At 49.8% G+C, this 71,977-nt stretch overlaps 1 protein-coding gene across 1 annotated transcript; it reads right to left on the reverse strand.

Moving 5' to 3' along the window:
* Positions 1-8,304: 8,304 nt before the first annotated feature.
* TENT4A (terminal nucleotidyltransferase 4A) lies at positions 8,305-39,896 on the reverse strand (the record flags this gene model as incomplete). The annotated part of the gene is made up of 13 exons (XM_080933880.1): positions 8,305-10,385; positions 10,635-10,799; positions 12,186-12,344; positions 12,941-13,113; positions 13,654-13,754; positions 14,557-14,683; positions 16,086-16,299; positions 18,218-18,346; positions 19,042-19,149; positions 20,921-21,041; positions 22,074-22,120; positions 23,004-23,127; positions 39,199-39,896. The coding sequence occupies 13 exons, from the start codon at positions 39,894-39,896 to the stop codon at positions 10,191-10,193; spliced, it is 2,361 nt and encodes a 786-aa protein (XP_080790006.1). The 3' UTR covers positions 8,305-10,190.
* Positions 39,897-71,977: the final 32,081 nt, after the last annotated feature.

Raw genomic sequence — 71,977 nt, forward strand, 5'->3', positions numbered from 1 at the left:
ATTGCGGAAAATTTGGTGACACTGAGCTAAGGATCTCTCTAAAGAGCTCTGGCAGCAACAGGAAATTTCGGGCTCCACATGCTTAGACTGCTACCCGAGTAGTTCCTCCTCTGGATACCCACTCATTATAACCGTAGCAATTTCCTGTTCTCACATCTAAATGCTCGGCAAGAGGATTAGCACAGACAGAACTAACTGCTCACCAGCCCCTCTGAACTCTGCCACACAACGAGGCCTCAATGGCAGGGAGTTGGTTGTGGACAGGGCTGAACAGAGAAGCCAGAAAACCCAAGGAGCTTGGTTGGGCTCCTTTTCCCAGAAGGAAGGGAAGCAACTGCCTTTGATGGGGATAAATCCTTCACAGTTCCTAGTGAAAGGTTTCCTCAGCGGCATTTCCCCAGTGGCCATGGACAGAGAGGTTGGAAATCAAACTTAAGTCTTCTGAATGGAGCAGCCATTAAAGAGACGGCATACTCCCCAGCAACTGCAAACCCCTTGGAAACTGAGTCTCTTGGTGAGCCTGTGTGCACCACCCAGCAGTGTGAGCGCTGAGGAACACCTCTGGGTGTGGGAGCCGGACTGGGTCGGCTCTGGTGAGACAGCAATGTGTCTCATACCGGCTGCTCTTTTAAAGACCCGTTGGTTAAGAGCGCTTGATGCTTCCAGAGGACCCAAGTTCGGTTCCAACATCCACGTCAGGTGCCTCACAACCACTTAAAACTCAAGTTACAAGGGATCCCGTACTCACTACTGTCTTCTGAGGGCACCTGTAAGCACCGGATACGTGCATGCACGCACAGACACACACGCAATGCAGGCACGCATATGAATACACATAAAATAAAGTTAGATCTCTAAAACGTTTATTCTGACACGAGGCTAAATTGCTGATTTTAATTCAGGTAGAAGTGTGACCAACGGAAGCAACTATACACGGGCACCTGCAGATCCCTTCCCTCAGCACGCTTAGCTCCCTCATGAGGGAAGGGCCAGAACCACTGTGGGCTGACAGAGCTGGCACAGGCTAGAGACACACAGGGTTCCTTCTGTACCACAAAGGTGGGCAGTGACTTCTGAACGATTCTCCCCCAACTCCGTCCCCAACCCCCCCACAAAGGCGGGCAGTGACTTCTGAACGATTCTCCCCCAACTCCGTCCCCAACCCCCCAAGTCGACTAGACAGGAGTCCAAGTCACACCTCAGAAAAGTCATTTCAGCCGAATCCCCGGAAGCGAGCAGCACGGATTTTTTTCGGCTAACTTAAAAAGCACCGGAGGAAAAGGGTTGGATGCTGCGTCTCGGGTAAAACTCCAGCAGGCTGTGGAGCAATTCTCTTACTGAACTGTCTTCCTTCGCCGAGGACGCTTCATCTTCCCTGTCTCCTGGGGAGGATCCGAATTGTTTAATCCAAAGCAGCAGAGAGTTCCCTGCCCGGTGGCCTTGAGGAGTCCTAACAGGTAAAGTGCTGCGGTGTGGAGAATGAGAAGCATCTGAACCTTTGATCCACGTGGTTGCTGGGGGACCGAGTCGCACAGAAAGATAGTGTGAGACAGAAGCAGTTCTTTCTGAAAGAGATCAGAGGAGGGGAAGATACGCTCCGACATGCTCTTCCATTCTTTTACTCTTCAAAAAGGATGTGTCCTCCACACCCTCACCCCTCTTCCAGTGACTTCATCCAAAAGGCTTCTGGAAACTCAGTATAGTTTCCCGGCTCCCCGCCATATACCTGGGTGTCCTTCCATTGGGACAAACAGGACTGCACTCAACACATCACGTACTGAGCCCTCTGAGGAAATCGCTGAAAATCGGGGTAATCTTTGGAGTCCTAACACAGTCACAAAGCCAGTGATCTTTAACACATCTAAAGAAATATCAGGCATGCAAGAGCCCAGCCAGCTGAGGATCCAGCGTTCACCTTCCTACCATGGGGGGCTCTGTCCGAACCCTTGGTGGGCGGTGAAAAGCCTGGCTTCCCCTCCCCGATCTTTCCATGCCCAGTGCTGAGCCCCTGCAGGTGGAAGCATAGCCCCGCCCTCTAGTTAGAAGCTGCCCCACTGCCCTGCTGGAGTCTCCAGGAAAGGGAGAGCAACAGAGAAAATCTGCCTGTTGCTGTGTTGGGAAGCCCAGCTGCTGCCAGCTAAGCCCACAGCCACACAACTGCCATGCTTAGGAAAACATTCCAAAGACTAAGGGGCACGGGTTCCCTGTGTCTGTCAGGACTCCACAGGAATGCATAACATGGCCTCTTCCCCAATGACGCCTCTGCCTGTTCAAGAGCTAAAAGCCCCCGCCACCCACAGGCAATACCAACCATCCAGACTGAGGGGTAGGAGCAGGTAAAGAAATATGGTGGGGGGGACTGAGCACATGGCTCCGCGGTGCATGTACCACTGGTTGTTCTTCCATGGGATTTGATTCCAGCACCCACGAGGCATCTCAGCACCATCTGTAACTCCACTGCCAAGGGATCCAAAGCCCTCACCTGGCTTGTGTAGGCACTGTGTGCCCATGGTGCACAGGCATACTCTGCCTCTGCTGTCCTCCTTTGGACACACCTGACTCCAAGGGTCTGTCTCATGTGGACGCTAGGGTCCCTTGAGGTTACTGTCCTGGGAGACTTTGGGGCACTTGGCAAAGCTCCATCCTGTTACAGAAGCAGCCAGTGAGCTGAATGACCAAGTTCCTGAGAGACCCCAAGCCAAGGGAGCAGAATGGTCTAGCACACCCACCCAACAAAGGTGCATGAATGCCACGGGAATCAGGACACACATACTTCTCCACATGGTCGTGGGGGCTGAGGACTTAGGCATGTGCATCTTCTATCAAAGTCTCACATCAGGTCCCACTCCCTAAAAAGGCAAAGCCCATTCCTGTCTAAACAGCCTTCTCCTGCCTGTCTGTCTGTGCTTGCAGGACAAACCTCAAGCAAAATGACAATGGGAGACGTTTCACTCTATTTCCAGTTTCTACCTGGTCTTAGGGGCACTATCAAGTCACAAGTCCCATGTGTCCCAGTTATCCATGCCCTGCCCACCTTTCTTTCCTCTCGTTCAGTATGGGGAGTCTCAGGTCAGGGAGTCAACTAGGAAGGGTGGACCCAGGAGGGGAACACTGCAGGGCTGGAGGTGGGGACGGGACAAAACATTTTATGGTCCAGCCTTCTGAGATGACATGACGTCATCTAAAAGGTTCACAGTTAAGAACCATGCAATCAAGTTACCAAAAAATAATTACAGTAGAGCATTAGAGTGTTTTAAGTTATAGGTTTGAGTTGGGCAACACTCAGAGATACCGTGGGGCCAACGGAGAGGAGGGACAGCTGCTACACATGTGAAAGCACAGACCTGACTGTGACCCCTGCATCACCCTGTGATGGTGTCTGCCACACTGGTGAGGAACAGATGTAGCCTGTTCAAACCTTCAGGTACCTCCAGGATGGGGCATGATGGGCAGAAAGGAGGCAGATACTGCGGGAAAGCACATGTGGAATTCATTTACTGATGAAATATGGAATATCTAATCACCCCCTGCTTAGGTTGTGTAGGCTTACACGCCATTTGCCAAGCTACTATTCTTTTCATGTGGTCATAAGCCTATTTGTTCAAACAGCTAAAGTCCAGAATTCCTTCCTGGACCAGGTTTGGTGGAGAGCAGAGTCCTCCCTCGTCCCATTTATACTGGTCACACACCACAGTGCTTCTGTGGCTGGAAAAAGGTGTGTCTCCTTCAAGAGGGCTTTGGCTCTGTGGTGTTTGTAACTTCGGGCACATAAGTTGTCCCAAATAATGACTTTGGGACTTCTTATATACAAATAAGCACTTGGGCCAATAGCTTTGATGCATTTCTACTAGTTTATACCTCAGTTTAAAGTCCAAGTCATGCAACATGGCTGGTTACCTGGTCCTCAGTATTTAAAGATTTATTTATTTACTATATATAAGTACACAGTAGCTGTCCTCAGACACACCAGAAGAGGGCATCCGATCCCATTACAGATGGTTGTGAGCCACCATATGCTTGCTGGGAATTGAACTCAGGACCTCTGGAAGAGCAGCCAGTGCTCTTAACTACTGAGCCATCTCTCCAGCCCGTGGTCCTCAGTCTTCCTCTGTGTACAGGTCCATCTCCCATACCAGACACTTTCCCGGAATCCTCTCTCTCTCCCCCACCCCTTTCTTCCTCTTCTCCCCTCCACTGGAATCCCCCCTCCTATTTCTTGCCTCAGTTCATTGGCCATAGGTTTTGTTTTGTTTTTGTTTGTTTGTTTTTTACTGACAGGTGAATGCTTTCATAATGCACAAGAGAGTCTCTCTATGGGCACTCCATGTGCTGTTCACCCCGAAGTCCCACATAGGACAGATACCTCCAGCTACACCACATTGGAGCCTCCTCAGACACCCTCCTCCACCTCATGTGAGAACTGAAGGGTGCTCCTCTAACCCAGGAGACCTTCCAGAAAGCCTGTAATGAAGGCAACCAGCCGAAGAGTACCAGAGAGGAGAAAAGGAAGGGAGTCAAGGAGCCATACCTGGAGGCCATGTACATGTCTGGAGAGAAGGGTGTATGTCGTCCTGACTGCAGGGTTCTTTGTGGACACACACACTTCTCAACACACCCATTGAAATCCAGTTAAAAGGGTAGAGCATCCTCTGCCGTCGATTACAGACTGAGCACAGACAGGATTCCTGGATACTGCCCTCAACCCCCTGTAGCCCTGCTTCTCAACACAGTCCTCAGGGTCCCTGAGTGTAAGGAAAGGCCCTGCAGCATGGCGTGGGGACTAGTGAGGAAGATGATGGCTAGCAATCAATCTCCTGGCTACCCCAGAACTCAGAATAAGAACTCTACAACTGGTTCTAGGATGGGGATACATCTGATGAGCAACTTAGAAGTACTCCTCCAAGGGGTCCTCAGGCAGCCCTAGGTCAGCATCAAAGACCCCATGGCTCCCAAGAGGCAGCAGTCCCAGACCCCCCCTTGCCGTCACTGTTAGAATGTCACGGACCTCTCTGTTCTACAACAGAGAAAAGAAACAAAGCCCCATCCCCCAAGGACTTGGAAATCCTGAGTACCTTGCCTGGTTTCTTATTAAAGGTTAACTCAGCCTACCGTAGAGAACACTTCCTGGAGGTGAAAGGTCAGATAGCCAGCAACCTGGCAAGAGGGGTGCTCCTGCGTTCTGACAGTGGAACAAGGCTGCCCTCTCTCTTCTCTTGGGGACACTGTTTCCATAGGGGAGGGGAGGTAAAGGCTGTGAATGCCATCCCAGGGAGAACTTCCACCTGTGAGAGGAGCCATCGAACCTTACCAGCACAGCGTCCCCGAGCTACCTGTGACGCTGTCCACGTGCAACCACGGCTGTCTGTGTGGTTGCTGGCTCCATGCTCGGGCTGAGCTGGAATGTGGAGGTTTACAGAGGACAAAGTGGAGAAATCTGCTCTGAGACCATCACATTTCCAACCTTCCACTAGTTAGGAGGCAGACATAAAACCAGAATAAACAGGGCTTTGTCCCTCTGTGGACACTCCGGGTGTGTGAGTTGCCCCTTCCCGGACAAAGGGTCCAATTCCAGGCCATGATGCAGAGTACATGCCTTCGTTGGCCCAAATCAAGTAGTTCAGTATAAAATAGAAGTTAAAATGAAAGACAACTGGTTGAATGTTTGGTCTGCTAGCTTAAAACTGTGTGTGCTTCGTGGGCTGCTAGGAGCTTCATTCATGGGGTATTAACCCCCCACCCCCCACAAATCCAGAAGGAAGGTCAGGCAGGACTTTGAGTAAATGAAATTGTTCCCCCAACCTAGAGCGCCTCCTACAGCACCCATGAGCTTCATTCAGGTGCTTGTTATAAAACTCCGTTAAGACTGTGTTCAGCCTTCAGCTGAGAGCCCAGAGGGCCAGGAATAGGTTCCTTCTGCATGTAAATGTCCCATGTGTGCCAATGAGAGGGACTCCAGAGCCTCCCTGCCCTCCTCCTCCACCGAGTCACCCATGCAGCTACAGATTCAAGGCAGCCACACCTCCCAGCATCACATTCAAATCCTGCTGAGAATCAGTGTAGAAAACCGAGGTGTTGCCTCCTAAAACACTCCAGAAGGTGGAAATGAGAGCTTAGTGACCGTATCCTCAGCATTAGATCGGTCGTAGAAGCCACATACAGGAATAGCAACATGTGGAGGGAAAAGAAAAGTGCTCAGACCTTTCTTGGGTCCTGGGAATTATCAATAGGATTCCCATGGGGAGCTACAACTGGTGGGTTACTAGCAAGCAGGTATGAGTTCCGTGGCTCGCACACTTGAGAAAGGGCCTTGGTGGCATACACAATGTTCATGTCAGGGTGGGTTCAATATGGCTAGCCAAGAAGTGGGTGCCAGGAGGTAGCAGCATGAGGCAGAAGTCTGGATGACATACCTCGAAGGTCCACCTTCTAGCTAGAATGGACTCAGAAGCAACATGAAGATTGCATTCCTTTGGGTAGAAGCATTTACTGTGCATTTCCACAAGCTAAATGGAACTCAACACAGTACTAGGCCAGGCTGGCCAGTCGGTGAGTCCCGGGGACGCTGCTGCCTTCAAAGTCCCCAGCGTTTTTGCATGATGCTAGACATCGGCTCAGGTCCCCTATAGGATTGTTATGCACTTTATGACCTGCACCATCTCCCCAGCTCCCAGGCTCCTTCTCCAAGAGGCTCTCAACACAGTGTGCCTGAGCACGGGTGGGTGAAGAGCAAGTAGGTATCCATGGCGACCCTGAATATTACAGGGGAAGCCAGCACCCAGGTCTGCAATGCTGCTCTGAGGATCCCAGGCAGTGAGGGAGCTACCTGCGACTTTCAAAGATGGCGCTCAGTGACGAATACGGGAGAAAGCTAGAGGAACGCAGCCTGGCAAGGATGCATCGGAAACCCAAAGGGACAGCGGGAACACACAGGAACAGAAACTTCTATGTGGTGAAGAATGCAGTCAGGAGGCAACCAGTGGAGGCTGACAAAGGGGGATGCTAAAGGCCACCCCGCAAGAGGAAGTGGCTGCAAGGCTGACAGAGCAAGAGTGTGCTTGAAGACCCATTGAGTTGGCAGCCTGGGGAACATCTGTGCAGAAACTGTCCGTATGCTCAGAAGACAGGCCCAAGCCAGGAGTGCTCACAGAATCTGACCTGTGCTGGGAAGTCTGCGGAGAAAGCCCATAAAAGTGCTGCAAGGGTGGAGTCGGGCTGAGCAGAAGCACTGCACCGAGCTGCAGGGCCAGCTGGAGGCAGCGGAGAAGGGACGAGGACACCCAGCAAATGGTGGAGAGGAAGGCAGCCTCAAGAGGCAAGTGCTCCTTCGGGATATCAGGGCTAGGAGGCAAGCCTCACCAAATGGCGTACCCAAGCTGCTGCGGGAAGGGGAAGACCTGCCTGAAGAACAGAGGCCCAGAGCTGAAGGGCTCCCTCAGACTTACGGAGAGGACTGTCTGTCTGTCTGCATCTCAAGTAACTACAGCACAACTTCCCAAGTGATCAGCTGAGTGAGACTGGACCTGTGTCCCCAAAGCTGGGCAGGCAGGACGGCATCGGCCATGGGATGTCAGCCACAGCACCACAGAAGAGCAAGCTGACCGGCCCAAGGTAGAAATCAGAGCCCATGTTTAACGGGGTCAAAGCAAACTTTGCTGCAGATGTCTCCAGAGGGCAGCATCTGTCACTCTTTCAGCTTCAACCCAAACTGTCATCTGGTGACCGCACAACCAAGTATAGGCACAAGTAGCTTGAAGGGGCTCCATCTTAAAGCAATTGCTACCACCCGAAAAAGGGCTGTGTGCACGGTCAGGCCTCAGGAGATGATTCTTCACCAAGAAGAGACCCAGCAATGGAGCAAAGACTACTGTGTTGGAGTGGGTGAGTGTTTTGTTCCCAGGACGTGTGTATCCCACCGAACACACTCAATGGGCTAAGCCACAGTGTCCCGTCCCTTGGAGGCATGCTTACCAAACTCCCTAGACCATAAACAGAATAAGTCTGATAGTCACACAGCAGAGCAGGGTGTGCAACCCTCCACAAGTCTTCAGAGCACACGCATGCGGGGATGAGCCTCCTGCTGCAGACACAGTGGCACAGCCCCATGTTGTGGCAAAATGACCCATCACCGCCCTGGCCAGAGGGGTGACCTTAGGATCAGATATAACCCCAGCAAGCAGCTAATGCAGAAAACACACCATCCTTCAGAGGAAAGCAGCTACTCAACACAAAGCTGGTTTCTAAAGTTTATTAAAAATCAAAGAATAGAAAAACTTTACATAAAAATATGTCAATTTTAGTGTCCACATGGTTGTCCACACAGAAAATTGCAACATGATATCTTTTTGTCAAACTGTAGCATATGGCCACAGTGGCAGCCAGGCCAATTCATCTGGTCACCATTCCGGGGATGGACACACACCTGTGCCTGTGATGATACAACTTTAAAACGCACATCTGCGGGTCACTTGAATGGCCCCACGGTGGCCTTAATGCAGATACAGTCAATATTGCTAATGTGTAATTAGTACAGGCTATGGACCAGTGTTCATAAATATTCTTTAGCAACAGGCTTCACAATTTAAATAATTAAATATTCTGGATGATTCCAATCCTCATGAGCTGCAGACCCCATGTGCTACTCTGCTCTGGAATGTCTCCCAGAGTCAACAACCCCACACAGCAGCAGGAGGCAGACCCAGACAAACAGCTTGTCAACGGCGAGGTGTCCGTCACATTCAGACATCCATCCAGAATTCCCGCTGCTGCGTGTCCGTCAGATGCCACAGCACTCGGCTTCTTGTCTTGACATTCTGTATTAGTGCACTTAAGACCAACCTACCTGTAGTGTTTAGCAGGGCCAGAACCCCATTTCAGAAATGGAAGTCAGAGGGCCTATCAGTGCAAGCACTTCAGGACAACTGTGGTACTCCAGAGACTCAGGGTCAGGCGATGGATATATTCTTGTTCAAAAAAAGTAACAAAGACAGTGGTGGTTGTGGCAGAATACACTTGCATAGTACACCTGTATGCTTCTGACGCAGGCACCAGCCGCTCCTGGGCCCACACTGGGCTGTGCTCTCCTGTGATACATTAAAATACTCGCATGTGCCCTGAACAGCGGAGGTCCTTTTCAGACATTTGCTCTTAACAGAACGAGTGCATACCTATGCAGATTCCTCAACGGAATCAACGAAATTCCTTTCTCCACATTCCTAAATCTGGGTGCCATCGTCTGTAAAGATACTCACCAGGCTCATGACTAGACCACGTCACATGACGGCCCGAAGCACGCCCACAGTCAACGCTTTACCATTTATACGACGTGACAACCTCCTCTCCCCTTCCAGGTTTTTACTTCTGGCACTTCAAATGCTGGATTTGCTGTCTAGTTTTTAAAAACCCAAACCAAAATGTCAGAACTCGTGGTCAGAGCAGGACAACAGCCCAAGGCCTACAGTGAGGTTGCCAGGTGTGCACTGGCCTCACAGAACCGTCAGGATGACTTGGTTCCTTCACTGCATCTGACCAAAAGAAAAGACGTAAAAATAAAGCCCAAAGGCCCCTCCTCACGGTGTTCATGTCATGATGCTATCAGATAACCAGCCAATACGAGGAACCCAACTTAGAAAATGCAAATTGGGAAAGGATCTAAGCGTGTTTTAAAAAAAATTCCCTCCTCCCTTAAATATAACTTATGTGAAAATATGAAATTAAATAAAAAATATCTGAGTTATTGCACAAATCATAAGTTTTCAATATTTACATAGAAAAACAGTCCCAAATTTTCAAACAAGACATGAGGGCAGTAAAACAGCAGCCTGCCTGCTCCACCAAAAAGACATGGAGCAAGGCTTGGCATCTCTGCCTGTGACAGACACAATGAGAACCCAAATCGCCACCTAGCAGACGGGCTGCACAGCCGCACATCCAGTCCCTGACACCCCAGGCCTGCCCCGCTGGGCGGATGAAGACTTGTGGGCAGGCAGACGCACATCCACATGTAGTAAGGCTTCACAGATGAGCACAAGGAGCTGTTCTGTAAGAGGGATGCGGCCACCACACAAACATGCAGAGTGACCAGAGCTGGGCGGCACTCGGCAGCCCGTGGTGGAGGTGTTGGATGCTGGTCTCGGTTCCCCTGTGGTGCCCGAGGCCTGTGGGCAGTCTGGGGGAGGGAGCAGTCAGGGTCATTATCTGCTGAGACTCACAGGCAGGCTGTCCCTTGTGTGTGCGTGCTTTTTCCTCCTCCAGCCAGTGCGGTTGTACTGATGATGTCCTCGGTTGCCAACAGGAGGCCTCACAGCTCCATTGCCCACAGAACTGTAGCCACCACCCTGAGTGTGGTTGTGGGAACCTTTCATGGACAGTTTCATGCCATTGTGCTGCTGGAGAGAGAGAAAAAAAACAGGACTGGAGCACAGACCATGAGGTGAAAAGACACACACTGTCCCTTCACTTGGCTTCTAATCTGTTCTTCTTCATGAGAAGATCCCTGCAGGGTCAAGGACACCACAGGAAGACCTGCAGAGTCAACTATCCCGGGCCCATGGGGGCTCCCAGAGCCTGAGCACACGGGGAAGCTCTCTCTGGACTTCTCTAGCGAGCGGGGCCGCAGCACAGTAGCCAGCACTCACCTTGTGATAGAGATGAGGGCTAGACAGCGGGTTGGGGGATGCCGACGGAATGGCTGGGGAAGTTACGTTGTGAACGGCCTTCAAAGATGTGGTTCCATCGACACCAGCCGGTCTGCAAGGTACAGGGGCAACTCCGAGGGTCGGTGGAGGGATAGTAACCCTGGTCTAGAAGGAAGAGAGAAACATGAGCTTCCCACAGATGAAAAGCTTCACTGGCTGTGGGAAGGCCACTCTGAGTCTCTGCTCTGACCTAAGGACTACAAACACCTCATCTTCTCAAACAGCAACTGCATTACCAACTGATGCCAGTTCTCCAGACATCAAACCAAATTAAAAACAATTAGAGCCATTAAAAGAGCAACTGCCATTTTAGTCCCTAGAATGAGCCCCAAAGTGAACACCCCTCAAACCCTAGATGAACAGGAACACGTGGAAGGGTCAAAGGGGGCAGCTCTTTCTGGCCACCTCTTAGCTTCTGCACTATCTGTCCCAACCAAAGCAAAAGAAAGCTGTAAGAGCCATTCTCAGCCCGACAATGTCCATGCAGGCATCACGGTCTTCCCAACACTTGCAGCGCGTGTGCAGGAGGAGCTGACCCCTCACGGGAAAGCGCCACTGGGAGACCAGGGCTGCTGGAGAGGTAACCCTGGCTACCTTTGTTGAAAGCGCATGGTGGGGAGTCGGTACCAGCAATCTGCTCCAGGATATCCGCTCAAACCTCGGTGTCCAGACTCTCAGCCTGACTCACTCACACAGGGGATCCACACCCACACTTTCCTTGACACCACAGGTCCAAATCATCTCCGACAGGAAACTGAAGCCAGCCCTGCATCGGGCTCTGCAGACACTATCCTGAAGAGCGACACGGAGGCTCCAGAGTGGGAGGTGAGCCAGTGTCCTCTCCAGAAGGCAGTCGGGTTGAACTGGGGCAGAATTTAGCTTCAACAGATGCCTTGGGAAGTCCCACGTGTGCACTCCCTGAAGGTCTGTGGCCTGTGCCACACTGCTTGAGTGAATGGTGTCCTACGCTCACCGGCTTTAGTCATGTGCTTTAGCAGCTGTGTGGGAACGGATTGCAGCAGGGCCAAGAACCCAGGAAAGACATCCGCATGCTTCTGTCTGCTTTACACTCAACTCTCACCTCAAACGCGGCTGTCCTTTCAAGAGAGTAATGTACTGGTGTGTACAAACCCAAGTGATAAATAATCTGGGTGCATGCGCAACGTAAACTTTTATAAGACTGTTTTCTTTTGATTCATTGTAAAGAATATTTTAAAAGAGAACTGACTGACTAGCAGAGAGTCTAAGTCCACGCTGACACGCCAATCTGCACACCGAGGTTCTGGGAGACAGAAACCAAGTGTCTACATAGCCAGCACTGACTGCCCTGGACACTGCTGCATGCGGAGCACAGAGCTCCAGTCAGAGGCATGTGGTGTTGAAGAGCCACATCACAGTCAAGCCAAGTGTTCTACAGGAGACAAGCACCGGACCCTGCCGTCCTCAGGGAGCCCTGATCTAGAGGACGCTGGCCTGGGGAGAAGCCTGTACCTGATTGTTTGTTGTCATGATCAACGTTCTGGAAGCAGCAGGCTGGGGTTTACTGCTGGGCATTGGCAAGGCTGTGGGCAGGCTGGCCATCAGGGTGGTGGGTGCTTGCAGGCTGAACTGATAAACACTGGGTGTGGTGCAGGGCGGTGTGTCTGAGTCCTAGAACGCAGCACAGAAGCAAGGAGAGCTGTAAGCACAGGGCTTCTGAGGCCTGAGACGGACACCTTCAGAAAGGAAGCTAGGAAAGGTCACTAAAGCAAACCTCCCCCCTTCCTCAGTCACTTCAGAACAGAGAAAGATTAAGCTACAGGAAATACAGATGAGACTTGGGGACTTAACTTGTAAATCTCTAAACCAATTTAAAAAAAAAAAAAAAAAACACTCAAAAAAGTCCACAGTTTGGCTGAGTGCTATTACTACCTTGGCCAATGGGTCATATGAGCAACACAGCCTAGGGCTCTTAAAGCCTGTGCCAAAGAACATGGAACAGAAAACCCCACACCCACACTCACTGCCCCCATCCCCCCCACAGACACACACACAGACACACACACACACACACACACACAGACACACACACACACACACAGACACACACACACAGACACACACACAGACACACACACACACACACACACACACACACACCAGCAGGGACTGAGGTGGAGGAGTAGGTCTTGAACCCCCATTATTGACAACAAGGACAGTGACCACCCCATGAGGAAGACGACAGTCAAGAGCAAAAGCCCACTTACGATGTCACTGCCAGAAAGCGAGGACACAGAAGAAGCAGAGGAGCCTGAAGACAGCAGCTGGGGACTGGACAGGGACAGAGTGAGGCGCTGGCTGTAAGGGGAGCTGGGCTCCCGGCTCTGCATCTGCTCCCCGTTGCACGTGGTGATCCGCTCCTTTATCTTAATCCTGTTGTCTGGGGGCAGGAGAACAAAGTCCCGGTTAGTGATTAGTGCAATGTGCCTGATGCACAAGGTTGCTGAGCTCTGAACAAACCTCACATCTGAATTAATCTTCCTTTAAATGTGTATCAAACTAGTTGTCAGAAAACACTGAAATTTGTCCAATGCTGTGAAAGTCTTAATCTGCAGCTGTGATAAACTATAAACATAAAGCAAGTATTTCCAATATCAATGTAGAATGTAGAATTCTGAAACACACACACTGGATTTCTAAGACCTGGAACAAAACTATAGGCACCTCAGTGATTTCTTACCATGTGTGTTGGACTGTGCCGTAGTTTAATCAAATGCAACATTAGCAATACTTCCATCTGCTCCTCCCCCTCCTTTACCTCAGCTACAACTTTCTATAGAGTCCAGAGCTTACAGAATAGACGGCCTATAGAAACAGTAGAAAAGGAGCTACTTCCACAGCTTGAACACCCTACAAGAGGGTAAGAGGTGCTTCTGTGCTCTGGCACAGAGGGCCAAGCCTCACACTGTCAGTCTCTCACCTAGGTCTGGGGACGGGAGGATTCTGCTACCCCACTTTTCTTTGATCCACCTCCGGTAGTCGATCACTTCCTGGGTGACTTTGATGATTCTTCCTAAAGTACTGGAGAGAACAAGGTTGGACATAAACAAGGTGTCGGATGTGAGGCTTGTTAAGGAGAAGAGAAAGCACACATTCTGACATGTTTACATTCATGTGTACCATGAGATCATGGTACAGACAAAAGTAGGTTCACTGTGTAGAAGGCATTAACCAAGATCTTTACAAATTATGATGGTTCAATCCAGTTCAGGAGAGCCCAGACTCCCAGGCACAAGGGCCATGACGTCCCGACGTCTTGCTTCCCACTGCAGAGGGGAGGAGTTACCCAAGAACCCATCACAGGGTAGGGGCTGCCCTACAGCCCGCCCCCAACAGACATCCACACACTGCTGATAGCTGTGTGTTCAGCCCGTTTCTCCCCTTCTGTTGTCTCCTCTTGCTCCCCATGCCCACACACTACAGCAGCTAGGCTGGAGGTGGAGATCAATACGTCTGACTACCAATGAAGTAGATACTGCAGACTATCCTCAAGTGTAAACTAAAGACAGCCAAACAGTGCAGAGGGCAGAGCAGGGCGTTCAGATCTGAGCCCACTCCCAACCTCAGCATGCACGCCTGAGCAAGGCTTTCAAAGTCAGTCTGCCCTCATACAGAACTCCCCAAGTAAATACCACTCCATTAGGAAATGCTTGGCCCTCAGCCTTGGGCTACCCAAGAGCCATCCTGATTCCCCGAGAAGCTTTCCTTACCATCAAGGTCCACTCAGGTATGACAGTGTACCCATCCATGTCACAGGGACACATGATGAGAAAAAGTGCACAGGAAAGGAGCCCAGAGCCCAGGCACAAGAGCCATCCATTACCTTTCAGAATCCCTGTTGGGGTAAGACCTGGCGAGCGGTGACACGGCGTGGCTGAGTACAATGTACGCATAGTCAAACACCTGCTTCACCTGCATGGCCCCATAGGAGCTCCGCCCAACATCGTTCCCTGCAACACAAAGTACTGTGAATAGAGGCTCACCACTAAATGCCTCCCAACCACAGCAGCTCAAGCAACAGCCATGTAAACACAGCACGGAGCTGCCGCCGACTGCAGTGTACAGCTGCTGGTGTGTAAGTGCATACAGGCTCAGTGTGCTTCAGACTGTACAGCGCTCTTCTGTGACCCGTCCACTCCTAACCAGGCAAAGATGGAAATGGCCCAGTCGCAGCTGCCTTACAGCTCATGGAGTCTGCTAAGTCCCCAGCTAGCAGAAAAGAAAGGGGAAAAATAAAAAGGAAGCCCACAGGAAATCCAGAATACCCGACACATCAACCAGCAGTGTGGACTTGGCATGATCAATACCATGCTAAGCCCTGCCCGTGGCTCACAGTGTGAGGGGGCCGTTCAACCTGAACACAGCATCAGAACAGGAAGAAAGCCCTTTAAAGGAAGAATGCTATAGATACAAACTCGGAGCAAAGCAAATGAAGCTAGCACTAGCATCAAGAGGAACTTTAGTACTCAGTCACACCAGGTATACTATCTTCCTAGGCACAGTTGCAGTCCAGGAGTAATGCAGGCACACTGAAATAGAACCTGAAGACATGGGGCACTCGAGTGGGTGACACACTGTTAGGATGTCCCCAGGAAAACCCCAGCTCCCCATCTGTGGGACCTGTCAGGCCACTTACAGACTAAACTGCGCACATTTTCCTTCAATGGATTTTTAAAAAAATCAGTCTCACCCTGAACAGTTTAAAATGACGATGACTTTGAGGGTAGTAGATAACAACGACAGGAGCAGAATAATAAAGGAGCAACTACAAACGCAAGCACAAACTACGACCTGTGAGCAGTGTGGCCAGCTCAGGAGACCTCGGCTGCACCGCACAGGTCCACGAGAGAAGAGCAAAGCAGAGGGCGTCTGTGGCCACTGCCCACCCTGAGCCTATCACCCAAGACAGGCTCAAGAGGCACGTGCGGAGCTGAAGAGCAAGCACCAGGGGATTGTGACTACACACCAATGTGCAGCAGTTATCAGGGACTTAAAGACCAACTGTTGCCACAGTGAGACAAGTACCTTTACGTGTGCTAACGGAGTGGGGCTGGAGTCCTAGCTCAGCCCCTACATAACGCAAGAGCAACGGTCACTATGACACAGGAAAGCCGTGGGGAAACACCTGCAGGAGACCCTGTACTTTACTCACTGGCCCGTGCTTCTTTCCAGAACTGATTGTCTTCTGTGAGGATCCCCCAATTAGCGTTTCCTAGTTCCGATATTTACGGAATGTAAACATTTTAAAATGCAGTAAACTAGTCAGAATCAGGACTCCTGAAAGTGTCTCCAGTAAGGTCTGCGGGTACAGAAAAGCCAGCACTGTGCTCCCAGCCAGAGGGACAAGCTCACCAGGCAGCAGGGGGTCCTCAATGCACAGCATCGACGGCCGGTACCCACTGGTCATGGCTTTCATAATCTCTTCTTTGGCGATATAGGCACCTCCTTCTTTTATTCTAATACCAGTTTTCAAGTAATTAAAATTCCTTCCATAAAGTTCAAAAAATTCTACAAGCAGCATTCCCAGGTTTTCATCAGCTCTCCGGGCATCGATTCTTGGATGTAACTGTAAAGGCAAGAGAGCCACAGGTCTATGAATTCACGCTACACTCCAAAGACACTCGCCCAGCAGCCTCTGCAGGGGCCCACTGAGAGGCCCCACTCCATATCACCTGAGAAAACACAGACATAGACGGCCTGTCGGTGGGAGTTTGAAAGAAGACATCTTGGCATCCATTCAGACCATGACAGCCTAGTCACCTTCATGCTGCCAGGGCAAGCTCTCCACACTGTACCACTGGAGTTCACATTACTGTCAGCCAGTAGGTGGCAGGATGAGACAGCAGTTCACACATCATGTGGACCAGGATATGAGTGCTGAGCTAACTCACCGGAACTCACTTCCTGCTTTCACACACCGCTGTCTCAGGGCTGCACTACAGAAGGAGCCTGAGCGCGCCTCTTACCTAAGCGCCCAAGAGTAGCATGTGGCTCATCACTTCCGTGGTCCCACAGAGGACTCTGTCCTTTGCACAACTCTATATGGTGATGGTCAAGCCTCCCCAGTATCCAAGTCCTGGTAGCCCAGGGCTGAAGCATGAACATGGCCCCCAGGAACGATCTGCTCTCTTCCAAAGAACAGGGCGGTCCTTTTGCCAAGCCTTTATGTCCTTGCTTTTGAGCCAAATCAAATACTCAGGACAGCCCAGAACAGGGCCTGGCCTTCTTCCCTCAGGCAGCTGTGAGATAAGCAGGATGCTGCAGCAGGTCCAGCCTGAGGCGGTGGTCTCCAGCACAGACATGGACGGAAAAAGGCTGTCCTATCTATGTAGCCATGTGAGGACCCCGGTAACTGCACACCAGGAAGCCTTGGAAAACCCACTCAAGATAGAACACAGTACCTCAAGTCAGGGGTACTCAAGATATAAAAAGAGGGTCCTTTAGCTAACAGTAATGTCACCCACTGTGGTGTGCTGTGAGGTGGCACTGGGGGTAGGCTGCATGAAGCTCACTGCTCAGCACTGTAAGCCTCTCCACTGTCACACCTACGGATCAATGCTTCAGGGCCAACAAGTCTGCGTCAAAGCTCTGACACACACGGTCCCAGCTGTAGTCTGACTGCAGGCTAGCAGTGCCACTGAATAACAAACCCTCAGCAAGCACACACAAAGGAGAACCAGTGGCGCTCATGGGAATACACACACACTTTCAGTGATGACATGAGGACATACACTGGGTGACTCAAACACACAGGCAAACGTTTTCTCCAGCACATATAATGCAATAAAACCTATGATGACGTAGGAACTACTGTGTCCATGAGTCAGCAGGTGTAAGAGCTCACATCTCTAATCTCAGCACTGAAGCCTCAGACAGAATAACTGCTACTAGTTCAAGGCCAGCCTGGGCTACAAAGTGACTTCCAGGTCAGTATGACTTATAAGTGAGAGATTCTGGCTCAAAACCACGAACCAACCACCTAACCAGCAAGGACAGGAGTCACTCACAAAAACAGAGACGCCGCCGAATGTAAGACCATCAGTCATAGACGGCGTGCCAGGCAGAGCGGCTCACATCTCAACACCAGGGAACTGAGTCAAGAGGACGGCCACAGGTCCAAGGCTGGCCTGGACTACACAGTCCGTTCCAGGCCATAAACTAGAGCGACTATCTCAAAAACGGGAAAAAAAATGAAAACTTTCCATCTCATCCCCATGTTTGCCCGTCATTCTCAGATTATGTGGAATAAATCACAGACAAGCACTAGTGGAAAAGACTCTTTATAATCTATATGGGGATAAGCCAATGCCTGCTCTCCTGCTCCAAACAACCCACACGCCTCAACATAGTAAGTCTGAGCTTCCTGAAGCAGACAGGCATCACCTAACATCTGAAAACTGCACCGAGAGAACCCAAGAGAGTGCTGTGACAAGAAGCAGGAAAGGGAGCCCCCTCAGCTCTTCTGCCAAGAGCACAGTACTTACCTGCAGAAAGCTGATGGCCATCAAGATGAGGCTGTAGGAGCTGATCCCGCCGGTGAAGACTTCATTCAGGTCCCTCTGCAGAAGGAACTGTTTCAACACTAAAATCAAGTATGGCAGTAGCGAGTACTTCTGTAAACCCAAGAAGAAACATACAGGTCAGCTGATACACTTCTTTTATTTTGTTTTAATTATGTCTGCATGGATACCTACAGGCCAGAAGAGGGCACCAGATGGCACTATAGATTGTTATAAGCCACCATTTGCTTGCTGGGAATTGAACTGAGAAGACCACTCCCTCAGTGCTCTTAACCTGAGATCTCTCCAGCCCCCAGAGTTGATTGCTTTCAAAGGGACTCTAGACAAGCCTCCTGTGAGTGCTCCAACATAAGCAGTCAGTCACTCAGAGTCAATCAGAAAACAACCACGCACTTCTCGGTGCTACCAACAGAACCTGGAAATGCACCGTCTGTACTGCTACCAATGAGCCATTCTTTTTTTTTTTTTTTTTTTCACCATGAGTGGCAATTTAATATAAGAAGAAGTTGAGTATTTGTAGACTCAGAAAATAACAACTGCATTCACTTCTTCAAAGTTATTTGTTGGGTAATTTCTCTTGGACTTGGTAATTTTCTGACTATAAGTTAGTACTGTTCTTTCTTATATATGGTCTGATAATTCAGACACACTGTTATTATTAGACATCTGGAATTATATACAGCGTTAAATAATTTCAAAGTAGTTATTTTGCCAATGAGCCATTCTTGAGAAAATGAGTAACAAGGTCTCACACCCCTGTCCTTCCTGGGGACCTGCAACAACAGTACCTTCATGTAATTCTTGATGAACTCTGCCGCCCGAACACCAGTCTCCATGTTAAAGCTGATGTCGACTTTAACTTCAGTCTCCTGATCTGTGAGCTTTATGATGGGCACCTGTGAGGACGGAGTTGAAAGACTGCTGTGACATCACTGTCACTTCACAGAAGGGAACTGGCGGTCATGAATGTCAGTTCTAAAGAGAAGGGCTCTGTCAGTTCATCTCAGAGGTCACTAGAGGCCACACCATGTCCATGACCTGTCCTCTACTAGCAGGGTCCCACTCTAATCTCCTGAGGGCTAACAAGTGGGACAGCAAGAGGGAACTTGGAGCCTGAGGAAGAGACTCGAGTCGGAGGCGTGACCTGCATATGCACCCTACAAAGCCTCACCACACGTGCCCGAAGGTGAGCCCCACTTCTGCTCTGTAAACCAGAGGGAAGGGTTTCACACACTGAGAAACACACAGCAGCACTGCCATCCTCTGGAGCAGCTGGTGCAAAGACAGGCTTTACCACACACAAACGCCTTGCACTTCAAGATGCAGATCCATGGATATCATCAGAAGATGCTCGACAGAGAGCACACACCCCCAGCAGCTGGGATGGGACATCTTCAAGTGACTGAGGACAAGGTACACAGTTCTCAACATGCTGGAGCAGGAAGACCAGGAGGACTAAGCGGTTACACCCAACATTCCTCAACTGCTGTCTACATCTTGAAAAGTTCAAGAACTCAGGAACCTCAGGCCTCCCATAAGTTCGCCTACATCTAAATGCCAATACCAACAGCAAGTTCCGACCTGCCTTCCTCCCTGTCAAAGGGCCTCATTTCACTAACTGCATGCACAAGCCTGCATGCTCAGAGTGGCTAAGACAGCTGCACTTCTCCCTGGAGGAGAAATTAAACACAAAAATAATAAACACGGCAGAGATGGACCACAGCAGGACCCCGGACCGTCACAGCAAGATGTCACCTCTGCCCAGGTATTTAGTGGAGCTCAATACCTTTCCCTTGCTACTTACTACTCATGGTGGGTGTTTCCTCCTGTGCCTGCCAGTCAGTTGGAGGACCGAGTGCAACATGACCTTCTGCATCTTACCCAAGGCTCATGTCTAAGCAGAGTTCAGGGGGATAAAAGGCAGATGGGAGCCAGGCCTAGAGGGCCTGCTGGGAAGGGACAGGACCATACAGATACTTTGTGAAGATCCACAGTGGGCATGCTTACATCTAAACACTCACCCACCCTGGGCAAAAGTACCAACAGAACTTGTAGCCACTGGATTGAAACTCACACATTCCTCAAAAAACCCTACAGATGAGGTAACATACCAATTCAAAACTGAAACATCAGCCTGAGGTAGCAGAGCTGGTAACCGGCACACACCAGGACCATGGGCTGAGATCATAAGCCGTCTAACCTGAACCACTGTGACGAACCCTCCCAGGAACTTCTCAGAAGCAATCTCATCTTCCAGCTTCCCAAGACAGCACCTTCCCTATGTAGACACAGGTCTGGGCAACAATGGGAACTCTAGGTTTTCCTCCGTCGGTGTAGGTTAGCATTCTGTCTTTCACACACAAACCAACAACAACACAGCCACATGGACCCCTAAGCTGCACAAAAGGCAGCACTTAGTGACCCTCATCCTGTCATACTCCATGGACATACGGACACAAGTCTGTCTTTTAGGGCCAAGAGTAAAGATCTCACAATGAAAACAAGTCCACTTTTCACCAAACAGGTTCTCATCTGGTGAACCATGAAGATGGCAGCTGGTATGGTTATACCACAAGAGGGCAATCTTCAAATACACCCAGTAACCACAGTGAGGAAAACCAGAGGGGCCTCGCATTCAGGTGAAGGTGTCAGGCCCCCAGTACTCACTGTAGCTTTGTCAAGAACTTTGATGGAGCATGGCTCAGCCACGTTGTGCTTCCGAAGGGCTTGTTCCAACAACTGTAATGGAGGACGTTCCCATTTTCCAAAGACAACCAGGTCTATGTCACTGGACAGAAGAGAGGTGAGGTGTGGATCAGTCATAACACACCTCACCAGGAGGTGGCCGCCATTGGAGGCAAGCACCAGGGCATGTTGGCCCACGTGCTCTATATCCACAAGGTCCCATTAAGCACCTAAACCCTGGGCACTAAATGCAGCTCTGGAGTCATGGAAGTAGGCAAAGCCAGAGTGAAAAGGTGCTCAGAGTCCTAGGAGCCAGCAGGTGAAATGCATAAACCATTTTCCCTGCTCTCTATACCATCGTCACGGGCTCTTGCTTCATGCCTGGAGATCCCTGAAGACTTTTAATCTACTTGGCTTCTAGAGCCCTTGCCCACGCCAGCCCGAGTCCCGACTTCATAGCCAAATGCTATGCTAGCAAGCTAGCTCCTAATGCTAGCCAGGAGATAAAACAAAAACACATACATATGACGCACATGAAAATATGAACCCAGGAGATAATTTTACTATGTAAACCTGACACTTCTACAGAAAGATCTTCACGAAATACTGTTCTAGCAGAACTGTTCTTGAATATTTATTAACACTTTCTATTCACTACCACAACCCCAAAGACTCCCACTGAAATGTGGCCTCCAACCAATAGCACAAGCCTTTCTACTGCCTGAGGTGAGTAAGCTCTGGGACAATGTCTTCATAAATGGATCAAGACCACTGCTACAGGGGTGGGTTTGTTATAAAAAGGAAAGTTTGACCCAGTTATAGCCTCTGAATCTCAGACTTTTCAGTCCCCAGAACTGAGAGCCAAACAAGCTCCTACAGTTTACAGTCCAGCCCGTGGCCCTGTCTCATAGTAAGTAAGCAGTCCCCATTCACTTTCTGTCTCTAATGCCCAACATTTCTGTAAGAAATTAAATGCAAGAAGAATGCCAAGCGAACAATCTGCTGCCTTAATACTACACTAATAAATTTTACTTTCTGCTTATTTCCCCTGTGCTCAGAAGCCTCAGAAGCACAAAGATGCTGCCACTCCATAAACTCAACACCCGAGTGCACCGTCCTCAGCATTGACACTCACCTTGTTGGAAGATAGAGGCCTGTACTGAAGCTGCCAAATATCTGCACCTGAAAGAGGAATCCACAGGTCAAGTCAACACGTTCCCATCCAGCCTTGGAAACAGGAGGACAAACAAAACCACTTGGACATGAGGGGAAGGAGCAGGAGATGCTGCAACTAACCAGAAAATTCTTTGTACAGTTCCATAAGAATCCAGGCAGGTGATTGGCTACCTGGTCAGCTGACAGCGCCTGCACCAAGGACTACAAAGAAGCTAGCACCTGGTCTCCACAGATCCGCACTCACGTGAGCGTGCCGTTCCGGAAACACTTGTGTTCCTTATGTTTTGAGACAGTCTCTCTAGGTAGCCCACTCCAATCTCAAACTCGCACCTTCGGGTGCCAAAGGCATGTGCCGCCATTTCTAATGAGTAAACATGTTCCATGCTGGGAGCTGCAGTGACTGCAAGTGTGGGTGGAGCAGGAGGGAGATTTCTAACCTCCATGTGATTTTAAAACAAGAAGGAAAGAGGAGGGGAGCAGAAAGAATGGTGACAAGAACATAAACGTTCTTATTTATGGGTCTCACAGGCTGACCAAAGGCTGGACTGTGCCAGGGCACAGAGATGCAGCCGTACAGGGCACAGAGAGAGATGCAGAGATGCAGCCGTACAGGGCACAGAGATGCAGCCGTACAGGGCACAGAGAGAGATGCAGAGATGCAGCCGTACAGGGCACAGAGAGAGATGCAGAGATGCAGAAGTACAGGGCACAGAGATGCAGAGATGCAGAAGTACAGGGCACAGAGCCTGTCTCCGCAGTTCCCTGGTCATGTGCCCAGGCTGTGCTTGGGGAGCCACATGGTGCTTCCCACGCTTCCTACTGTGGACAGAGCTGACACAACCACAGGGCGTTCACACTGATGGGTGTGCAAGATGAACAAGATACGCACGTCAGCTGTGGGCCAGAGGTCTTTGACCACGGTTTCAATCCGTTTCACCACCTCCCTTCTCATGGCTGCTTCCTCAGGACAAGGGGACATGAAGTTGTAAAAGTCAATTATCTCCTCATGGAGCCTGGAGGATAAAAGAGAAAAGGTGAGTTACAATTAAGCAGAATTCCACCGGTTCCTGCAGATCAAAACACACATGGAGCCACTCAGAACCCAGCTTCTACGACTGGAGTGATGTCTCCATTGTTAAGAGCACTTGCTACTCTTCTAGAGGACCCAAGTTCAATTACCAGCAGCCACAGGGTGGCTCACAAGCCTTTGTAAGGCTACTTCTAAAGGACCTGATGCCCTCTTCTGAAGAGACACAGTACACGTTATACGTATATGTACTAAACATTCATACATATAAAATGTCCAGCTTATTTTCAGTGTCTGTGTGACGGGAGTTCTGCCTGCACATGTCTATGCAGCATTTATACACAGGGTGCCCTCAGAGGCCATAAGCAGCATCAGATCCCGCGGAGTTGGTTATACACAGCAGTGAGCTGCCATGTGGGTGCTGGGAACCAAGCCCAAGTCCTCTGAAAGAACATCCAGTGCTCTTAACTGCTACGGGATCTTTCTAGCCCGCAGCTTTTCTATGAACATATATAATGAAAAAAAAAAAATCTCACAGTATGGTGTAGCTGCACTGATGAATTCTTGTCAATTCCAAACATTAATGTATTTATGACTAACCTTTAAAGATGCATTCAAAACAATGTCAGTATAAAAGCTATACTCATGACAGACATTTTTCAATGAAATGCAGTGCAGTAGCCAGCCAAAGGTTCAAGCCCTAGCCAAGGCATCCTGAGTCACACAGGCACCTCATGGTAACTAACAACCACCTGAGACAGGAAAGACACACAGATCCAAGGCCATCCTGCTGGCCGCCCACTATGTCCAGAGTGAAGGAGCTCAGGATAAGAAGGGAGGTCAAAGCCTGACAGCAGGCTTCAAAGACAGAAAAAATAAACAACTGGCCCAGTCACAACGGAACACTGAGGCTAGCTCACGAAAATCTCATGCCTAGCGCAGACTGGCCACACTCAAACATCCTGTCGACAGAGAGGTCCAAGGAAACATGACTCAAGGTCTTCGCCTGCAAAAGAGCACCCTCAGCCCCAGGAGCGAGACACAGTCACTTCCCTTCCTCGGTCTCGCGCTGGGCCTCCTCACTCAGGTGTGCCTTTGCCTTCCCTGACACTCCAGAGGCCTCTGATGCGCATCAGAAACCCTGCCAGTAGTAAAACACACAGTGTGCAATCATACGTCTGATCACTCACTTGGGGCCAAGAAGGAAGTCGCTGGCATTCCTCCAGGGATAAGCAAGACCCAGAGCAAGAAGTGGTGCCTTGTAAAACTGTCCTGACTCCGGGGCTGTGGCCCTAAGAGTGAGGCAGGTATCTTTCTGAAGCCATGATAAATGGGATATAAATATTACAAGCTGCTCTGGGGGGAGAAACCAGTCAAGAATGTGTTTTGTGTTCTCAGTACTGGGCACTGCCGCTGGACTGCCTTTAAGCCTCTGAGACGAGGGGGTTAGACAAAAAGCCAAGCCTCCTGTTGGCCTTTCCCGAAAGCAAGCAGGGTCACTAAGACACCGCCAAACTGTAGTCATGGAGAAGACGTCTGATGATCGACAACAGCTGTCAGCACACACAGGAAGAGGAAGCAGAGCGGCACTTCATGTCTGGGCACACCTCAAGAGCCCATGGCTGCCTCCTCTTCCAGCTGTCCACCGGGCCTGCTGTCAGCACAAAAAGCCATACCTGTGCAGGTAAGGCACCTGCCAGCTAAGGGACAATGCTGAGAAACCTCTTGGCTTCAGGTAGCCCAGGAGCCTGGGGGGAAGCTCTATTCTTATTCTTTCCTAGATCCTGGAGCCTCCACCAGGGGCACATGAAGGAAGTAGGCAAAGTGTGCTAGAGGCCTGTGCACTCACTGTCCCAGACCTTCACATTCCTGCCCTGGGGCCTGCCAGTCTCTAACTGCACAAGGAGTGGGGCAGCCATGTCTCTGCTCCAGTACTTGGGAGATGGAGCCAGCCTGGACCACATGAGACCCTTCAGAACACCAGAGTTTGTGAGAGATTTCCTCATGTCTTCTGTATAATCCATCAGTTTCTGTCTTTAATGCCCAAGTCAGGGACATGGAGCTTGGATCTCTGGGCTATATTCTTAAGAAGAAAGAATCCCAGCTATAGAGCCAAATCAAATCTCTCCATACCAAATCCAGCCACTAAGGAAAGTGGTGGCCATCTTGAGAGGAAGTGCTGTCCCAGATAATCCAAGCTGGCTGTCACAGCTCCTACCTTAGGTTCCTGGGTTCCTAGCTGGGCAAAGCTGGCTGCTTCTCGACTGTCAGGATCCCAGACCTACAGGCGTGGGCTCCCCACTGGAAACAAGCACAGCCTGTAAGCTGTTTGAAGGTGCTGCCTTTGCTCTCGGCTTCAGCCCAGCAGCTGCACTGCAGCAGTGGCGAGACAAGGAGACGGAGCAGAAGCAGAGCCACAGTCTGCAGCAGGCATGGTTGAGACACAGGAACACAGGACAGGCAGAGAAACACCCAGATTCCACAGCAGGCTTCACTGAGCGCCTTCATCGTAAGAAAAGGAGGGTTGGTGCTGGAGATATGGCTCAGGGGTTAAGAGGACCCAGGTTTTGTTCCAAGCACCAAAATGGAGGCTCCTAACTATTTGTACTCCAATTCCAGGAGATAAAACGTATTCTTTAACCCCCCACCTTGCACCTGGACCTCAGATGGCGCAGACACCCATGCAGGCAAAACCCTCATATACATAAAGTAAAAAGGAGAGAGAGACAGAAAGACAGATAGCACGTGGCTTCTCTGCTGCCTACAGCCATGGCTCTACACCTGTTATGCTCACCCCTGTGACCCAGAGGTGCCCATTCATCACTTCAGTTCCCAGTTCTTCTGGAAAGTGATGCCAGGACCTGCACTGACTTCAAGCACTGATCTCCCTTTCCAGCCTCTGCTAATCAACCCTGAACCCCTCAATTCCTCAACTGTCAATCATTTTCTCCCCTCTTCCCACTTCTTCAGTGTTTACTGTTGCTGGTATCAGAAATGATCTTACTCCATAGCTGTGGCTGACCAGGCTGGCCTTGAACTCACACAGATCCACCTGCCTTTGCCTCCCTAGTGCTGGCATTAAATTTGTGGCCCACAACATCCAGCCTCAAAAAACTTTTAAATCGGTAGTTTCTGAGACCAAAACCCTTCACGTTAGGAATCATTTTTGCCAGAAAATAGTCCCTTGGTAAAATATTTGGAATTAAACAATTCCCCCCCCCCCAACACACCCTGTCACGCTAACAGTTAAAGCTAACCGCAGCAGGTTAGTAGCAAGTGGTATACACAGAGCAGCCAGGGCAGGAGGGTCTTGCAGCTTTCTTTGCTTAAAGCACAACTGACCCACTGCCCCGAGCTATAGAAGGAACGGCTGCTAGCAAGGCACATCCAAGTACCCACAGAAGACCGAGCAAGCTGCTCCACAACTCTGAGGGCGGGTAGTCGTCTTTAAAGCATCATTAACTGACGTGGTTAATGAACTAATTATAAATCACTTTTATCTAATTATGTCACAAGGCAACTAGTATCGGAACAAATTAGAAAACCTTGTCTCAGACTATCAAATGCTTTTTTCTTTTTTTAATGTAGGCTCAAAGTAAGTGGAAGGCTGTAGCTGGAACTGAGCCCATGACTGTTCTGAGTAGCTACAGGGATCTGACACCTACCTTCTACACAGGGCTGGAAGTGGTATAGAGCACAGCTCTGAAGAAGCAAGCGGTGGGTTGGATATGACAGCTATACTGCACAGGACAGGGCTTGGCCTGAGAAAGCCAGAGAAAGAAAAGGAAGGTCTCTGCGCAGCAGCTACTTCTTGGGGCAGCCAAGGGAGAGCAGGGATAAAATAGTGTTGCTGTGATAAAATACTCTGATCAAAGCAAAGTGGAGAGGCAACGGTTCATGTGGCTGTACTTGCAGGTTGCAGTCTATCATTGAGGGACATCCAACAGCAAGAACTCAGCGGGCCTGAAGCAAATGCAGGGAATGCTGCTTGCTGGCCCACTCAGGCTCGTGCTTAGCTAGACTTCCATACAGCCCAGGACCACCAGTCCAGGTGACACGGTTTGTCTTCTACACGGTGGGTCCTTCCCACATAATTAACAGGAAGTCAGTCCTCCACAGACAAGCCCAAAGGCCAGTCTGGTCAAGTTTACAGTTAGAGCTAATTACAACAGGTTAACATAAGATGGAGAGGGAGGGCTCTGCAGCTTTCTGATTAACATTTCCAATCTGGACCCTGAACAGACAGATGTCCAAGAGCCTTCCAGAGCCTAACGAGGGAGGGATTATGAGGCACCATGTGCATGCTCCGTGACTCAAGACTATGCCCCAGGCAGGGCAAGCCCAAGGCACCAAGAAAGCCCCAGAGCCACTCAGCAGGCAAAGCAAGAGCACCACTTCTCAACGACAGGTGGTACATCATGAACAAAGTTTTAACTAGACTGTACCACCCGCTGCTGTGCTGGCAATGTCTTTGACATAGCTACAGCCCGTCGGTCTCTACAGAGTTAGTCTGGTAAGCCCTGGACCAGATGAAGCCAGTGCCAGTACTTGGGCACTGATATGCAGCAGTGAGACAGTCAGCCAGCAGGACTGGGCCACTTTGCACTGGATCTAAGGGACACATCTCAGATCCACTCCATGCCATGGGCTACTGCAGCAAACTCATACACAGACACCCACCTTACACAGAAATAACACCTCAGGGCAACCCTTCCACACAGAAGACGTGTGATTCCCAATGACTTAGCCCCTGAGCAGACAGCCACTCGGACTCCTTAGAAGCACAAGCCCAGGGACTCTGCAGAGAGTGCCGCTGCTGCATTCGCAAAGCAGCAGCACAGCTGCATGTGACAGCTGCGTGGGCCTCTCCTATGTGGCACTGGCTACTGAGTACAGTGGTGGCACCACTGTCAGCCACTCGACAACAGCCGCAGATGGAAATTGGGACCAGGGCGGTGCTATCTGTCCTCTGGCCTTCTACCACCAGAGACTCAAGATGAGAAGAAGGACCTTATGAGAAAAGGGGGGACCCTAATGCAAATTTACCAAAAATATAGAAAGGGCAGGAATTAAGACAGATCCAAAGGTTCCTGCCAGCGCTCTAGTACGGAGGCAGAGGTGAGTGCTCACTGCAGTTATTTACCGGGGTCCTCCTGTGTGGCTCCTACTGCAGACCAGTGAGCGCCCAGGACAGAGTGAGGCCCTTGCTGTCACTCTCCTCTACTAGAAGGGTCTTCCCTGGGGAGAGGGGACATGAATAAACAGGAGTGAAGAAATTCAAACTGGTTCCCCGTGGTGCAGGAAAAGTTGTCAGGGACTACCTTCCAAAGGAGCTGGTGCTGAGGCTGAGACAGGAAGGAGAAGCAGCAGCTAAGTGAGAGTAGCAGGCCCCCAGACAGGAAACCCTGGAGAGAAGGCAGCATCCCTACACTGCAGTAGACTGAGTGCTGGAGCCCAGGAGGTCACTCCTGTCCCCAGGGACTGACTGTAAACAAGAGGCCACCAGGCCTTCTAGGAAGTCCAGGGGTTAGCCAAGAGCACTGACCCTGGAAAGCCGAACAATTCAAAGCAGAGTCTAGGTCCCAACAAGGCAGTGCCCCAGCTCAGCCTAAATCTCAGCTGCCCACAATCTGGTTCCAGCAGGGCACAGAATGGTTATCCCATGGGACAGGCAGACTCTCAGAGCTGCAGATGGATTGGGGTAAGGGGCTACTTCCACAGGAAAATATCCACAGCAAGACAGTGTTAAGACTTATTAAGGAGTAAGATGAGCAGAGGGAATACACTGTGACAGGTGGGGTAAGAGGGTGTCATAAGGAGCTCAGTGAACCCAGATGAGAAAGCCACTCACTGCTAGCTCCACAGGGAAAAAAAATCAGAGGACATGTCCCTAATGTAGAGAAAAGTCAGGAGTCAGGAGAAAGCTGCTGGTGTCCGTGACAGAAGTAAGGCAAGCAGCATCCAAGGATAGACAGACATTCAGACACTTGTCACCCCAGGAAAGCAGAGCCAGCAACACAGGAGCAAGGACATGACAGAGCCTCCCCCTACATTGCAGACCAACTTCAGCCTACAGTGCACAAGCATCTGAGGTCCAGAAAAGTCTGCCTCACAAAGAGGCCTGCTTGGACAGACGTCTAGACAGGTCAGCACTTAGTATCAATCTTCAGACCTGAGGAGACAAGGTCCTGCCTCAGAGGACAGAAGAAAGCCAAGCTACAGGGCCACAAGAGGCTTCAGGGAGTACAGCCCTATCCACTGTACAGAAATGAATGTCCAGCCCTTCATGAAAAGGTACCAGCAGCAGCTATGCAGTATGAACCACCAAACCACATCTCAGGAAAAAACTACAGACACAGGGTCAGAGCAGGGCAACCCAGGACCCAGCCAGAAGACACAGACGCAGTGGAATCTAGGGATGCAGGGCTGGCCCTGCAGAGTTAACAAGAGCACAAGACCGCACGGAGGAGCAGCATGGCCCTCGGGGAACATCCAGCAACGTGGCCCGAAATCTACACAGGTAGTCCTGAGACAAGGCCGGGAACACACTCAGTATGGGCTCAACGAATGCTAGTGAACCGAACTGCACAACAAAACAGCAAACTCACAGCAGCGCCCTATGTTCAGTCAGGAGGAAAGATGCAGAAGGGCGGACTTTCAGCCCGTGAACTGAGAGTGAGACCTTCCACACTCAGGGCCTCCTCAGTTTACATTCCCAGCCACAGTGGTCACTCTCAGACTATGTTTCTATTTGAGTCTGCACATGTCTTACTAAAGCAAAGTAAACCATGTACTAAAGTTTACATGATGATGATTCCAGTGAGATTTTCTGTTGCAGACTCCTATACCATCGACAACTGTGGTCATCCAATCATCCTGGCGGTTTCTGGGTGAAGGGACTGAGTCACTTTAAAGCTTCCACTTTTAAGAAAATGAACCAGTTTTACCAATACATCATTATTTTAAAATGGTGTCAGAAATGATGGCTCATGTTTGTAATCCCAGCAGCTGAGAGGATAAGGCAGGACAACTGCCCCAAGTTTACGTGAATTACAATGAATAAATGAACAGGCACCACTGCTCTGAAAAGTCATTTATAAACTGTCTTATAGAAAGGTGAAGAACCCTCTCTAGTAGGTCAGAGCTCCCTGTCCTGCTGCTGCTGATTAGTGAAGTGTCCCTCGTGTTCCTTGGGGATATTCAACGTTCTGTCCTCAGAAGCCAGGCAGAGTCCTGGCAGCATCTGGTCTCTCTCCAGAGGAGCCAGAGCCTGGAATTCACAGGCACTGCTCCTAACAACCTCACCTCTTTGTTCCTAGTCAATGAGTGAGCCAGGGAATCCGGGCCTGGGCTACACTGACAGTCCTGTGCTGTGCTACAGAGGTGGACTGTTTCTCTCAGTGGCGTACCTCCCGGGGCATCCTGGAGGGCAGCAGGAAATACTCAAAGGGATAACAGAGAGACCTGGCCCAGATTGGCTCTAACTGGCTAATAGAGCAGGCCACAGCCAGGTGGGAAGGAAGGGAGAGAGGCAGAGCCCACCTGCTCAGGAAAGCCTCACGCACCGGTGTACTTTCTTATAGCCACAAGCCTCAAGCTGTGCAGCAGCCCACCCGGCACTTCAGAGTGCCAGGTCAACCGGTGACCTTTCTCCCAGCCATCCTGGTTCTATGCACACACTGACTCTGGTGACTAATTCACAAGCTAACTGGTAGCTAGATTCCCAATTCCTTTGTGTTTCCCAGATCATGCCAAGTGCTCTCTTTACTCTGGAATACCCTATCATGGCTGTTTTCACTTTCTAAAATGTTGCTTGAATTTAGAGATGCCTGAGACCAAAATACACTTCGTCATGCTTGCCCCTCGTCTCTGCCATTTCACCAAATCATGCTTCTGACTCTCAGCTCATGATCCCTCTCACTCCCAGAAAGAAGCCTGCATCTGAGCCCAGTTTCAGCACTTCCTAGGTGACCCTTGGACAAGATCTGAGCATCTCCTGAAAATTACTCTCATCTTGTTCAAATGAGCTCTTGTTGGGATTGCAGAGGTGTCTGGCTCTTCCAGATGTCAGGTAAGAGTCCACAAGGCATAATCTTACAGCTCCTCCGCCTCTCCAAGAATTCAACCTTTAGACAACCCAGGAAGCAAGATCCAGTCCCAAAGGGCTTCCTGTGCCCCCTGCAGACAAGAAGCTGCAGAGGAATTACAGGCAGGCTCTGAATCTGCCCGTTCTCATTAGGAAAGGCGATCCTTGGCACAGGAAAGGCCCTGCATGAATTTACCTTTGGCTTTGCCTAGTGCCTTGCTAAATCCTTAGTCTGAGGTTAGTTATCTCCCTCAGCAACAGCAATAGCACAAGTGCACACCTCTTTGCCAGACCATTTTAACTAATCCAGACCAAGTTAGTGTCAGTGAAACACAAGAAATACTGCTTGAGTGGCTATGGACCAGGAAGTCAACGGGGCAAGTGAAGCAGGGAGATGGCGGCAGGGAAGCTATGAAAACTACCATCTTCTGCGCGCTCACCAGAACCGCTCCAGTCCTCAGAGCGGCTCGGCTCAGGGCTGCACTCTCCCTACTCCATGCTGCTTCACTCATGAAGATGTCAGCCTTTCAAAACCGATTTGCACTGGAAACTCAGAAACATGAACTCTAGTGCTTTCTCCATAGCAACTTGCGATTTTTACTGCTGTGGAGTTTCAATTTACTTCAGCAACTCACCGAGTTAAACTGTTTCAAATAAAACATAAGGTTGCACAAAGTCAGCACTGTCCAAACACAGGGCCATTTAAATTTTAACTAAAATTAAATAAGGGCTCCGGAGGGTGCTCACTGGATAAGTCTGCCTAGCCATGCTCAGGATGTTTAGCTTGATTCCCAATGCCACAAAACAAGTCAATAAATTAAAGTTCATTTGGTTTTTCACCTGCACGGCCACCCTCTAAGCACTGGCTGGTACACTCGAAGAGTGGCCCGCACCCAGGCACTGCACGTCCTCCTCTGCACAGGCCCGCACCGCCCAGCACTGTGTGGCTTCCTGGCACACTATCTTCCTTCCAAACCCAGTAACTGTGTAGGAAGTGGCAAAGAACTCAGAGTAAGGGTCATCACAGCCACCCGGTCCTCCACTTGGAGCAGTGACTAAGAACTGAAACCAACCTAACTCCAGTTACAGCACACACACACACACACACACACACACACACACACACACCACGAACACATGAAAACAGTGACGATGGATTCACTAAAAGGCTGTCTGCGTTTAAAATACAAGGATGGGGGGTCACAGAACTCTCTAGTGTCAACACTGGTCTCAGCTGAGTTCTCTAAGGCATGGAACTTTTTGGTCTGCGGTTTATTTAAGAAAAGAAAGAAGAGGAAAGTTTTCCTTTTGGCAATAAGAAGCCCATTTTTGGTTTCAATTTCCTGAGGGAGGAAAGGGGAAGGAGCCGCCTTTCTCACATGATGACCAGCTCACAAACTGATTCTGAGTTATGTCACAGGCCCTACTTCCCAGGTGGGGAAACTGAGTCAGAGCCCAGGTAAAGCCAGCCAGAACCAGACCTGTGAGTATGTGACTAAACTAATAAAATATGTTCTCAAAAACAAGTGTATGTTGCCCAATACAAGAAACAAACTGAGGTAAAAATGGGAATAATCAACTCTGTGCCCCAATCATTCCATTCCCAGGACTAGAACTTGGGTTACACCCACTGCTGTCTCTCAGAAAACAAACACCGGGAAAAGCCACATAGTTGAAAAGCAGCAACTCTATATAGGAAATACAACAGTCCCAACTAACCTGGACCCCCTAGAGCTCCAGAGACCAAGCCACCAACTAAAGAGCATACGTGGGCTGGTCCAGGGCCCCCAGCACATGATGCAGCAGAGGACTGCCTTGACCCGCCTCAGTGGAAGAGGACGCGCCATATCCTGTAGAGACTTGATGCCCCAGGGAAGGAGGATGGTGGAGGGGATAGAGGTGAAGTTTCAGTGGACATGTGAGTGGGTGGGGGAGCACCCTCTCAAACATAAAGGGGAATGGAGGTGGGGTGAAGAACTCTGGGAGGGGGTACTGGGAAGGGTGTAACATTTGGAATGTAAAATTTAATTAAAAAAAATTTTTAATGCAAATGAGTATCACAAGCCACTGACTCAAGAATGCCCCTTTCATAGGGACATGCCATCTAGGAGGCCTGTCAATTGGGGAAAGATAAGCCTGTGCAGAACCCACATGTCCAAGCCCAGCCCACACAGGACGACCAGTGACACTCAGCAGGTGGTCTAATTAGTCTCCAAATTTACCAGGTTTCTAACTTCCCTGTCGTCTAGTTTTAAAAAAGAGAGATGATGTAAGCGAATGGGAATGCCTTCCTGCGTGGCGTGAGTCTTTTCTACTTCTTTCCAACTGTGAGCTGGTCACTGTTTTCACCCTGCACTGTGGGTCTCAGAGAAACTAACATGCTGTTCTGCATTTTAAAATCACTGCAAAACTCAGTCTATGTTTAAAATGCCTAAAACAACTAAGTTTTCTTTGCCTTTGCACAGAATCTACCTGTCTTTGCTTCTTTCTGAGTATGCATGTCTTTGGTGCTGGGTGTAAGCAGGCAAGGAACAGTAGAGCTATCTCCACAGGAACTCAGGAGGAGACAAGGCAAGAACTGTGGTGGTGGCACATGTTCTGCAACTGAGGCCATAGGCAAACCGCCATCCCCACCAACCGAGCTTGCAGATCAGGTGTCGGCCACATCTTATACAGAGCAACGATGGGTTGTTCTGTCATTACTAAGTGGCAACTTAGACGAGCCACCAAAACACTCTGATCAATGCATGTGATCAGGGCTGGCACAGTTTCTGTGTAATCACGTGACTCTCGTGTAAACTTTGTTAAATGGAAGACTAAAGAATGGTTCATCTGTGAGGTGTGCACACTGTTCTTGTCATCAGTTAGCTCAGAAGACAAGACTGGCAACATGCAAGAGTCACTGCAATGAGCTGATGTCCAAGCAGAAGACAAACTGTTGGACAAGAAAACCATGGCCTCCTCTTCTCACAGCAGTACTGTCTTCCTACTATAAGCAATGCCTGCGTGTGGCAGACAGCGCCCCGTGCCCAAACCTGTGGTTCTGAAGGGATGAATAGTCTATGGACCACACTGCACTGCATGGCCTGAAGACAGACCATCTTCGTGAGCCTACGCAGTCAGGTAAGGGGTCCCGGGGTCCCCTCTAACTGGCAAGAAGTAAGAGTCAAGGCACCTTGTGGGCTTGAAGATGGGAGGGACCAAAAAGCCAGACAAGGAGTCTCCGCAAGTGCCATAATTACAGGAATGTGCTGTGAGAGGGCACTGAAGACAGATGCGATAACAAGCAGCTGACAGCCGTCTGCCTTGCTGAATGGAGAGCCCACCCAAGCCATCCTCAAGTGACAGGAAGAACGTGACTTATGAGATAACCGAGCGTGGACTTTGCCACCTGACCACAGAACGGTAAACAATGAGAAGAATCAGGAGCACCGTGCTGAGTGCGTGCACATGCCGAAGGGGAAGACAACATGGCTGCCCCGCTCAGAGGCACGCGAGAGCATCACAGGCCTGACTTTGCTGCAAGCCTTCTGGGGTTAGCTTACCATCCAGCTTTGCTCAAGGGAAGAGCAACACTGACAGGCTGGCTGGGCAGAGCTCCTCATGGCGACACCTGCCACAGCAAGCAGTAGAAATGGTTCCTGGGTACTCCTACAGCTTGAGTTCTGTCTGCATCATCACACACAAAAGTCTCTGAACCTGAGCATCCTGGATCCTCTGCACTGGGACCCCTGCTCCCAAAGGATACTTTGTATGAAATCTTTCAAGAAGATGCCCCAAAGCCCACAACTGCCATCAAAATAGCCAAGACTTTGTTTGAAGCACAAGTCTTAAAATTATAGGGTACTTTTTTTCCTTTTAAATGTCTACTTAAAGAGTGGGATGGACTGTCCAGCAGTTAAGAGCGCTTGCAGCGAATCCAGATTGTTCCCAACACCCACATCTGGTTGCCCATGGCTACCTGCAGCTACAGTTCCCGGGGAATCCAATGCCCTCTTCTGGGATTGTAGACACCTGTACATAAACTTACACAAGCACATACCCAAGAATCAAAACCAAATATATACATAACAGTATAAAATAATCTATAAAAGTGTTTTACTTAAGAATTACTTTAAGCCACAAGTGTCTAAGGGGAAAGCAGCCCTGCATTTTCATCCAAAGATCACAGCAGGACACTAGGACCCCTCCTAACCTGCACAGCATGAACATTAGGTGTTTTTTCTCCAAAATTACTCAGGGCCTCCATTTTTGTTTTTATGGGTTTTGTTTGTTAGTTTGTTTCTATTTCTTTTCTCCTTGGTGTTAAGACCAAACCCAGAGCCTCCCCAACCCTACAGCCTCTCATTTTTCCAAAGGACTGTGCCAGCCTGTTTAATATTCTAAAAGAAGCCTGGCCTTGTCCTCCAGCGTCAGCTCTCTATCCTGAGCAAGCTGTGGCTCAGCAGTTCTCCGGGACTACCCTCAGCAGCCTGTAACGGCATCTAACTCGCCTTCCCAGTTCTGTATGGAGACTGGCCGTGGGGCCATGCCAAGAGAGTGGTGCTATTTAGCTGGAGCAGGGTTGCACAGAGGTAATAGTGTCTGTATGACTATGCGATGTACAGTATCCTGTTCTCATCTCCCTCTTCAACCTTGAGCATCTCTGTGAAGCTACAAAGCAAGACCTCTTGTGCCACCGTCACCTGCACAAGCAGTGATGTCACCTGCACAGGCAGTGATGTCACCTGCACAGGCAGTGATTACAGCTCCCCTCCCATGCATCCCAATGCTCACAGGAGACAGGGAAGGAGATAACAGTGAGTACACCTGTGTTCTACAGCGTCACCCACTGGGCCCTCACCTGGGCCTTCGCAGTGGAGCCTCCCTTCTGAGGAAAGGCCTACTGCTTCTGTCAAAGCCGGCAGGAGCTGTGCTGCAGGAGAAGGAACCTCGTTTCTCCATCATCTCTGCCTCCCTCACAAGAGAACAGCAAAGAGCATGCATGGAGCTGAGAGGGAACCACCCCGCAGTCCTGTGAGCACCATCAACCACAGCCAGGCTAAACCGCTGACACTGGAGGCTTCTCCGGCTTCAGACAGACAATGGGATTCCCATCACCGAGGGCACGAACACAGAGAGACTAACATGAAGAGAGCTGCAGAGAAGCTGCACGTGACGGCTGCCTACTGCAAGCACACCTGGAAGGACACAACCTTCAGAGTCAGGGTCATGCGGCTGAAAGACACAGGTAAGGACTTGGCTGAATGGATGAAGACCACACCCCCACCCTCACTTACCCCCACCTCTTTACTTTTAACCTAAAGCAGCTTCTAAAGCCACTGAGACTGACCAGGACAAAGGGATCCCACCTTTGGGTCAGAGTTGAGGACTCAGAAGGCACAGCGAGTTAAAAAGGAAGGGAGGACCCGGAGAGCCTGCCCATGCCTGCCTTCAGCTCATGCAGAGGGATGTCTGACATTAGGCATGCTATGTCCTAACAAAGGTTTCAGGGCTGTGCTCAGGGCAGCTCCCACAGTAGGACTGTCTTCTCTACTCTGCAAGCCCTGTCCTCTCCATTTTTTTCATCCTTCCCGGGATGGAAAGCAGTCTGGCACTTGCAGGAACCAAAGCCAACAAGCAGCTTCCAAGGGCAGACTCCTCCCATGGAGAGCTGAATGGTGCAGGTGCCACATGTCCACTAGGCAGAGACCCAGACTCACACCCCACCAGAAAACCACTTGTCCTTTTCGGAGTTCTGCTGAGTCCCTCTGAAAGGGATATCCCCGAGACTAGAAAGAAAGCCCAGCAGCCTCTCACTAACAGGCGCCTTCACTGTTAAGTGGGCCACACTCAAGCCAACAGTTAACATGACTTCTGTCTCTTGTGAAGCCACAGAGAGGAAGGTTCAAAGGCTCGGTGACGGCCCCACACAGAAGACTAGTGCTTCTGATAGGCCCCTTTCTTGCCACCCCAAGGTCAGTTCATGTAAAAGCAACCAACCACATGGAAGCAATCATTGGAGCCACCTTTATAGTTAACACAGGCCCAGCTCTGCTGGCACCCTGGTTTACCAATTCCTCCTCACCCCCTTGGAGAGGTCAGTCACAGCAGGAAACAGAAAGATACCCTACCCTCTTACAAGTTAGCTAGCAAAGCTCCTCCACCAGGATTCACCACTCACCAAAATCATGACACATGCCACCTAGACAGACAAGGAAGAGTCACCAGGCATGGGAAAGATGTGTGGGCAGTATTCAAGGCCAAACTCTTAGCTCATTTCTGAGCCCTCTTAAGACCTATAACATGGTGCCCTAAAGTGAGCAAGAGGATCTGAGGCAGGGCTCAGGCAAGAAAAGTAACTACTGAGTTCAGCCCTTCATCTCTCTTGGGGGTGTGGGAAGTAATGGAGGCTCTTGTGAAAGTTGAGAGCAAGTAGAACCTCAACCCACTGACAGTGCTGACGGAGGACACAGGCTAGGCCACAGTGCCCAGAAGACCCCAGTCTTAGACTGCTTGAGCAGCCTCCTCCACAGAGATAGTTACAAAGTGCTTAAAGTATGAAGAGACACCAGGCTCCTGGACAGCATCTAATCAAAGACTTGGGAGTAGGCTGACCTAGGTAGCAATAATGTTCATCTGTACGGGGAAGGGTATTTAAAGAAGGGACCAGGTTTGGGGGAATCAAGAGAACTACATGCCTGCCACCCATGCCAACTGTACCCCAGACTAAAAACTCACACCCGGCCCAGAGGCACACATACTGACAAAAGCCACAGAACACACAGAGGCTGACCAGCTTACCAACCACCCGAGAGACCACTTCAAGGGACGCTCACTGAGGGGCAGAGAACGCTGCTGCTTAAGTACACACGTGTGACTCTGCCCCGGGCCAGGCCCTGTTGTCTCAGGGCAGACACCATGCCCATTACAGTTACGTAACAATCCAGAAACCTCCCTTAGGTTCACTGCCACACACACAAAATCTGTTCCTCCACACCTGCCTCAGTTCTACAAGCTAGCACTGTAGGGAAGCGGCAGGAGAAGCGAGGCGGCTCCCGGCTCTGCAGAGCATGCTGAAGAATCCCAATCCCGCGCAGGTGAAACAAGTTGCAGAGTTTCTATGTAACACCCCGGCCCGAGAATATCAGTGTTCCCCAAGGACCTCAAACTACAAACAGCCCCCTAAGAAGTTACCTCAAAGGAGTCCCAGGGCTAGCAACCATCCGGTGGACCTAAACTGGAAATCTAGCTCCCTGAGAGGGCCGGAGGGAGTGGGGGTTACTTAGATGCCCTTTCGAGCTGCTGGAACTGAGGCAAAGCAAGCTCACCAGTATTGAGACTGCAAACGACTACCTTGTTTCTGGATGTTCAGAAAAGCCAATGGGTTGAATGAAGAGCTTCACACTACAGCAGTCTCACCTGGGGCAATTCCAGACCAACACCCCCCAACACACACACACCCTGCTGCCATTGGGGACATTAAAGCTCTAAGGTCCTCTGGGAATTGTGGAAAATTTTTTAATGAAAACGACACCTTCCTGTGAGTACACAGGAAAAAATCCTGAGTGCTATTAGGTGGTTTTCAGAAACCCCAGGTGATGATCTTTCTGTGAACGTCTGCCCCAAATTAGAACGTACTAGGTAACCTCAAAACCCACAAGACCCCGCTTCTAAACCTCACTTGACGGCCAACCTGCACCACTCCCAAAAACCTACCGTCTCCAAAAAAGGAACAAAACATTTTTACCTTCAACCTCACTACACTAAAACACACGATTTAGCCCAGGAAAGAACACGCGTATACACACTTCTCACTGACAGCCATCCCTCGCTTCCCTGCCTTGGAGGGGAGGAAAGAAAGGAACCGCTTTCTAGTGCGGCCCCAGGCCTCCATCCCGAACTGTCAATCCGCCGCCTGGTGGATCTCCATCTAACCGAGTTTTTAAAGTGCCCGCGACGCTGGCAGCCCCGCGGCTCGGGCGCACTCACCCCTGGATGCCCGGGCTGTACGCGCGGCTCTTCCACGGTGTGCCGGGCCGCGCCGCCTGGGTCCCGGGGCCGCCCCCTCCGCTCAGCGTGGCCGCGCGGCTGCCCGACAGCAGGTAGTTGAGGCCGTACGTGCTGGCCTTGTTCTCGCGTTTCCGCCGGCCCGGGTGGAACTGGTGCTGCGGCGGCGAGCCGGCGGGCGTGGGGCCGCGTGGGCCCGGGTGCGCGTGGGCCGAGCCGTCGGCGAAACTGAAGAAGGTGCGGCCGCTGCCGGCGCGGCCGAGCGAGGTGCTGCTGGAGGACGACGACGAGCAGCCGGGGCTCTCGGTGCCCGACTCGGCGTTGGACGACGACGAGGACGACGACGACGACGACAGCGACGGGGACTTGTGCAGGCGCCGCGCGCCGTCCGCCGCGGGCCCGAGCGCGGTCAGCAGCGCCGGGGGCAGCGCGGCGGGGCCGGGCGCGGGCGGCGGGGACGAGGCGGCGGGCGCCGGCCCCGGGCCTCCTGCTGCTGGTGCTGCGCGCCCCGCCGCCCCGGGCGCGGCCGCCGTGTCCAGCGCCGGCGAGTTGAGGCAGAAGTAGGACGCGAAGCCGGAGCCGCCGCGGCCCACGCCCTGCGAGGTCTCCCAGATCTGCATCCACAGGGCATTGGCCGGCCCCTTCTGCTCGGGCTGGATCCAGGCCACGCGCGGATCCATCCACGCGCCGCCCCCGCGGGGCCCGCGCCGCCCGCCGCGCCCCGCCCCCGCCGCGCCCCGGGCCGGCCGCGCGGACGGACGGACGGACGGACGGGCCTGGGCCGCGCTCCGGTGCGCGCGGATGGGCGCGGACGGCGCTCGGTGGGGCGCGCGGCGCAGCTGCGGTCCGGGTGGCTCAGGCAGCGCGGGGAGGGCGAGGGGGCCGCGGCGGCGGCGGCGTAGCGTGCGGGCGGCGGGGAGAGGCCATCGGAGGGGCGGCGACCGGCCGAGGGGGCGGGCCCAGAACGCCGGGCCGTCAGTCAGTCACGGCGCTCCTGCGGCGCGGCGGCGGAAAGACGCCCTCGGCGGCGGCCGGGCGCGGAGAGGGATGGGGGCCGCCGCCTCCGCTCCAATGAGGGGCGGGGAGGCGGCGCGGGGGCGGCGGGGCGGGGGCGCGGCCTCCCTCGCGGCCGCGGCGCAGTGCGCACGCGCGGGGATTTCAAATCCTCACTAGACAGCGCCGCCTTGGTTACGGCGCTTGCGCACTACACTCCCTAGGCGGCGGCGGTGAGACGGCGGCGCGGGCGCCTGCAGACCAGACAGACAGGGCGGGGCCGGAGGGGGCGGGGTGTGGGTGAGCGCTGTGTGTAGGCCGCGCCGCGCGTGCGCAGAGACGCCCCGGAGCCCGGTGGAAGTTTCCGCGCCGGCTGGCGTGCTGCGGTCGCTGCCCGGCTGGGAAAACGAAACCGCTGCGACTGCGCCGGCCTTGGGCCTGCGGGTCGAGCCACCGCCCTCCCGCCGTCTCCTCGCGTGTTCTGTGCAGTCGAGTGACGGGGCAGAGTCGGTCCCGCGTGGCCGGGATCTCCTCCAGGGCGCCGCGCGCAGACCACGCGGCCCGTGAAGTCGGAAGCAGCTCCGATGTCCTGTGCGTTTGCTGTGCGGGTCCAACCCGGCAGGTGCACGCTCTGCCTGGGCCGCACTTGGGCCCCTGCACCCGGGCTCTGCTAATTTTGAGCATGAGGGAGCTGCTTCCCTCCTGCTCTATACCACCTTGGAACAAACCTTACGAGTTACTTGGCCCGTCTCATACTGCACTAAGATGGAAGGAAGGGCCATGTTGCGTGCTTATTGCCTTCAGTCAGTATGAATGTTTCGTCTCTGGCGTTTTTTTTTTTTTTTTTTCTCACCACTGGTATATGGGGAGATCCCAGCCAATGAGAAAAGCCTGTGCGTTAAACTTTGTGTGGTCACGAGTCCCTGTAATTCCAGCGTTGGGGAGACCGAGGCAGGACGATTGCAGACAGTACCAACAGGCCCTGAAAACCTGTCCCAAAGATAGAGTGTGTTGTGTTAAATACTACAGGTCTGTTGGTCTGTTTTTAAATTGTGTCTCCCAGGAGGTTTCCAGAATCCCATCCTTAACCCCCCCCCTTAGTCTTTAACCTGCACAGCAGGTGGTTCCAGCATTTGACACGTCCGCACGTGCATACATACTTAAGTTGTTACTTTTAAGAAATCAGATCTGCTTAGCACTTCAGAATCTTAGGGGAGCTTACTCTCTCGCTGATCAAAATGTAACAGCCTTGCTAACCTGGCGGACTCCACCTCACCTTCCCCCTTTTCTCCAGGTTGTCCCATAACCTCCCTTGCACCAGCAGCAAGTGTGAGGCACACTCCTGCCCCAGAGCTTTTTTTACACTGGCTCTCACAGCTAGTCGGCACGACCTTCCCCAGACATGCACGATCCCTGCATTCCCTTTTCACAATCTTAAGGACTTCCAAGTGAATTACACTTACACTGAATACTTTATTTTCAGCTTACCCCATTTCTTTCCCTGACTTTACTGCTCAGACACCCAGAAACCAAGTTTGTTCCTCACAGTTCTGGAGACTGGAAGTCTGACATCAGGATGTCAGCAGCCATGTTGTCTCAGAAGGTTTGTACAAGGAAAGTCAGCCCTCCTCCCTGCTTTCCTCCAGGTGTGTACTATTCTAGCAATCCTTGGCACTGCGTGTTCAGTCACATCACTAACCCGTCTCCATCACGGAGTGACACTTTCGCTGTGTCTGTCTTTTTCTTAGGATGTCAGTCATGTTGGATTGGGTGCCCGCTAACAGTGTTACAATAACCTGGGGACATCTGTGAAGATCTCTTTCCTTATAAAGCCATTTAGGCACCCATCCAGGATAGGGGCTTCAACACGTTTTGATTTCACCAACTACACCATCTAAGACATAGTTTGTCTGTTTTCCCTCTGTGTCTGAATGGCAGGCCCCCAAGAGGAGACTTGTCCTCTTCTCTGCTGGACATCAGTTCTAGGGCAGTGTGGGACAGAGAGTAAGGCCTCCCACAAGTGTTAGCAGAGTGGCCATGAGCACTCAGTCCCCTTGCCAGCTTCCAGGCTGTCATCTGTGCTGACAATACATTCCTCTTAGAGTGCTTTACTGTGGGTTGGTTTGGTTTTGTTCTTCATATAGTCTCATGCTCTGTCTTTTGTATTTTATTTAAGATTTATTTTTTTATATGTGAGTACACTGTAGCTGTCTTCAGACACCAGAAGAGGGCATCAGATCCCATTACAGATGGTTGTGAGCCGCCATGTGGTTGCTGGGAATTGAACTCGGGACCTCTGGAAGAGCAGTCAGTGCTCTTAACCCCTGAGCCATTTCTCCAGCCCCAAGCTCTGTCTTTTCTAGCTAACCTCCTCCTTTGGTTAATCAGCCACCTCATGAGTCTTTGTAATTAAAGCAAATGTTTTTGTTATATATTTGATCACAAATGTTTTATGTATATCAGAAGCCATGCATTCCTTTTTCTGAGCTTTATTTATTTTTTTATTTCATGTGTATGATTAAGCATTTGTATACATATATTGTAAGTATACTGCATGTGTGTTTAGTGATCATGGAGGACACAGAAGGGTGCCTGAGTCCCTGGAACTAGAGCTACATATGGTGAGCTACAGTGTAGGTGCTGGGAACCTAACCCAAGTCCTCTGCAAGAGCAGCAGGTGCTCTTAACTCCTGAGTCATCTCCTGCCATAGAAGCCCTGTGTTTCTTGATGCTGAGAGTAAACTTCAGACCTTAAAACCCTGGGCAGGGAGATCATTCTCATCAGTTTCTACAGAGAAAGAGCCCAACACTTTCCCTTTAAGGCTCGAAGAAGTCTGAAAATCTAGACCTAGGTTCCCAGGCTGAGTGGCATATCACTCAGTTACTGTTGAGTAACTGCTGCCCTCAAAGCCAACAGCAAAATAGTGTTCAGTTTTTCTCACAGTCAGCCTACCAACTGAGTGGTTCTCCGCTGAGATGGAACACAGCTATTCTTATTGTAAGCTGGACAGCCAAAGGTGGGCATTCCCAGAGGACCACACTCATGGCTAACCGTTGGCTGGCAGGCAGTAGGGCACAAAGGCTGACTACCTTATGTGCTTCCTTATGCAACAAGCTGCCCTGTCCTGGTGTGGCTAAGGACAAGAAGCAAGCATTGTGCATAAGCAGAAGGTGGCATGTCTCAACACACTATGAGCCCAAGTGACACACATGCTCCTGAGAGAAACCAGTGGTTCTGTACAGTCTCTTTGTCTCAATGGAAGGTGCTGCCGTCACACACATGGTATATTTTACATATGTGTATGTATATATATGTATATATAATATATACATAAAATGTATGTATGTGTATATATGTATGTATGTAAACATCGCATATTTATTACTTATGTGTATGTGGTCTGCACGCCTGTGTGAGTTTGTGCACTGCATACATACGGATATCTGAGGAGGCCAGCAGAGGATGTTGGATATGCTGGACCTGGAATTACAAATGTTTGTGTGCCACCCAATGTGGGGACCAAACTTAGGTTAGAATCTCTGGGCTCTCTCTCCCATTGGGACTCTGCAAGCACTGACACATGGCAGGGACCAGCGTCTCCCAGTGCCCTCTCATGGAGACAGAAATCAGCCCCTGCTGCTAGTTCCTGCCCTGGAGTGAGCTGGGGCGGTGGTGCAGGGCCCTGACAAGAAGTCAGAGGGCTGCCCTCTCCTGCTGGGGCTACTCCAAAGATGACTGGAAGGCTAGGTTTTGTCAGAACAGGCTTTCAGGCTTGTGGGCTTCGTACCTTGGGTCTGCAGTTCCCTCCCACAAGTACTCTTTGCTAGCAGATCCCCCTTTTGTCATTTGGCTTCTACGCATGCCAGCACAAGGACAACGCAGTCTGACTGTGCCTTACAAGCTGGGGTGTGAAGGGAAGGACAGAAGGGTCATGGAGAAAGTCAGTAATGGCCGCTGTAGGAAGTAATCTCAGACTGGAACGGGATGTCCTGTTGAGAGCCTGATTCTGACACAACCCTGTCAGTTTGTGTCCAAGATGAGCAAGGAGTGTAGGCAGGAGCTCTCTGCCCAGCCACCAGGGATTTGGATATCCAGAGAGCTAGGCGAAAGAGAAGGGACTTCAACTATACCGTCTTATCCAGAGATCTAGGGTATGGAAAAGGGGTCTTTGCTCCACCCAGTCACTCAGGATTTGTGTGAGGAGAAGGGCTCAGCTCTACCCAGTCAGACAGGATTTGAGCACAGTGTTCAGGGTTCAGCTGAGATGGACCAGGCAGACTCTAGGGTAGGGCAACTTGACTCCTTACTTATATAGAGAGCTCTGTCTTGTTACTAGTTTACCTTGAGCAAAAAGCCTGTCCCTTTAACAGCCAGCAGGATAAGGCTTGTGCCAGCATCAGCCATTTTGAACATGTCATGGACATCTTGAAATAACTGTGAAAGTCTACAGATGACCGCCCGGGCTGTTTCAGTCTGCGCCAGGCCTGTGATGACAGGCCTCCTCAAACCATTCTTATCGTAAAGAGCTGGAGGAGAAAATGTCCCCTACTAGAGGGAAGACTATCATCTGTAGCAAGGCCACGATTGGTCGAAGACACGATTGCTAATAACCACGATTGGTCACAAGCAAATGGCCGGTTACAGGTCTTCTTTCTCAGGCTGTGAGAAGACTGCTTAGGCTCCCAGTGAGTGGGCTAGGAGGCCCTCCGCTACCTCTCAGCGTTGCAACATCAGCTGCAGCGAAGCCCCCTCTGTCCTGCTTCCAGTAGAACACACTGAACAGGATCAGCAGAAAGTGGCCTTGAGCCTCCAGGCAGCAGCAGTGGCCTGGGCCTACCCACAGTCAGACCCCCGGAGCCTGAATCTCCACAGTGGCGTTACTAATGTGGCAATGCTGTGGAGGCCACCCGGCAAACCACTGACCCTCTGGGTCCCACCCCTTATAGGAGGAGATGATTATGTTTCATGAGCCCAGCCACACCCTATGTCCAATTCCCATGTGGCTTCTGGGTACCTCAGCCCCTAAGAAGTGGCAGGTGCCCCAGCTGCATCCTGGCTCTGGTATGCTTTTCACCAAAGGCCTGGCAGCAGCCACTGACAGCTGAAGGAGCAGTCAGGACAGACAGGAAGACAGGAGGACAACAGGAAATAGAAGGACAATGACAGAGCAAGTTATAAGCAGCTAGGGAAGAGAGCTTGCAGCCCTGGTCACCAGAAGACCTCCAGAGAACTGTCAAGTCTTCAAGTCCAGAGAGCTCTTAACGCTGGCCGTGCCCTGTTGTGAATTCGGTTTATTGCTTGTGTTAATTAGATTCCCCAAATTACACGGGAATTCACACATCTGCATCAAGATGCTGAGGGTCACTTCCCCCAGTTGGCTTTGATTGGTAAATAAAGTTGCCGGCAGCCAGTGGCTGGGCAGGGAGACAGAAGTGGGACTTTTAGGATTCCCCGGCAAGGTTCACCATGCCAGGAAACGGATAAGATCCAGGCTTGAAATCGGCAGAAGAAAAGGCATACGGATCATGTTAAGAGTCGGGGAAGAGCGGGCCCAGGCCCCCACCCAAAATTGGGTCTAGGATAACAAAGATGGAATATAGATTTTGGTAGGTAGTAACTCAGGAGTACTGGAGGGGAGGCCTTAGCAACATGGAAACTTGGGAGTGGCCCAACCATTGAGCTGATTAAGGCTTATTAAATATAAGGCTGTGTGTGTGTGTGTGTGTGTGTGTGTGTTTCCAGAATCCAGAGCATTGGGATGGAGGGAGAAACACGTGCCACCACCACCACCGTAGACAACCGACTACAGCAACAGTGCCCAAGACCCGAGGGTCCCGGTACCTGAGACTTACATGGAAATGGTAAAGTCAGTGAAACTTGCTTCCTGCTCGCTGCTGCTCCAACTGCTGCTGCCAAACACGGAAGGAAACAAAAGCTGCTAGAAGCTAGCATCTATGGTTCCTGTGGGGCCCCACCTAGGTGAGGCAGAACAGCCTTTAGTCCACTGAACCGAGGGGGTGGATACTCAGTGTCACCCACCCACTCAAAACCCAGAGGAGTCTTCCCAACATTGCCGGCCCCTGGGAGCCCCCCACTTTCCTGTGGAAGGCCAGCAGAGAGAGGAATGGCGAAGGTCCTGCAGGAGCCTGAGAGGCCTGGCCTGGAGGGTCAGCACAACTCTCGAATCCAGAACTTGAATATGTTCCCAAGAAGGACTGGAAGTTGGTCTAGCTGTGTCCAGAACGTCAGCAACAAGGCCTGGCAGACACGTATCGTGACTGTTCCGTGAACTGCTTAGGCGAAGGGACGGGATCCGCGAGGGATTCAGTGTAGAGTCAGGAGAGAGACGCTGAGAGCTGCAGGTTTCTGCTGAAGGGACTAGGGCAGGAGGACTCAGATGTGAACACAGGAGCCGCCGCTGTGAGCACGTGGGCTGGCAGAAGCACCACGGGGCGTGCGAGCCTGAACATTGGTGTCTCTGGCTGCCACGCGGTTTATAGGCTGCTCGCTTTATTTCTCGGAGTGACTGGATTCTACACTGCTGAGGACAAAAAAAAAACATATAAAACAGGTGTGCTCTGGTCTGGAGAGGTGGCTCAGGGGTTAAGAGCACCGGCTGCTCTTCCAGAGGTCTTGAGTTAAATTCCCAGCAACCACATGGTGGCTCACAACCATCTGTAATGGGATCTGATGCCCTCTTCTGGTGTGTCTGAAGACAGCTACAGTGCACTCATATATAATAAATAAATCCATGTTTTTCTGTATTTCTCCCACATCTCCTCCTTGTCCCTTCTGATTGTGGCCTGAGGGGACTGGAAGTGATCACTCAGTTCAGTGCTGCTTGCCACCGGCTGCCCTTGGACATTTCCCGCAGCCTAATCAGCCAAATTGGCAGCATTTCCTGGCTGAGATCAACACATCTCAGGGTAGCCCAGTGCCACACTTCACGACTACCTCAGGTGCCAGGAGTCGGTAAGTAGAGACTCAACTTTCTACCCAGGTAGGAAGCCTAGGTGAGGAAACCCAGCTTGTCCACCCCAGGAAAAAGTACAGAAAGCCTGTGGAAGCCAAATAGTCTCTCATGACTCAATGGGGACCAGGGCCTGTGGAGCCAGGTTCCCAACTTTCAATTCTGTGCTTGGTCATACAGCCTTGGGGATTTGAAAATCCTCTGGCCTCACACCCCAAGTCTTCAATAAAAGGTGGCTGAACGTGGTCACTAATACTTAAGATTATATATGAAAATGAAAGGGACTCACACTGTGGCCGGCTTTCAAGTGTGACCACTCACCATCTTACCCCACAGGCAACCCTTACTCCTCTGTGATCCTGTGAGAATCTGGGATTTCCTCCAAGCCTCCCAGGCTTCTCTGGGCCTCTTTTTCTATGTGAAGCAGAAAAGACGGCAGATAGACCCACACCCTGCCTCCCACTCTCGGATCAGGCTGGTTTCCTTCCCCACAGCTGTGAAGAGCAGTTCTTCATTTCTGTTTCTCAAGTTGTTCCATGTTCCCGGCCCACCCTCTTAGATGGCCTGAAATTCACTGTGGAGCCCACGCTGGCCTCAGACCTGGGGCAGCCTCTTATGTGCTGACCATGTGAGCTGCCGTGTTGGGCTGGGTTGTTAGCTCTTGTCCATAGCATTTACCAAGGCAAGAGAGGAGTCACCGAGAGCCCCACCCCCACCCCAAGGGAAGCCACCTTGAGCACCCACATCACAGACCATGGTTTCTTAGCCCAGAATAACAAGTCAGGCCTGGAGAATTCTGAGCCAGGCAGATTAAACTGGCCTTCTCTAGAGGGACATTCAGTATACCGTGTGGGAAGGAGCAGGCTGCGGGGGGGGGGGGGGGGGGGTGAGGAGTGGGGGGGTGAGGAGTGGGGGGAGGGCATGCCAGGTCCTGGAAAGAACTCCGTGGAGTGGCCACAAAACAAAGTAGCCACAAGTAGCATACATTTGAAAAGAGAGCTACCAGGTCTCTGGGAGGAGCTGGACAGAGAGAAGAGCTTCTGGAGTATGGGTTTATCAACACTGGAGGCCGTTTTTTCTTGATTTCCCGTGCACAAGGAGAGTAAGAAATGCCCCCGACATGGCGGCTGCCCCGAACACAGTTGCCAGGCCAGGCCTCACCGGGAGCACATGCAGGAAGGCTCACAATTAGTGGGCACTGGGTAAGCCACATGCTTGAAGTGCGCATATGCTGGGTGCTGGGGAGGCAAGCTGAGAGAACAAAGGGGGTTTGGGGTTTGTGCCTTTGTTAGCCGCACGGCATTTCAACTCCCTGAAGTTTCTGAGTAGGTCGGAGGACCTGGGTTGTAACTTTGCAAGGGCCTTACTACACTGGGCCACTGGCTCCGGCCCCGCTAAGGCCTAAAAATAGCGAGTTTACAGACCTTCAGATTCTTTCCTCATGACAGCAAGGCCTGGCTCAGCCCACAGACTGCCAGGGAGCCACCCCCAGCCCCCCCACCCCCCCCCCACCCCAGCTCCAGACACAGACTGAGACTGGGCTCAAAGCCTTGCCTCAGGGATGTTCCAGGGGACATCTAATGCCTCCAAAACTTGACCATGGCTAGCATTCTCATTAGCTTATGCTTGGGCTGCAGGTTGCTGGCAGAGCTCCTTCCGCCCTGCCCCACAATGCACTTGAGAGAGTTCAGAGTGGGCAGACTGAACATGCCTGGTGCTTCCAGCCCACAGGGAGGGAACCTGAGTTTTGAAGAACAGTCAGTTTTGTTCATTGTGGGGCCGCCCTCACACACACTCACTGGGAGAATGGCATCTTACCTCCAGCAGAGCAATGACGGGACAGTGCTGAGGTGAAGTCCCCGAGAGCAATGGGACTCCTGTGCCTTGAGTAGGTCACCGAGAGGCATCAGTGACTTTAGTAGTGTGTTGGTCCCACAGAGGAGCTCCGGACCTCACCCAGTATGCGCTTTGCTCTGCAGCTGTATTCTAAGAGCTCCGTAGTCCAGGCAGGTATCTGAGATGACAGGTTCTCATCAAAAATGGCCGAGGTTGGTTACCCTGGGCCATCCTCTTTCCACCAGCCCCTCCTCCACACACACTGGAGAAGGATGGTGGCTAAATTTTGGGGTAGCACAGGTGTGGCAGGACTTCCTCGCCTTTGTAGAGAGCGGCCAAGCACAAGTGACTTAAGGCACGCTTTGGAACCCCCGGCTCTGTGTTGCTGTGTCTTGATAAATTGACTTTTGCTCATTTCTGCTATAGAAAGCAATACACCCACAGACACACACACACACACACACACACACACACGACACAGAATTCTGGCTCTTCCCTCTGGTTCCACTCTGAGTCCTGCCACTCAGGATCAGAGGCCAGGTTAGCAGCCTTCCTCAGTCTCATGGCAACGCAGCCCAGTGAAGGTCTCACTGATGTCACAGGGACGAGGTGTTGTCACCTCACTTCAGGACTCATGGAGGGCAACAAGCTCAGGGAAGGACGGTGAGCCTCACGATGTGGGGTGTGGGGTGTGATCCTCTGGTGGAGAGCAAGAAGCAGCCGTGGGAAGCTCTGTCCTCCATGAACAGAATTTCCACAAGGGCCGTGTCGTGTCCCTGTGGCTGGCTGTCTCTCCGCTGACTAGTCCACAAACCGTGCTGATGCTCGCCTGATTCTTCTTGCCCCAAGCTGGCTATCTTTTAGAAAGGCCATTAGCAAGTCTGTGGCTTTTATTTTTATCATAAAAGTATCTAAAACTAATGGATGTTCTGACCCCCAAGTTGTTTGGAAGCAAGGAAAAAGAATCAATACTCAAAATCTTTACCTTGTCTTCGTGGGTTACTATCTTATCTTAGATAAATTCATCCTCCTGTGACTTATTATTCAGGCCACAGAGCCACATGGGTTGCCATGTGTCGGGTACTGATATCCAGTGGGGGGGGGGCAGGAATCCAACCCCTGTGACACCTTACCTCAGAAAACCAGATGAGGCTCAGATCTGACACCCCCAGTGTGTGTAAGCTCACACAAGGCTAATCCCACAGAGCTGTGCTGAGTTTCCACACTGCCTGCAGGGTGGGCAGGAAAGAGACAGGTAGCTATCTCAGGGACATGAACTCCAGGTTCTTATCTCTGTCACAGGGAGTTTCTATAGAATGGCAGTAGAGGAGCCCCCTGTTGGCACGGGTTATCATGTGTACCATGTAAGGACGCTTGAGTCCTTTCAGAGTGGCTTAGTTCCAACACGGCCTCTTCCTCGCCGTCCATGGTCCAGAATCTGACTACAGTCCTTTCTAGAATTTCTCTGTTCAGGTCCCACCCTCTCCTCCTTTGCAGATCCCTCTCCGGTGTGCAGACATGCCACCACCTCTCTACTACACTACCATGCCCCCCTTGAACCCCTTCAGCCCCATTGTGGCACCCTGATTCCACACTATAGGGCATGAGCAGTGTCCTCTCTGCCCATGAGCTGCTCTTCTTTGATCCCACTAAACCTAATACCTGGCTAGCTATCCACTGGGAAGCCATCTTCTTCGCCTTCCATCCTGACCAGCGGCTAGTTTTCCTGTGAGCTTACTCACTGCCGCGTCTACATTGGCTGCCTGTACCTGGGGACAGCTGCAGGAACACTGCCAACCCTATCCTTGCATTCAAACTCAACAAAGAGTCCAGAAGAGACTGTCCAAGCGTCCCTGTTGAGTATGATCTTTAGTTTCTTGGGAAAGCCACATCTAGAAAGAAATCCCAGACTCAGCCCTGCAGGTTGAGTGACTGGTTAGAACATCAGGTTATGGAGAGATTACAGTCAGTCTTCAGTGCCTTTCATACCCACTAAACATGAACCTCTCTTTGTCTGACCTATGTCTATGTCTGATCTATGTGTGTCAGATAAAACGTGGGCATGCTTTACCCAATCATGCCCAAATCACTACCTTCTACCAACTCAGAATCCACCACTAACTCAAAGTTGATGAATGAATGTCATCAGATGACCTCTAGAAAATGTAAAAATAAAAGTCCGCAGACTTGTCTGTACCATGTATCTGATGGATGCACTAATGGTTGTTTCCTTTTGTTCTCTGACTGTAGATTTTCTCGTAATTTCTTCTACAAAAGACTGTCATTCAGAGCAGCCAAAAACCATTTTCCTAAACAGTGGTTTCTCATATTTGGCTCAGAACAACAACCTCTGATTCCTTTGGCACAGGAACTGTGTTTTGTGTCAACAGTTGAACTAATGAGCCAGCGTCTAGGAGCCTCCCTACCTGGCTCTCAAGCTTCAGACCGGCCTTGTTAGAGGCACTCACCCACTTGCTGGAGTCTGGGACTTTATGGCATCAAATATGTCAGACAAGTCACGGGAACACCCCACTCTTAGCAGTAAATGTTAATAAAAAAGGAAACTACACCATGCCTTGCCCCTCTCTGTCTCCGGTGTTCTCTCTGCCTCCATATCTAGCCGCACACTATCTCAGGACTCTCTTGCTGCAGACTCTGCTCACATTCCCAGCATCCGCCCCCCTGTGGTTACAGTCACAATTCCCAGTAACTCCGTAAAATCAAAACTCTAGAGGCTCGTAATTTATCAATCGGATTCGTATCAGTAAACCTCATCCCCGAAAAACACTCACACAGTAAACTCAGAGCCAATTGATATTGGTACAAACTGACCACCTAGATAAGACAAATTGTCCTATAAATTATCCATCCCTCATAAGCTATTCATAGCTACCTATTCAAAGCCACATAGATCTGGGTCGTCCTTCTCTTCCTCCATCTTGGTTTCTTCTCCTTACTCTCCCGCCTCTTAAAAGCTCTTAAAAGCCTCACTTTTAGGAAGCCTCCTCTGTTCATCATTGCCTTCTTCAGTACACAAGCCTTGTAGACCCAGCTCCATCTGAGGTTCCTTTGTAAGGGTCTCCTGGCTACACACCCCTAAAGCAATGGGGACAGAGACCTGTGGTCACCATGACAGCAACTGACACTACTGGAAAATGAGCGCTAGGACCCCAGTTGCTGTCTTTAATTATATTAGCTTACTCTTTTCCTACCTGACACAAATCACTTATGTAAAAACTGCAATATTTAATGGTCCACTTTCTCACTGAATAGCCCACATGTTTCACCAGGCTTTGTCATAACAAGTACCTGGCCTCTGGGACTCTGAGTCCTTCACCAACCCTTTATACACCTCTGGGGCCTGGACTCAATCAACATGTGCTTTAGTGTTTGCTTGTTTTTTAATATTTATTTTATGAGTATAACACTGTTGCTGTCTTCAGACACACCAGAAGAGAACACCAGATCCCATTACAGATGGCTGTGAGCTACCATGTGGTTGTTGGGATTTGAACTCAGGACCTCTGGAAGAGCAGTCAGTGCTCTTAACCGCTGAGCCATCTCTCCAGCCCCCTTCAGTGTTTTGGATCGGCCCATGTACTTCTCTGTGTCTTAGAAGTTCATGTAGGGGCAGGAACGGGGTTCTCCTAGGATTGCAGCAGGCATCACTAGGGGTTGTACTGAGCTGATAATTCACTAGCAGCAATTAGGTTCTAGAGAAAAACTGGGGGAAAGCCCTAAAGTAGAGGAAGAGAGGCAACATTCACTTGAAAAGGCTGAGGCTGTGGACCAGAAAACTCTTCAGGCCGGTTGCTATTCAATACATACCCACTGGAGGCAAGGCTGGCCAGCCCTGAGCCAGCCCACCGTAAGATGGGGGCTGGCCTGGACGAAGAACAGGTATTTATACGCGTCTGAAATGATGATCAGTACAGTGAGGATGCAGACAAAACTGGGCTGACTGTGAAGAAAGCCAGATTTGAGTGTTTCAAGCTTTGAAGGAAACAGTAAAAAAAAAAAAAAAAAAAAGACACAATCCATTTATGTTTTTCCCCAGCTCCATCTGTAAAACCATTTAAAATTCACCTCACATGCAGCAGGACGTGTGGATTCAGCAACAATGTGTGTGTTGGTTGGTGGTTGGTCTCACCATTCAAGTTACAGAGAGTAACTTTGCCTGTGTTGTTTTTCCAAGAAGCCATTTCTTTTCAGGAAGTGCTCTTAGCATATTTCAGAGATGCCATTCCTGGCATGAGTCTTCCAGAAGTCACAGGCTGTGGAAGGGAGTAGAGAGGGACGGTTGCTCGCCGCCTGTACCTAATTTCTGGCGTGCCGGAGGAAATGTACTGACAGATGTTGTGACAAGCCAGTAGTTAATGAAGGCTTGGTGAGTGGCAGTTTAAACAGTGGAGGAGAAATCCTGGGGTGGCTCTCAAATTATTTCAGGAGAGGGAGAAAGCCCACTCCAAATATAGCGCGTCCATCCGGAAAGCTCCCAGAAGACAGAGCACACTGCTCCGGAGGAGACGGGTCCAGAACGCAAGCTTTGAGAATAACTTAGCACGATCGTTGGCAACGCTAACGCATTATTTATATTCCAGTCGTTAATGTTGTTAAAAACTGGACAGGATTAAAGTTGAGTTGCAAGCTCTCTTAGCTCTTCTGTTGTCTAAAATCCAGTATAATTCCGTGAGAGAGAAAAAACTATTATAATCAACTTGAGCCTATCTCTGGGGGGAAATTATGATTCTTTTGTCTTTTGTTTTATGATTTTGTTTGGTTTTTGCCAGAGAACTGAGGATATGCATATGGTTCTCAGCCTGTGGGTCAGAAATGTAAAGGTGCCATGAATGATTAAGATCGTGAGCTAAATAAGAGCAGAGATTCGTGTTTCCAAGGCAAAGTCAGTTTACTGGTGAGATCTGTTGCAATGTGACAGCGACAAGGCTTCCTGTGTGACCTGTGCATTCGGAGGTCCGGTCAAGAGGAAGCTTTTCATGGAAAAATGACACTTTGAAACAATCATTCTAGATCGCAGGGATCAGTTGCAAAGGCGGTGCCCCTCCAAGCCGAGGTGCAACACCCACTGTGTGGCGGGCGGCATCTTTGCCCAGGTATTTTCTGGGTAAGGCACAGAGGCCTGTCTGCAAGGGCCCACGAGCCCTTCCTTACACAAGCCCCCAGCATTATCTGTTTCCTTATTGGACCCGCACAAGGGATCGATTTTGACCTGACAGCTCTAACTTATTTTAAGAGTGAGGACTGACGTGAGAGGGCTGGGGCAACTGTGGAACAAACGCCCTTTCTTCCCCTCACTCGCTTCCAACGTTGGCTTTTATGCCTCACACTTAAAACTTGGATGCATCTCAGTTTTATCAGGATGGAAAACATGAATAGCTTATTTTTCTCGGTATTCAGCCATTCGTCCCAACATTGTGATTGAGCCCGTGTTGTGATGGATTGTCGAGCGTGGGAGTGACCTCTCAGGATTCCGCTCTGCTCCGGTGACTTGCTTGTCCATTTCTTGACCAGAAAAAAAAAACATTTTAAATAAGTATATCGGTATGTTTACGAACTGGAAAAACCTCAAAGTTGAACATTATCTTTCAAAATGATACTTCCCAGCTGGTACGTTATTCCAGATAGAGCACGTGATAATTTTACAATAATCAATATTACATTTATTTATAGCAATACTAATTCAATTTAAATCAATGTACTCATATAGCCCAAACAAAATTCCAACGGTTTCATAAATTAAAATATACTAGATTACATGACTTTTTTAGCAGCTGTAACAATTTCATTTAGCCATAACTGAAGATCTAAGAATCAACGTAAGTCTACTACACAAACGGACATTGTCTTCGTGCATTTCAAACATTCTATCTTGAAATGACGATTACGTCACCAGTGACCGCGCACGATAATTACGTCACCAGTGACCGCGCACGCTCTCCTTAGAGCATTGCCGATTTTTATTACTGAAAATTTTTAGGGGCGTTGGAGGTCAGACATGGATACAATGCATAGATCGTTACTGGAGAAATATGCCCATTATATTTTTTTCTCCCACGGGATGGGGGGGGTGAGAGCGTGAGGAAGATGGTCACCAGTACTACGGGTTTGGGTATTTGAGGACTGGTGACGTTTCTTTATGTCCTGGCGGTGGGTCTCACGGACAGCGAAGTGCTAGCGTTTATCACACGGGGAGGGAAGGGTAGCACTGGACGGACCCACATCTCCTGGACACTCTCAGTGCAGCCCAAACTCTTACGCTGTGTCAAAACATTCATGCTGCTGATGAATGGAAAATTTGATCACAAGATTCTCGTCGTCCGTGTCCATGATGAGTTAGTGATGGGCCATGTCACTGTATAGACAGACTTATCGTAGGCTTTCATCCCTTGTGCGTGGACTCGGTCATGAGGCTAGGTCATTCCTTGTGCTCAGGAGGCTTATTGCACCCAACCTGTATGATGGAACCTCTCGTGCTAGAGGAGCATTTCTCCAGTAGTTTGGGGATAATGACCCTGCACAGGCACAGGCCCCAATGAGAAACCTGAATTTGCTTAGGACTAGAGCTTGGAAACTGCATCCTATCTCTCTACGGGGTTCTGTTAGAGAACATTCTAATACATGTTATATATCAGAACAAGTAAACCTTACCAATCTCCAGCTATGTATAATTTGTGCAACCCTGAACGTATATTTCTGTGACAATTTAGACTTCTGTTTAACCTGATTATGAGTTCGATTGACAGACTGTATTATTTAATTATCCTAAACAGTTTATTATAGCAGCTATTAAAAGAATGGGTGTTAAACCTAATTCATTTTAAATTTTGTATCCATATCCAAAATTTATGCTAATGAAAAATTTAAATTGTATCAACATACAAAATTACGTACCAAGGTAAAAAAAAAAAGTCAACTTTTGTATCAAAATGTGAAGATCTCTAGCAATATAAGATTATGATTATAAAATGAGAAAATTCTCATTTCCTACAGTTGCACCTTTGGCTTTCTTAGGCAAGCTTGATGCTACCAAGCTACAAATAGGGGACAGGTGGCTGGATTTGTTTTGTCCCGTGTGAACTTTGATGATAGATTTCGGTGTAGGCTGGGCTCTGGATCTCACGCTGGGCAGATCTAGTATTACACAAGATCTGTGGCACTAAGAACTGGTCAGTTGTATCAACCACTCTGACTTAAATGGTTGGTGGCTTTTCGAATACCGATAGCCTCAGGTGGACTGACTGAAAGACAGAAGTTACCAGCTGTGTGTTATGTGGAGGGGTGTGGCCTCACTGCAGGTAATCAGGAGGCTTCCTCGGATTTATAGAGAAAAACTGTGTGGTCTTATGTCCAGATGAAGAGGTTGAGGAGTTGGCAGGGAGGCCCCAAGATAGGCTCCTTCTCACACTTCCTTTGGCTTTGCTGCTTGACACTTCTGGGAGAAGAGCAGATGAACCTGTTAGTCCTGCCTTTTGCACACCCGAAGAAGCACTTCAGAGGGTGAATGTCCAGCCTGAGCTAGTGAGCTAGTCAGAGATGGGAAAGATGCTGAGTATATGTGGGCAGTCTGAACATTGCTGCTTTTAACACACTTACCAGCACAGACGAAGTGACTGGTGTTAATATTTATCCTGTTGGTGATGAGTTACACAGTTATGCACAGTATAAAATAATACTTGGGCTGTATATAGAGCCTCAAGAAAAGAAGAAAACAAGTGGATGGTTTTCAGCTTTATTAGTTGTTGCTGGAGTTTATAACTGGCAATAGAACTAATTAGGTTACTAGCTTCTAAGCAACTGGAGTTTGATACTATGTAGTTTTCATGGGTCGGTTTCCTTGTGCTTTTTCCTAGATCCCTCTCCCTCTTCCTGATCTACAGACCCATCTTCTTCTTATCAAATGCCATCCTGGACAATTCTCCAGCCAGTGATGGTAAATTAGACACTTTCTCCTCTCGGTTTTAGTGGAAGCACTTCATTTTTCTTCCCATTGCCACATATACTTTATTCTAATGTCTAATAAAATATAAAATCTAGAATCTTGCCTTGAGCTAGACATATGCTCGGTTGTTGGAAATGTATATTGCTCTTACGAAGACCAGAGTCTGACCCAGTGCCGTGCCAGGGCCATGACTCTGCTTTGGGGCTGTCTGACTCCTCTGGTCTCTCTGGACACTTGCCCCACATTCACATGCACATAATTAAAAACAAGCCTTAAAACATGTGTGCAAGGCCTCAGCCCTACACAAAGAACTACAAGGACACTGACATCAGAAGAAATAATCTCCCCAGGGAGGCTGCACTTGATACCCAATACCAGCTGGGCATCCCTGGTATCTCAAAGCACAAATGACAAGTAAAAGAATTAGAAGTGAGTCTCTGAACATCTTTTCTGTCACTGTTGCATAACACTTGGACAAAAGCAGTGGAATAGAGAAAGTACTTACACTATCTTAAAGTCTTAAGTTACAGTCTACAAGGACAGGAACTTAAAGAAGGTGGCACATCAAATCTACAGGGGCAGGAACTTAAAGTGATAAGCGAATGCATGCTGGTGCTACGTTTGCTCTCTTCTCTCGTAAAAATTCCAGGTCTCCTGCCCAGGAAGGCCACTCTAAGGGGTCAAGGCACTCCCCTGTAGACGTGCCCACAGGCCGACTTCTAGACAGTTCCTCACTGAAACTAGACTGTGTCCAGTTGAGGGTTAAAGCTGACCATAGCAATGAATATGGTCTTTACCCTGATAAGGGCAAACCAGGAGAGGCATATCATCCTCATAGATTAGAGAAAGCCACATTCTCTCCAAGTGATCTGTGGGTTCAAACCATCCTAAGTAAAAGTCCAGTGTGCTTTTCCTTGAAGAAACTGGCAAACTGATTCTAAAATGTGCAGGGAAATTCAGGACTACTGCATTGACAGAGACAAGCTGAGGTTAAGAACAAAGTTGGGAAGCCATGTTCCCTCATGGGGTGTCACACCATTTTTAAAAACTCTCCTTGCTAAACTTCTTAAGTTCATGTTCTTTACTATTCCTTCCATATATTTGGCAATAGCAGGAATATTTTATATTCTCTGTCCTTTTGAAGTTAGTGCCTTGGATTTTAATTCTAGAAATGATTGTATTGGTATTTTAGTTTATTGTGAATACATGCATGCAGTACCTAGTGCGGCCAGAAGAGGGCAGAAGGTCCATGCCACGTGCGCTGGGAATGGCGTTCCAGTCCTCTGGGAGACCCATATGCACTCTTAATCCTGAACTGTCTCTGCAACCCCTATGTTGATATTTTCTTATGCGCTTAAGAGCTCCTCTTGTCAAGTTTGCTGGTTTCTTTTGATACTACCAATGGCCCATTTCGCCCACCTTGACAAACACCCGCACGTACAACCACGGATTTCAGTACTGTCTCTTTTCGCTCATGGCTAACTTGGCCTCTCACACACACCAGCCTAGTTTCGCTGGATCTTAATCACAAGGCTAAGAAATATATATATATATATATATATATATATATATATATATATATATATATATATATATATATATATATGTAAATTAGAGATTTTTCTCAACTAAATTCTTTGTATTTTCGTGAGTATGTGACTACGTGGTTTGTGTACACGTGTGGATGTGGGTGCACACCAGTGCACACAACTAGAAGCCTGAGAGGGCCACCAAGTGTTCTCCACCACTCTGTGCCTTATCCCGTGGATCCTCCTAGTGCTGGGATCACAGATATGGGCACGGCCATCTCTGGCCTTTTAAATGGGTGCTAGCGAGTTGGGTCCTCATGCTTGCCCGGAGAGTAATTTCCCCCTAGCCCAGACCTTTGCATTTTAATGTTCTTCTGCCCCCTAGTCCTGAGCATGGCCGTAATCATTTCTAAGCACCAGCTTTAGATTTATGTCCATGCTATTCCGAGCCTACCTCTAGGCCATTCACACCAGTGACACACGTTTAAAAAGAAGCCTTCGTGGGGACGAAGTGGGTGTGGGCAATGATCGATCGTGCACTTCCGCTGAGTGGACCTCAAGTAAGTTTATGATGCTACGGCAGGGCAGATGCGAGGTGTGACAGCAAGCATCCAAATAGGTGAGCTCGATCGCACTCGGGTGTCTTTCGGAATAAAGCCACAGTATGTGGCTGGGAAGGATGACCTTTATCAGCAGGGACGGGGCAGATGAGAAGCCTGAGTTCTGTACGCTCAGGAATGGGCAGAGCGGGGGTCTGGGGCCCCCACTTTTGGTATGCATGAAGAAGGGCTCACCTTCTGGAATGAGAGCAGATGACAGCTGGCAGCCCCAGAGTCCCCCGGCAGAGACAGCACAGTTCTGACACTACAGAAGTGTCACCTTCTGTGGCACCACCAGGGAGATGAGCAAGTGTGGCTGAAAACTGGAAGACAGGACACGTGAAAAGGGTTCCACAGACTCCCTCTGAAAAGGCGGTGCTGTCAAAACCGAGTCGACTGAAACACCGGCATAGGCAGGAGAGAGGATCTCAGGGCCCCGCAGTTGACGGCTACTGGGGGATGATGGTCTCTGCCAGGTTGCTCACGACCCAGTGGAAAATCTCATGTCCATTAGCATATAGACAATGGAAGTGAACTCAGTGTGTTATGGGAAATAAAAACAATAGCATGGGGTTGGGAGGGGGCGGTGTTCGGAGGGCTTGAGGGGCTGCAAAGGGGAATGAGCGGTGGGTATCTCTCCGGATAACAAATGAAAACACTTAATAATGTGCTGTTAGACTAGGGATCGATCCCAACAGTTTCCAAACAGCACAAAAACAACCACTTTTCCATGATTCCACTTGGCCAGAAAAAGAAATAGCACACACAGGCATATGTGCTCGCTATAAAAACAACTGACATTTTAATTCCTTGTGGCAGTCACAAGAAGCTGCCACAGTTGACTGATTTGATGTCATGGAGATTTGTCACCTGACATTTCTAGAGGATGGAAGTTCAAAATTGGTTTCGTTGGCTATCGGATGGGGGGTGGGGGATGGGGGATGGGGGGGCTCTAGAGAGAATCCATTCCTTGTTTCTCAGTTTCTAGTGGATAAACACTCCGAGCTCATGTCCCTGGCTTTCAGCCCCTTCTCTTTCCTCAGAGGACACCCCTCATGTCAGCTTCCCAGATGTGGCCCTGATGTCTCCATCTTGAAAGGGCTCCTTGTGGTTTTACTGGATCATCCGAACACATGGGGGTAATATGTCCTGCCGAGAGCCTTACTCATGTCTACTAAGTTCCTCTGGGCATGTTTCCAGGTGTCCAGGTTGTAGGACAGGAGCACTATTTGCCTGACAACAGCTGGAAAAACACAGGAAGACAGGGACTAAGAGATGCTGCTGTGGCTTCAGGAACAGTCCCCTGGCTGTTCCCCACACCAACGCAGACAGCTCTGTTGGCTTCTGAGAAGCCGGAAACTGAGATGCTAAACTCACTGTCTGGTGTGCATGAGTGAATATGTGTGCAGCTGTGTGCATGTGAGCCTGCGGGAAGGTGTGGGCAGACGGGAGTGTTTCAATAGAAGTGTATGACTGTGTTGGCACAGGTGTGTGTGTGTGTGTGTGTACATGTATGTACGTGTGTACATGTGTGTGCACATGCGTGTACACGTGTTTGTGTGTGTGTCCATTGATGTTGTACATGAAGAGAAGGAAATCATTCTCTTTAAGAAACATCTGAGCTTAAAAAAAAAAAACCTGAATCAGAAATGATGAGGAAAGTATCTAGATGGGTGGTCATGTGGCTAGGAGTGTGTCCGTGTGACTAGATGGGTGGTCATGTGACTAGGAGTGTGTCCGTGTGACTAGATGGGTGGTCATGTGATTGCTGTGGTCATGTGACTAGGTGTGTGGTCCTAACAGAAAGCAGCTCTCCATGGGATCCTCTCAGTTCACGACCCTCATCCTTCACAGCGCACAGACACCGGGCACCGGGAATGAGGATCGGGATAAAGGACTCTTCCCACAATGTCAGCTTTTGATAGTCTGAGCCCAAAGCCAGTCTCTTGCTTCTTTGCAGCCCTGACGACTTGTAGGCTGTTTCTCAGCTCCAGGCTTCAGCCTTGCCCCTACCACAAAAGCCTCCCCAGGGGAGAGATGGACAGCCTTACATGAACTCCCCTCTGCCATGGTGGGCATTTACATTTTTAACAGACTCATGCTAACCCCATCTCTACTTTCAGGTATTAGACTATATAGACAATTTTATAACAAATTCACGTACAGTAAAAATTCCCTTGAGGATGCTTCTGAGCCTAGCTTGCTGAAATTCTGGTTATAACCAAGAGTCCAGTTGCATCTGTTCCTTTAAATTTGTTATTTTTCTTTTTGAGAGTATAATTACATTTTTCCCTCCCATTTCTTCTCACCAAACCCTCCCGTAGACCCCCTCCTGCTCTTCTTCACGGCCTCTTTGTTTTAATAATTGCTATTACATGCATATTTCTATACGTGTGTGTACTATACATGTATATTCCTAAATATAACCCTTTTGCTCCGTGTATGTATTGTCAGAGAAACTTTCCTGTAGTCCCTTGCACTGTGACCTCGTGCTAGCAAAGGCCTGGCGCTGTCCATGGTGGTAAAACCCTCATGCAGATGGAAAAAGCCCTGCTTTTCTGAATGACTCTGGGCAACCAACTGCATGCAGCAATTTACAGCTTTTAATGTAAAAGGAGGAAGGAGGAAGAAGAGGAGGAGGGTGGGAAAGAGGAGGAAAAGGAGAAGGAGGAGGAGAAAGAGGAGGAGAAAGAAAAGGAGTAGAAAGAGGAAGAAAAGGAGAAAGATGGAAGAAAGAAGACAAAGAGGGGGAGGAAAAAGGAAAGAAGGAGGGGGAGGAAAAAGGGAAGAAGGAGGGGGAGGAGGGATAGGAGGAGGGAGAGGAGAAAGAGGAGAAAGGAGAAGCATTGGCAGCTACTTTCTAGAACCATGACTCTCAGCTGGCATACATGTTGGCTGATTTCGAGTCGTCTTTTTGGATGCCCAAGGGGCTGAGCAGGGCTGTGGAGCCCAGGACACGCCGGGGAGGTCTGGATAGCCCTGGCCCTATGCAGAAACATTTTAGTGTCTACGTAGAGTTGGCTGCTTGTATCAAATTGTAATCAGTACTTGCACACTCACATTTGAGCTGCCCTGTTGTGTTGCACACTAAAGGTACCTATCGTTAACCCCAAATGGGAAGCACAGGAAAGGGAAGAAAGGGAGACACCTGGGGCTTCATCTTGGTGATCTTGGCCTGTGCTGTGCCCGCTTGGGCACAGTGCAGCACTGTTTCCCAGCTTGCTCCGTGTGTCAGGAATTGTCTACAGAGCGAGCACGGGAATCCTCTTACCTGGAGGCTAGGAAGACAGAAATCCTCTCAGGAGAGAGAAAGTCAGAGGGGGGGAAGGGGAGGGAGGGAACGAGGGAGAGAGAGAACATGCACTTCCACAGCTGGATTGTGTCCCAGAGGCTACCTGACCTCTGCAGCACACCGAGGTGCTCACTTAACAGTGTGCAAAGCACCATGCCCACTAATAGAAGCTTGGGGTATATGGGGCTCTTAATAGCACACTCAGATGCTAAGTGTTGCCTCTGAAGTCCTGGGATATCCTCAGGGTAGAGCATCACCCCAGATGTAGGTGCAGTGACACTCAGTAACTCCCCCTTTCCCGAGGAAACATTATCCCACTGTGCTTCATTCAGACTGCTTAGTACCGAAGACATGATCTCTGGAGCTAAGAGGGTGAGCCTGTGAAAGTTCCCGGTGTTTCCTTCCACCGCCCTCCGCCTGTCCTGAACTTGAGAAGCCTGTTGCAGATGAAGCTGTATTCTCCTCTAGCAGAAATGTTAAAGCCTTAATTCTCCATTAAGCCTGTAACTGGAGGTAGAAGCTTTTACGGGTAGATAGGTTACAGGAGGTCATGGGCTCAGGGCTCACATGACCAGACAGGTGTACCTTATAATGAGAGACAGCCGAGGTCACAGTCCGTGAGCACAGAGAGGCCCACGTGTAATCGTGGTGAGAAAAAGCCTTTTCTACAAGGCAGACGGAACAAGAGTCCTGCTTCCATAACACAACCCTGCGGGTGCCTAGCTCTCAGCTTCTACAACAGTGATAAAACAAGGCGCCATTTTTCTTAAAGCTGCCTGGAGTGTGGTAATTTGTCACCGCCTCCAAGAGGCACAGCACGTCACTTCCTGATCACCAGCTCCAACCTGCAGGATTCAGGCAATGAGGCAGATCACTGTGATGTTTCACAGGAGACCAAAACAGCCAGGTTCTCACAGGCAGGTCGGGCAGAGGGAAGACAAGGGCACATAATTCTAAGGCAGGGATTGTAAAGGGACACTGTTGGGCCCGAGGAGAAGAGGAGACTCTGGTGTTTGCAAATTAGAGGAGAAGATGAGGGCATTTGTCAGAGGGTTTTTCTGCACAGCAGATACCAGGCACTGGGCTGATGCCCAGTGATGATGCCAAATGAGGAGGAGGAATGGCTGCTGCTGGTACCACACGATTGCGTTTATGGAAGCCCGTACCCCACATGACTTCTGAGAAGACCCTATGGGTAACTTAGATGTGAGTGTAGGTCTGTGTTTTTACAGATAACGAGCACGTCAAAGGTACCAGAAACGCTGCCAGCGTCTTGGGAATCTCTGCAAACCACCCTGGCCTGCGCTATTGCTTCTGCTTCTAAATTTAGATGGAAGTAAGAATCTGAAGACACCCGCTTGCCCCTCTCTGTTGAACCAGCACATGCAGCAGCACCAGGAGCAATATGCATGGTCTTCGAGTTGCTGTCTGTCTGTCTGTCTTCCAAATGCCACTGTAAGGTTCTGGACAAGAATCGCACAGTGAGTCCACAGACAGCAGGACGCAGTGTGGGATTTAGGCCAATCCTCTTCCCCATTTGCACAGCACAAGCCTCTCTCTGAGCACTCACACAGTAGCACTGTTGTTTCCAAAGATTAGCTTTGCTTCAAAGCCCTTGTCTGGCTCTCAGAAGGCTGGGCATTACTCTGGTCCCCCGCACATCTGCCCTGCTGAATACATGCTGGCCATGTGGGAGAAAAGCCTCACAAAATGCATGTGTGGCCACTTTGCAAGACCCCCTAACTGTGTAAACACTCAATGGCAGTGTTCTCTCCCGGGGCTCTGGGCACACAGGGCATGTCCGCCGAGCTCCCTCTTACACGCTCTGATCCTAGCGGTTTTCCTGGTACAGCGGGGAAGAAACACAGCCAGCCCTAAGTCTCACGGAAACTGGCAATCTCTTTGGCCATAAACAGTGTCCAGGTTCTGTTGGTTTTGCTTTCTTCCTTGGGTTCCCCAGTGGGCAGCAATGCACAGGAGCAGCTGCCAACTATTGAGAACTGCACGCTGGCCGTCCCACGGCCTTTGTGACCACGCGTATCATTTTTCCTCTCCTTGCTGATCTCCGCCTTAAATCCAAGTGGTCTCTCAGTTTCCAGTGATGAGCCTGACCGGACACTAAAGTGCTCTGCAGAGGACTCACACTGTACACCGGACACTAAAGTGCTCTGCAGAGGACCCACACTGCACACCGGCACACACAACATCTGCTGCATGCACAGAGGCCTGTGAGTTGGAGGCAGCCTTGTCTCCCTAGAGAGTTTCAGTCTAGTCAATTGTTGCGTGCCCCACTTCCCGCCGGCAGGAATAGGCGTGCAACAACAGAATTCTTCTGCGAACAACCTTTATTGTACAACACTCTGAGCAGGGGACCCCCGTGGAAGAAAAATGCACTGCTTATATATGCCCAGGAGACTCGTGTCGCTACCTGATTGGTGCGCCCTCCAGTAGCTCATTAGCATGCCCCGAGATCGGGCTGTGACGTCTGTGGCACATGCGTGCTATGTCTCTTGGGCTCTGTTTGCTGCTTCTTCGGCGGGAAGCCGGCGCCATGTTTGGGTGCGGCACAAATGGCTCTCTACAGTCAATGGCTAGTGAGACCTAGTCTCAAAATACAATTTAAATGTAAAGTTTCTCTGGGCTCAGAGGGTGAAAGTGCTTACCACACAAACCTGATGATGTGAATTCAACCCCCAGATGCGTGGTAGGAGAGAAATGACTGACAGATGAGACGTCCTAAAACATACACCCTCACACAGACATACATCTATAATAACAACATTTAAGCAGGGTTTCTTAGCCGAGTGTGGTATCACATGCTGGTTTTCCCAGCTGTTTTGGAGGCTGAGGTAGCAAAATTGTAAATTCTTGACCGGTTTGGATTACAGAGAGAGACCCAGTCTCAAAATAAAAATAAAAAATTAAAGAATGCTAAGTTGTTCTTCATTCTCCTTCCTGCTTTCCCTTCTTTTAACCCTTTGCCGCACTCACTACTGTGTGTGGGCTGGGGCACGGCTGCCGCACTACTGTGCGTGGGCTGGGGCATGGCTGCCGCACTCTTTGACAGGAACTGGTTCTCCCTTCTGCCATGTGGGACCCGGGTTCTCAGGCTAGTGTCTGGCTCCCGCGGTTTTCAGTAAAGTTTCTCTAGACACTCACGTACTGATTGTTCTGGAAATATAAGTTCCGAAGTCCTGCAGGTAAGTAGGAGCCCAAGTCCAATTCAAATTTATGCTTTTAAATATTTATTTCTGTGTGTGTTTTTGTCTTCATGTGACTGTGTACCATCTGCATGCAGTACCTGAGGAGCCCAGAAGAGGGCATCAGGCCCCCCTGCGACTGGAATTACCGATGCGTGCTGAGAGCTGAATCCCAGGTCCTCTGTAAGAGCAGCCAGTGTTTTTAACCACAGAGTCATTTCTCCAGGTCCTTAGTCAAGTTTAGCATATTTTAGCATCCTTAGAAATTGCCAGATTGTCTTCCAAAGTGGTCATACCATTTTGACATCTTCGGAGAGTCTTTCAGCCCTGCATTCTGACAGCATTTGGTTTGTTAATATTGTGGGTGTGGCCACTTAAAAGGTGTGTCATGATATTCTGTGGTTTGCAGTTAGTTCCCTGAGGGCTTAGCATACAGAGCTTTTTATATGTGCGCTGCTCAAGTTTGTATATTTATCCCATGGGGTCTGATTCAAAGCAGAAAGGATAATTTCTTATCACAGGAGAAATATTTCTGGACTGTTTAAGCCAGACGTTCCTCTAACTCATCTTTCAAAGCCAATAGGGAGAGACTCCGGCCAAATCTTTCCTTTTTAGATGCTTTCGAATTAGGCAGCAGAATCGGGGCTGAGAACAATCAGGAGTAATTGATGCTTCCCCAGCCTAGCTGAGTGGGGAAGAGGCTCCAAGCCACATGGAGCCTTGGAGAATAGAGTGTGGTTTTTCAGTGGGGAAGCAACCAGCCACACTCTGCACTGTGAGAAACTAATTAATTTGAGTAGTTTTTTTTTTTTCCCCCAGTCCTTCTTCCCACATGTCTATTTCAGACCGAATTGGCTAGAGTTTAGGAAAGAAAATAAAACATCATCTCACTGATATAACCAACTTTTTTTCCATCCTATGAAGCCAAAGAAGTATAGGAAACACCGTGTTTACTAAGGCGGAAGGATGCACACGCATCTTCAGGCTCGTACCTTCAGCGAGAGTAGAAAAGAGCCAGGCTCAGAACTCACCTCCGATCCTGTCACACTCTCTATGACAAGGCAGTAATGACATGACACCGTCAGTAGGGACAGCCACAGATGCAAGCAGTTGCACAAGCCAAGACCTGCAATGCTCCGCGTGGCCATATGGCTCACGATGTCCCAGTCCATGGAGGGACATGGATGACTGTCATTGTCTACTCGAAGGAGCATGAGAAGAAGGAAGCAATCTTAGAAAGCTATGTGAACAGTCTGGTGGGGCGGGAGTCAGTGTAAGATCCTGAGTAGGAGTGTGCAAGGCTCAGCCCTGCGCCCAGCTATGTTTCTCTGTGTGCTCACTCTGGCCACGCTATGATGTATATCGTACGAGCAATGATGTGGAAGTAAGATATCAATGGTTTCTATGTGTGTCTTTGTCCAGAGGCGTGGGCAGGTGGGCGGGAAAAGATAGCCACACCCCAAGTCCCTCCTCTGCAGGTGAGGTAGGCTCAGTCAGGCCCCAAGTCCTCCTCAGGTGAGACATGATCACAGGTCAGCTCCAGGCAGAAGGACCACACCCCCAAATATGTAGACAACGTCTTCCCAAGCCCTCAGACCAAGCCAATAGGAAGTACCGGTGGTCAGACTCCAAACCATTTCAAAACTGTATTTATATGGGGGGGGGGTTGCTTAAGAGTAAGGTGTGTGCAGGAATCATTCCATTTCTGAGAGCTTTTGTTATAAGAGCTGTTAACGCCGCCATCTGGGAAGAGATCTCCTCTCCCAAAGCTTCTTGCACCCTGTGCCGAAGCCTCACACTGACTCCGTTCAGCCTGGCCGGTGGCAGCAGCGGAAATGGGGGCAAACCAGACCCAGCAGGGGAAGTGGCGGAACCGGTTCCCCCTTCGCTTGAACCCAAGCACCCAGCCAGACCCAGCAGCAGAGGCGGCAGAAGCCAACCCCATATCTGGCCAGTGATCTGTGTGGAGCTTTTGGCATTCAGCCCGGCCAAGTGTCCCACACAAAGGCCTCTCATCAACCCTCATGGCCTTCCCTCCATCCCAAGCATTACTGAAAGCTTTTCCAGTTATTCCTCCACGGTACAGGTACAACAGTGTCAGCCACTCTTTCTTTTTCTTTTTTAAATTATTATATCTCCACTGTCTTGTTGCCCACTTTTATCACCAAAAAAAAGAACATTTTTATACAATTCACACAAGATTTTTTCCAAACATATTATACTGACTGATAGACATATCACCGCTGTCCCTTGTGCTCACAGTTTATAGCAGGATGCTAGTGTTGCTTTAGTGTAACTGGAAAGGTATTAAAGGTGTGTCCTAGAAATTAAGTTATGTAGCCAAGAATACCTACCGTGGATATATCGCCTTCTTGTGTAAATGGGAAAATAGGTGGATGATAGTTGGGTGGTTGGTGGGGCAAGCCCTTCATTTCTGCACTCGGTGCCTGGAACAAGTATATACGCGTGATTTAGAAGCCAGGAGAGTCTCCAGCAAAGGATGCTTTAAAACACTTGGATGTATTACCCTCTTATGACCTAAGAAACATTGCTCAATTACATTCAAATATTTGCATGCAGACGTGTATCTTTTGCCAAACGCATGCTTGATATTTGAATTGATTTGAAAATACATCCAACAAAAAGGCTTTTGCCCAGCAAAAGATTGAAAGGAAAAGACGAGAGTAGATATAAGGGAACACATTAAAAAGACGAGAGTAGATATAAGGGAACACATTAAAAAGACCAGAGTAGATATAAGGGAACACATTAAAAAGACGAGAGTAGATATAAGGGAACACATTAAAAAGACGAGAGTAGATATAAGGGAACACATTAAGAACAGTGGCCACTGATTATAAGTAATTGTAAGTAAAGGAACCAAACGTTACTGCAGGAAGATTATTGTGGACTCATAAATTATATTTTCGCAGCCTTAACCAATTCAGTTAACATCACAAGAAAATATCACGAACACAGTGGCTCACATACGACTTATATTTCTCAAATTGCTCAATAATTTCAAAGTGAAGACATGATCTGTATTACTCTTTTGTCCATATCTGCTATTTTTTTCTTTAGCTTCTGATTAAGCGCCCAGAAACAGTGAATGCTCCCTGTTGTTGGGCTCAATACCACATCTCCTTGATGGGAGACATGCTGTCCTGAACTCTTAAAAGTGTTTGCTAATTTCTGCATTGATTCTTATGTCATCCCAACCTCACAACAAAAGCCATTGGTTCCCACCTCTGCAGGTCAGTTGCTACAACTTCCGGTGCAGAATAGTTCAGCCACTCTTTCTTAAGGGGTTCGCAGAACCCATTCTTCCCCAAAACCTATAAAGTAGTTTGATTTCAGAAAGGAATGGAACATAGAGACCCAGCTTTAGCTGTAGCTGCAGAGACACAGCAAGAGACAAGAGCACAAACCTGGCACCCGAGAGACAGAACACAGCCCAGCCTCTGCCCCATTTTCTGTTTGGAGCAAAACCAATGCCTTACAAAGGATCCGGCTGCAAGAAAGATTCGCACCCCAAGTCTGTGCACAACCTCCTCCTACTCTCCCTCACCCCATCCGGATCAGCCTGTGGAAACTCCCTCCAGAATTCCAGAGACTGGCATTGTGCCCATACCTGGCTCTGCAGGCAGATACCAGTCCAGATGCCAGGACACATCCCAGGAGCCCAGAAAGACTGCTAAATGCTGAGGGTTATTTCTATTTCTCTGCTGGCTGTGTGGCCGTTTTGTGTGATGCCGCTGTTTAGGAGGAGCAGGCATTGAGGCTGTAGCAGGGTTACAATGTGTCTGAGTTCTATTCCTCAGACACAAAGCTCGTCTGAATGAACTATTGTCCTGGAATTCCAAAAGTGGTGACATTTCAGCTCTGTTTTCCTTAGAGAAAGTACAAGAATGACTTGAAGAAGATAGAACAGGACAGGTGGCCTGCCTTCCCATTTTTAAGATGGTTTGATATTATTGATCAAATTGCACTGCAGAGAAGGGTCTAGAAAGTCAGAAAAAGTTTTGCTGACTTAGCATTTGATTTTCTTCTTCTTCTTCTTCTTCTTACAAGTCAGGCTTTGAAGTCACCTCAAGCACCTAGAGCAACACCCTGGCTAGTTCCAACAAGCGCTGGGTGGTCTTGGATGTGTTCTGGCTCCTTATGAAGCTAGCTATGCTGGCTAGTCCCACTACAACTGATCTTAAGTGTTGTGATTCAGTAAACACCACCCACAGTTACCTGGCAACAGCCAAGTGTGCTCCATCCCACTTACCTGACACTATAAAAGGGGCGACTTGCCCTCTCCTCTCTCTCTTGCTCTCTTTTCCTTTGCTCTCCCCCTTGTCCCTCCTCTCTCCATTCCTTCCCCCCTCTCTCCATGTGCTCATGGCCCACCTCTACTCCTCTTCCTCCCCACTTCTCTCTCTCTCTCTCTCTCTCTCTCTCTCTCTCTCTGCCTCTTACTACCCTCTTAACACCCCCACACCCATGTCCTGAATAAACTGTTCTATACTATGCTATGGTGTGGCTGGTCCCTGGGGGGCGGGGGAGAGATGCCACAGCATGGGTTTGCTGGAGGCACCCCCTTCCCCCACACCTCACCACACCTCCATAGAACACGTCCCCCACTCTATCCTTTTATAAACAAAACACCAACTACAAAATTATTTTCATTGCTACTTTATAACTGTATGAATTGCTACTGTTATGAGTCCTAATGTAAATCTGTTTTCCAAAGACTCCAAGCTGACCCTTGTAGAAGTCACTCGACCCCCAAGGGGTCAAGACCCACAGGTTGAGAAACACTGGGCTATAGGCAGGCTTGTAGGAAATTTTCTTTAAAATTAGCAGTTTATGAGGGAGGGCCCAGCCCATTGTAGGTGATACCATCTCTGGAGACTGGAAGTCCTAACGACCTTAATTAAAACCATGAAAGGGTCTTAGGACTATGCACCCTCACCTAGGGTATTAAACGGTATGTGGCCTCCCAACACTGAGAAAGAAGTGAACACCCAGGGCTCGATACTAAGTAGGTGATGTGGTCCCAACTAGTCATGAGGACAAACAGTACAACTGGATTATAACTGTAGTTTTATTAATTTCATTAATAATCATGGTTGACACCAGTAAGAGTCATAGGAAATGAAGTATAGTGCTCCTCTTAAATTATACACATCTATAGAGTATATAGTTTTCCTCTTAGTCTCTTACTTACTGTGGGGAGCAAGCTGTGGCCACCTTGGTCTTTCATATACAAAGTGGCATCACAGGGCTAATGTGTGATGTGCCTTAGTGTCAGGGCCTCTGCCTAACAACCTGGAGTCCCGGGTTCCAACTTTAGCACCATGCCCTCCCACGGGAGGTCAAGTTCACAGCAAACATCACCCGGGTCCCGGCTGAGTACCTCCTGCCACTCAAACGCTTCAGCCTCTCACTGAGGCGCTGAGAGGGGAAATATGATGTTTTAGTGCTTTGGGTTTTTAAGCAGTTACTTGGTCAGAAAAGGGGAGGGTAAACTTTAAACACTCTCAACACCGCTCTTTGTTAAAATGGAGTAGCCGCCTCATGAAGCTTTCTGGGTCAAGTCTAAACATTCTGGGAACCGGAAGTACAGATAAGTTTCTCTCCAAGAGCCAAAGAGCTGAGGAAGACCTGCTGGAAAGGCTAGCTCGCAAGAGCACAGGGAAGGTGGTGGAGGGCACATGGAGGTGGTCCGAGTCAGCTGTGCCTGCTGGTTTTCCTGCAGCCATCTTTACTGGGATCAGAGCAGACGGTCAGACCCGTTCTGTTTCCTTTAGCTCTGGCGCCCGGTGGGAGGTGGCATTGGGGGGACTGTAAGCACAGATGCTGCCCCGGGGCGGTGCTCACTGTCCAGTGGGGACGGCTGTCACCAGTGGTCCTCAGCCTGCCCAGAGCTGCAGGGGGATTAGAATCCCGGGTGAACATCTTTCTCCCAAGATGGTGTCTGTGTGGGCGGGATCTTTTATTACTTTGGTCACTTCCTTGGACTGCTAGCCAGTTGTTATAATTTTTTTTTTTTCAAACAGGGTTTCCCTACACAGCCTAGGCTAGCCCCGAGCTTTCCATCTTCATGTGCCATGAATGGTCATTGGCATACTACAAGATAACAAATTTTGTTTTGACATTTTGTTTTATAATATTGAGAAAGAGATTTAAGAGAAAAAAAAAAAAGACCTTAATAAACTCTAGCCCAAAGAAGATCAAAAAATGGGGTCATCGAGTGAACGGACACAGTCTGAGGTCTCACCTCTTGGGGACAGGACATGTTGTAGGTACACTTATTTTACCAGAGTCTGGAGGTCAAAGGGGTCTGTGGTAAGAGGATGACAGGCTGTGCCTGGGCCACACGCCATACCTCCA

The sequence above is a fragment of the Micromys minutus genome (genome assembly GCF_963924665.1).
Source record: "Micromys minutus genome assembly, chromosome: 20".
NCBI classification, from domain to species: domain Eukaryota; kingdom Metazoa; phylum Chordata; class Mammalia; order Rodentia; family Muridae; genus Micromys; species Micromys minutus.